At 40.5% G+C, this 72,089-nt stretch overlaps 1 protein-coding gene and 1 non-coding gene across 2 annotated transcripts; one reads left to right on the plus strand and one right to left on the minus strand.

The window, feature by feature from the left end:
• Positions 1 to 894: 894 nt before the first annotated feature.
• Positions 895 to 34,121, minus strand: LOC119731530 (ephrin type-A receptor 8-like). The gene is made up of 12 exons (XM_038204704.1): positions 33,999 to 34,121; positions 26,168 to 26,488; positions 17,563 to 17,801; positions 16,803 to 16,866; positions 15,832 to 15,946; positions 9,942 to 10,003; positions 8,286 to 8,423; positions 6,656 to 6,903; positions 5,656 to 5,856; positions 5,069 to 5,218; positions 4,571 to 4,758; positions 895 to 3,210 (listed from the first exon to the last, which is right to left on the minus strand). Exons 2-12 carry the CDS (start codon positions 26,454 to 26,456, stop codon positions 2,952 to 2,954), a joined length of 1,953 nt encoding a protein of 650 aa, XP_038060632.1. The 5' UTR covers positions 26,457 to 26,488; positions 33,999 to 34,121; the 3' UTR covers positions 895 to 2,951.
• A 14,345-nt stretch (positions 34,122 to 48,466) lies between these two features.
• On the plus strand, positions 48,467 to 48,539 carry Trnaa-agc. The gene has a single exon. It is a non-coding gene; the product is annotated as a tRNA-Ala (tRNA).
• Positions 48,540 to 72,089: the final 23,550 nt, after the last annotated feature.

Genomic DNA, 72,089 nt, shown 5'->3' on the forward strand with positions numbered 1-72,089 from the left:
GGTCATCATGTTATATGTACAAATATCATCCAGTTTTCAGAGTGAATGATTTGTGGGCCTCCGAACTAAAAAATAATATTAAGTGCAAATAAAAAATTGATTAGGTAATCCAGCGATTTACACAAAAAGGGTAAAAAAAATTATCATGATCTAAAAATCTAGCTGTAAAAAAAAAATTATTTCAACTTTTTTTTATTTCAAAATTTAAAGAAGACATGGCATACTTCAAAATTCTCAACACAAATATTAAAAAAATGCCAAAAAAAAGTTGTGATCACATTACCTGGAAAATAAAGTACTGCTCAGAGCAATGCAAGGAAATTGATGCATAAAAAAGGTGGCCTCTTTCTTTTCTGGAGCTAAAATATAAACGTGTATCTACAACTTGATTTTCCTAGACACAAACTTGAATGGATAAAACTTAAAAAGCTACGTAGTATTCCTTATTTGAAATCATAAAAAAGAAAGACATAAACAATTGGTGAAGCTGGGCTTTTGTAGTTCGTTAGAAATTTTGGAAAGACAATATGTTATCCCTTTCCCTGTTTGGAACAATGTGAAAAAGTGAAATGAGGGATCAAAATAGAGATTTGCAGACATCAAGATGCTTTAAAAGATTCCATGATTTTAAGTACAAAACAGGATTGTCTCAATCACACACGTTCTGAAGACATAACTGTTATAAGACAGGAACATGTACGATATTACAGAACGTACCGATTATCAAAAATGGGACCAATCACTACAGAAAACAATCTTAAAAGTTTAACGATTTTCTACATAATGCAAAGTAGGCCTTTAACAATTTCCCCAAAACAAATAATATAATCTGATTGTCTATTTTACATAATGATTGATTGTCAGCTAGTAAGTTTTTTATTTAATTTTTTTAAATTTTTTTCACACTTTTTATTTTCTTTCCATTTTTTTTTTTTTTTTACAAAATAGCATTGGGCTGATAAAGTCCAGGAGAAAATATGGAGTGAGTAACTTTCCTAATACACAAACGCGCAAGTGTTTGTAAAAAAAAAAATGTGGTTTTTGACACATTTTATAGCTACAATCGCTAGATACAGGGGCAGTACTGAGCCATATTTTTGTACATCCAATTTATCACCTCAATTTGCTTCTTCTTTTTTTTTCTTCTCAAAAATGGCAGCAAATTTTTTTTCCACATCTGGCTATAATTTTACAAAGTACATATAAACTGTATATGTACCCTGAACATAATGCTTCAAATTTACATCATATGTACACAACTCTGTACTATTTAAAAAAAAAAAAAAAAAAAAAAGAAGGAAAAAACCTACTTGAACCAACTGGAAAACCAAATTATACACTTAATTGTTCAACTGAGTTTTCTGTTATAAGTTAAACAGTTCAAAAAAATATTCATCTCAATTACAAAGTAAAACAGTGAACCTTTTGCTTTCTTGAAAAATGACTCCAAAAACATGTGACACTTTTTGAAATGTTTTGTTTCAAAACAAAAACAAAAAAACTTATTTAAATTAGGCTTTTGTGATCAACTCTTTGACATGGAAGAAAACAACTTTTTTCCCCCATTTCAGCTTTTATTTTACAGATATACAGCCAAAAAATCATTCTGCTACTTGATAACTTTTTCGACGGCCGAGAAACAATCTCGACCAAATATCGGTGCGACTAACAAAACTGCCAAACCCTTTGACAATGTCCCGAGTGGATCAAATCCACCAATCACAGAACCAGGTTTGTCAAAGAAAGGCAGATATCTTGAACAGGGGTGCAATTTTGACTACACTACTCACGCATTATACATATGTATATCAGCTAACATTATACAAGTGCTGTTTTAGACAGGTAAGCACCAGTATTTTTTTTTCTCCATTTGCCGGCCAGCGTTGCGGCCATTAAACTGGCCACCTTCAGTTTATAACTTGGCGGCCAACTGGACCTAATCACTACAGTCAGTGTTCTGGAGTCTGGTGCAAACTTGTAAAGATTGGTTACTTCTCGGGTTTCGTGGGCGGTATGGCCGAGGCTGTTTGGGTATATGGATGGCCAGCAAAAGGGCTGGTAAACTGGCCGGTAAAGCGGCTGGTAAAATCGGCCACCACCTCCTTGGCCTTTGGCTTGGCTTGGCTTGGCTTTCTCTACGTCTCCAAGTTGCAAGTGCCGGGGTATGGGTTTAGGAAAGCTGCAGTTGCTTGTAGGGAATCTTTGATTCGTATCATTCCTAAACTTTTCCAGTAAGCAGGCAACACTATGTCATGTGAAGTCAGTGATAATTTACAGGCCATTTTCTACCTGCTAGTTGGCTGGTAAGATGGCCCGTTGCCTCATAGGTTTGATGTATTCCAATCAACTTGGCGGACAGTTGGACGAATTGCACAAGCCACACTGGCTTGCAAGTTTACCAGCCGGACAGCTGAAATTCATACGGTCCACAAACTATAAAATGGAACGACCACAAGTCCAAAAACTATCTTGGATTCGGCTTGTTGGTTGGGCAGTTGCACGGCAGTAGATCTGCTTCATATCCTGGTTACGGGTCACAGGCCACCGGCCACCAAAACTGGCTTGTAATCTGGCCTTGGCTGCCAACTATAACAACTCTCACAGAGTTTGTTACATCGCCCTAATATTTATGACATCCTGTGTTGTTGCAGGTGTACAGGCAGATGTAGCGACGTCTTGCAGAGAGTACATCACATTACATGTGAATGAGAACTCACATCCACACGTGTCTCTGTTTAAACACCCAGAGTCCGGTAAACTCAGAGTCCGGTAAACTCAATGCATTTATACACAACAGTCCTGTAACTTTTGTAGATTACAAAAAAAAAGCCTCAACTTCTTTTGACAGCCAAAAAAAAATTGTAAACGGCTGCAGATGATACTAGTCTCCACACCCGGCAGAAATTCCAATATAGCTATCTACAGGCAGCTAGTTGCTCCTCCAGCCGTTCTTATACTAGCGTCTCCTCGGACTGCTCCAGGTGGGAGCGGATGGACTGGATGCCCTTCATGATCTTCTTCTGGTGACCCACCAGATTGACGCCCAGTCTGGGCAGGTCGCCCTGGGACAGGCGAGCGATGTCTTCCAGGCGGACGTAGCCGGCTTGGGAGAAGGTGTCCTTGTACCGGCCCATCTTGATGCTCTCCAGCCAGTCCGGGACCGAGCGGATCTGGCTCAGGTCGGTGAAGCTGTTGTTCATCTGGTTGACCCTGCACATGCAAAGAAAAAAATTGAGGGCCATTTAAATAAAACTAGGTAATACTAATAGGAATCCTCAGAAGTCAGCTTGGGCCAAGTTCGGGCAAGGACTATTAGTCGACTAGTGGTTGATTTGTGATGTACCTTACGCCTGCGCACTAATATCAACGTGCGAACGTCTCTAGTCAAACGCTGGTCAAAATGTCATTGCAAAACTTCTGGATCCTGGCTCTCTGCTAGTGTTATGAATGCGCGCGGCTATTGGTTACCAGCGATTCAACCAGCCCCAGTTGGTTGGTTCCAAGTAGTCGACTAACATAGTCAACCACCGTCGACTAGACAGAGTTCGGGCAAACATTAGTCGGACTATGGTTAACTATAGTCCTTGCGCGAACTTGGCCTTTGTGTCCCACAGGACATCATTTTTTAGTCTTCGTACTGCCACTTATGATGATGTATCATGGCCTTTAAAGGTACAGTCCATCATTTGTCATTTGTGCATTTTGTTCGTTTGAAGCAACAAAAGTGCTCAAAATCTAAAGAAGGGTGCTGAACAACTAACCCGATGAAGTTTCAGCTCAGCTTCAGTTGTATATTTTGAGAAAAACAACATTCTAGGATCTCAATTTCAAATCAAATGTTGCTGAATCATGTTTTGAGTTAGGCCAGAATTCAGCGTCAGAGACACATTATCACCGAGCCGACTAAGCTACGCACTGATCCAACGAATTATAGCAACCACGTGTGTGTATGCGTCGTTTCAACCCTTGCGCGCGCTTCGCTGAAAAGAAAAAAAACTACTAACGGAAATTTCCAATGTCAGTTACTTTTTGGATAGGCCTTCTTTCGTTGATTTCTTCACAATGACATGAATGACAGCATGCCAGAAAGAATAATTTCACAGGGAGTTTAGTTCCCTTACTATCTTTCAACCAAGTATGTTTTGCAACAATAATTTCATCAGTTATTTTTGGATAGCTGCAAATGATGGACTGTAGCTTTAAACATTTTTCATGCAAACACAAATTTCATTTTTCATGTACAAACAATGATGCCACCTCAGACAAAAGCTTCTGCATTTCAGCTGCTTCAACATAAAATGTTGCGAGAAATGTTTTGTTCTTCGCTTTGGTCAATTTTAGAACAAGTTTGCCATCAAGGTCTTTCGCTGTTTACATTTTTGCCTTTGCTTAAAAAAAGTCCTGTATGTTTTCGTCGTCCGTTTTACACTCCCATTCCTTACATCCCCCTACATATTTGCCTGCTATTTCATGATGAAATATTCTACTTCCTATAACTTGCTGGTTTGACTCCCACAAACCCAATTCCATTTTTTGCCTGCCACTTTTTTTTTACGGGTCTTGCACTTACCCAGCCTTGGCTAGGGGCCGGAGGGCGTGTGGGTTCCTAGTCAGGCGCTCCAGCGTGGAGACAATGGTGGAGAAGGTCGGACGATGGTTGCGGTCCTTCTGCCAGCAATCCAGCATGAGCTGATGGAGGGCCTCGGGGCAGTCCATAGGGGGCGGCAGGCGGTAACCCTTGTCCACGGCACGGATCACCTTACCAATTTAAAAAAAAAAGAATAATTACTTGAAGAAAAAAAAGGAGTAACTACAGCAGGAACTTTTGAGCCAGTGTAATCTGGTCTCTTCCCTGGCACCAATTTATGCTCCAGGGTGGAGAGAGGCAATTGTAGTAAAGTGTCTTGCCCAAGAACACAAGCACCATGATCCCTGTCAAGATTCAAACCCACATACCATGGCACATGGTATGGTCCCTTCAAATAGTTTATCCACAAACCTCCCAAGTTGTACTTTCTACCATGCAAAGTACAAATCTCACTTTGCCGAGACAGACCCTGTAACTTACATCTTGGTTGGGCCAGTTCCAGTAGGGTCTCTCTCCGTAGGACATGATCTCCCACATGACAATGCCATAACTCCAGACGTCGCTAGCCGAGGTGAACTTCTTGAAAGCGATGGCCTCAGGGGCTGTCCATCGGATGGGGATCTTACCTCCCTGACAATGACGCAAGAAAAACACCTTTTAAACCAGATCAAGGATTGGTTTTAACTCAAATTATGGCTGTGCCATTTTTATATTATTCACCTGCTAAAATTATAGAGTGGAAAGCATTTTTCACTGCGTTCAATTGGCTTTCACAAAACTACACCAGAATCGATATTGGTATCTTGAAATCAGAGTCATAGCTTGGCCTACACAGGATAAAATTCAGCTTGGACATCCGATCATTTCCGACCATTAACAGTCCAAACAAAGCCTACATGTTACACTACGAGTGTACAGTGATGCCTCAAACTAGACCAATCTCGTCCATTGTGTTTGGGTGGTTTTCTGTGTCTTATTTCGCGTTCTGCCATCCAATGATTTTTTAAGACGATTTTTTCACTGTGATTTTGTTTTAGCTGTTTAATCACATTGCATGTGTGACGTACCTTGGTTTCGTAGGCTCCTTCGTGTTTTCGTCGCGACAGTCCGAAGTCGGCCACTTTGCAGACCAGAGTGCTGCTGACGAGGATGTTACGCGCGGCCAGGTCACGGTGCACAAAGTTCATCTCAGAGAGGTAACGCATGCCCGAGGCGATGCCACGCATCATGCAGATCAGCTGGGGAACTGAGAATTTGCCGTCATTCTCCTAAAATGGAAGAAGGGAAAAAAATGATTGGAAAATGCCAAATTCAGTTTATTTTAAGCAAGTTCAATTTTACAAGATTGTTTTGGCGAGGAAGCTAATGCAAGAACGAACCCATGACACGAAGAAGAGTAAACACCACAAAATGTTTCAAGTCTGGCAAATTTTGCTGCAAATATTTTAAGCCTTAAAGTTGTTTGGCATTCACTTTCTTATGAATATGTTCTTGTTTCTACGTTTCTTTAGTTTGCCAGCAAATACAGTCAATGTTCACTTTTGAGGAATTTCTGGTTTTATTATCAGAAAAAAATATAAAAAGACAAAAACATTAGGGGCAGCCTACGAAACCTTTGCATCTTTGAAGGAGATTCTCTTAGTCACTTAGCCCCAAAAAGAGAAACAACAAAAACCAACAAACACAGAAGTGGTGTGAAGCATTTCAAACTCTGCAGACTACTTTCCTTTTGGGGCATTCTATAAATTCAGGGTCCAAAGTGTGACAATTTTCCTGTCCCCGTTTAACTCTGAACTTTGTAATTTGCCATCCAAGTATCATTAAGAATGACTTCAAATGGTGTTTTATTTGTTGGGTAGGTAGTTTGCTATTCATAATCACTCTTGGAGGATGACTGCATTAAGGAGTGCATCAGAATAATACAATCATAGATGTCAGATGTAACAGGGACAGGGAAAAGACTGGACCTCAAATTTAAAGAATGACCCATGTACAAATATGCATTTCAAGTTGCTTCCTTCAGAATCCCAAAAGACGCCTTTAAAGGTGCACTCCGGTCTGACCAACCTTCAGGAAAGTGTCCAGAGATCGGTTCTCCATGTACTCAGTCACGATCATGGCCGGTCTGGTGCGGGTCACGACCCCCAGCAGCTCGATGACGTTGGGGTCGTCAAACTGACCCATGATGGAGGCCTCCGACAGGAAGTCGGCGCGGTCTTTGTCCGAGGCGCCGGTCTTGAGGGTCTTGACGGCCACTTTGCGGGTGGACTTGTCCGGCATGAGCATCAGGCCCGAGCAGACGTCGCCAAACTCGCCTGGGGGGGGGGGGGGAATACAACCAAGCTCGGGGTAACATTTTAACAAATTTTTGAGTGAAAAAGCCAGCCTTTTTTTAAAACCAGTTCATACTCCACTTGAACTTGACAACAATTTCATGACGTCAACAATCAAAGTGCCAATATGACGTTTGCCATCACCTTAACGAATTCGCTTCGCACTGAAATTCGTGTGAAGTATGAATGGGCCTCTAGGCTGGGTCTAAAAGGAGAATTTTGTTTTTTTGTCAATGATTATGGTAATATAATATAGCTTGTGTATTTGAACAGAGCTGATTCAGATATGACCTTATTGACACTCCTCGTGGATGTACTTCTAGAGTCAGTCACTCAAGAGGACGACCCATGATTGATAAAGTATTATTTTTAAGTATCAAGGGAAGATTTGTTTTTAGATCTCCAAGTGTTGACGGAAAGATGTAGCCAGACAAACTGACAAGCATACCTTACCGTCACGGCATATTTTAATGGGCCTGATAAGCAGAAACAAATATCGCTTGTCAGATTTTTGTGCTTGGCAACCGTCAGCGGAGAACCGGTCACGAGAGGGTATTCATACCATGATATTTTGGCTGGTAATAATTTGTTTTTTAAACAAATATTAATTCTGCTTGGATTTTTTTCCCACGTAGGCATCAACTTTTTCCAATAATGACCTCTTGGTAAAAACCCTATGCTTATGCAATGTACAATGTACAAGAACATTAGATAATGCTTTTGTGACAAAACCCCACTGTAGACACATATTGTGCTGACAGTCAAGTTTTACTATGCTCTCGAGGACAATGCTTTGTGTTTCCCTTTGTCCCTGTAATATAGCACTCTCCCACAGACTAAGCACACAAACTTACTACAGAGGAGCGTTTCCAACAAAAGACCCAACGCCCGAGGACTGAAAGGATCTGTTGTTCTCCCTTTGTGTGTCGGTCCTCGGGGGTTATGTAAAACACATTACGGGTGATAGCACGTTTGTTCATGGTGTAAATCAAGGATTTTCTTTAGTTCCTCTTCCCTTTTCTTTGTTTTTAACTTTTTCACAACAGCTCTCACTGGTTTTGTAAACGTTTTCTAATCGAGGTCATCCTCGATTTGGTTCGTGTCTTCGATTCACCGATGATGTTGCACGTATGTGTCCTCGATTTACACCATAAACAAACGCACAGCTAAGCACAGGTAACACGTGAAGTATGTGCGATTAATTCAATTCTGAGTGCACGCAAATCTGTATCCTGCTTTGTGAGAGCACCAGGCCTATGGTGGCAGTGTGTTTGAAGTCCCCACCCCCAACCCAACTCTTTGAATGTGACCGAGTGATGAGACACTTGGCGATGGAGTCCAGTAATGGTGACATTGTGTCTTACCTCCACCAATGACGTCCAGAATGCGGATACAGCTGGCGTCAATCTCCGTGGCAAACTCTCTGACGGCCTGGACTGGATCCTCGTAAGTGAAAGGGTCAATGTAGGTACGGGCTTTGCCGATGTGGGGCAGGATCACGGCTACAGATAAAGAAGACAAAGTAGAGGAATTTTGAGAATTAGACAAGTTGCTCTTTTTAGTACCTTTAAGAAAACTCAAGTTATTACATGAAGAGTCCTCGTCATGCTGATTGATGGAGACTGGAGTTCTCTGTCAAAAAAAATTAGGTAGGCCTGTGGGAAATTCTTGTGCTGAGATCATAATATTGAGAAAAATAAATAAAATGGAACTTTACGTAGCTTGAGAAAGGAAATGGTACAGTATAGAAGGTCTCTAATTGAACGGAACAACAATGAACATTCCATTATTATAACACACATATCCTCTTTGGCTCCGAAAGTTTTATGAACAAAACAGAACAAACGTTTGTGAACCTGAATGTGTTGGTCATCTTGGCATTCTACCGTGGTTAGCAGTTTATCTGCCGAGCACAAATTCAGCTTAGAACCAGCTGAGTACAGTGCCATGAAATTACAGACAACAATTTTGTGGGCTTTTTCGTGCTTACAAAGTTTTTGCTGTTAAGCAGCTCAGCAAGTTTGTCATTTGAAAAGAAAGTTATTTAAGATGTCTTCTCATCACTGCTGAAGACTCAACACTGATCTGGTCTTACTGTACCCATGCAGCTGCTTAACCACTTATTAAAAAATCTGAAAAGAAACATCTGCCTCTCTGAAATTGTCAAAAAGTGCACAAACATATCATAACAGTGCTTGTCACCAGAGAACAGAGTCAACGATATGTCAGGAAACATCGTATTTGTTTGTCAGAATTTGCCGAACCGCTGAATACAAAATACTGGATGGCACAATAGCACAAGAAGTCCCTGATGGGGTCCCTCGAAAGACTTCAAAGGCTTGTTTCGAAAGCGAAATACATTTCCTAGGGTTTGGCGCCCCCGGGTGACTGCGCGGCCTATAGATCGCTGCTTCCGCGGAAAACACTAAAGAGTGATAGAGGAAAGATCGCTCTTCTTCGCAAGTAAAAGGGAAAAGAAAAAACGCATATCCGACAGCAAAAATTGGGGGAATAATGCAGACGGGGGTTGAAATTCCGAGAGAGATGTCAAGCAACAATCAACTTTGATCGTATATCTTTTCCCTTCTCTCTTCTTATCCCCGGAGCGAACGACACGGATTCTATTGACGGGCATTTCCAATCGGACAATGGGGGAAACGGATTGCAGGTGGTGAGTCTTTTGTCCGACGGAATAACCTCCTTGACAGCTGAACACAAAGAAAAAGAAACCTTTTTCCTTTTTTTCTCTGTTTGTTTTCTAATGCCTGTGGCAACTGATCTTCCTCGCCAAATGCAGGAATAAATTTAGATGGATGCCACTGCCTGCTGTTGCACTGACTTCACCAATTTTCTCCGCTGTGCAAGTACCAAAAACGACACAAAATATTTGTCTTGTTCCTCAATTTGTGGTTCACTTGTTAATACTAACGGCCTAAGGGAGACGCACCATTTTCACAAACAAACAAATCAGACATAAAGTTCAATTCCATCAAGAAATTTTACATTATTAGAAAATTTACCTTCTCCGTTAGGGCCATTGGAATAAATCATTCCGTTTGCTATGGGCGGCACCTCCTTTTTCCTGTTTGAAGAAAACAAATTTTCCAAATTCAGTTTTTATTCCGTAACACATGCTTGCTATAAAGCGAATTGCTGTATCAACCCTTAGGAAGAAAGGAACATGGATATTTTTTCATTAGGGGTTCATTTCACAAAATAATTTTCACACAAAAACTGCTAAGCGTACTGTTGCCACACTAAGCACAAGCAAGGTGTGTATTACTTGCGTTATCTGCATTTGGCAAAGATTAAGTTATTTGGTTAAAACTGTTTCATATTTTTTGGCACTTGTTAGATGTTTGTACTTATAATACAGAGTTTTGTTCCAACGCAAGGAGAATTTTGGTTATTTTTTAAAAGATCATTAGACTTAGGAGTAATATTTGACAAAAAAGCAGTCAGATGGGTTATATTTTTCAAAGAAATGATTGGGTAAAATAGCAAGCTGATATTACGAACAATTAACAATAACTGTACAGCTTTTCAGAAATATCCACACAAATGCTGTCGACCGAACTGCACGACGCATTTTGTAATTCTGCCCCACTATTTAAGCTACATGTATGAGGCTTTTAGGAAAGCAAAGCATACAATTTGAAATACGCGAAAAGTCTTCACCACCAAGAATCAACAAACTCCACGCCGGGTGCAGGCAAACAATTTTGACCAATCAGAGGCTGCCATTCAGTACATTAAATCTTCAAACTTTGATACTTGGAATTTCGTAAATTCAATGAAAATTTCCTTTGCCAAATTTATCCTTTATCAATACACAATGCTCAGTGCTTTCAAATTGTGTATCAATATAAAAAAATACAGCTTTTGGATGTACATTCAAATTGATATATTTGTGCCTGAAAAAAAAAACCACTTTCAGAATTAAACAAAAAGCACTTGCACTGCTTGTTCTACTTCCATAACATCATCAGACATTCAAGTCACGGAAGATGTAAACAAAGGTCAAGTAAAGTGTTGAGTGCGTTATTCTTTGATACAACGCAGCAGGCCGACTCGCAACAGTGGGGAAAAAACACAGGCTGCAAAGACACTCTTGTTTTTTAAGAAAGCCCTCAAAACAACCCCCGAAACAGTTCCATTGCGGTTTGCCCTGCTTTCTTAATTGGGTGGAGAGGACGAAAGGACCAAAGATTTACAGTAAATTTTAAACTGCAAATGCTTTCTCTTTGGCTTTTGAACTTTCTTAAGGAGCCTGTAACATATACGCATTTAAACAGATATTACTGCAATTATTTGAAAGAAGGATTAATCCATTACATTAAGTACTTCAATGGAAGATCAAATTAGAAGAAATGGATGAACCAAATCCATGGTGATTACAAAAATGTATGAAATTAACAGTAATGCAAGATCAGTTTAATTTTCATGGAGAACACACATTGTGTAAAATGTACTTATTGCATTATTTTATTAACTTGCTGCTATGTGTATTTTTTTTAAAATGAAGCAAAATTTGCCATTATGGAGTAATCTGTGTGTTCCTCATGAAAAGCCCACTATAATTTTTTAAAACACAATACACAGGAAACAGCTGCAGAAACAAAAAAATTCAAATCAAGTGGCATAAAGCAAAAAATGGGTGGAGTTGAATGACATCACCAAATGAATATGCACATATGCAAATTGTATGCATAAATCTCCATGAGACGACAGGCTTTACAAATGCAACATAAAAGCAATGAGAAAGCCTCACCAAAAAAAAAAAATGCCCCCTGATGTCATAGTTGTCCCTGCACAATGACCAATGAAAAGCTGATGCTGGACATTGCCATGGCAATAATTTCCGTGACAATTGCCCACCAAAAAAAAAAACAAATGTGAAAAGGTGCAAGTGCATATCACCATTAGAATTGTGTTGGGTCCCTTTTACAAACCAAAATAAAATTGACGTATTTAACAAGAGAAATTCTATCAATTTTTTTCTCAAAGATTCGTCTTGCTTTTTTAAATCATTTTTTATCTTCTTTAGAGTTGCCAGTTTTGTTAGTTTGATACTCAACACCATTGGTCTACAATTGCACAGATCAAAGGATGGTAAAATAAAACAACTTCTAAAACAACCCAAAAAATGATGTATACTATAAAATGGCAAAATGGTATCACCCAAAAGACATTTTTTTTTCAAATGGAAAATGATGGGTACGGGAAGAAATCAGAAAACGCAAAAAAGACCTGGACAACTCGACCACAAAACAAACATGTTTTGTTAGTGAAAGAAATCAGTTTTACCCGTTGTTAGGACAGGACGCAATCTTTAGATAAAGCTGGTTAGCCTTGCGCCTGTTAACCATGACGATGGTGGAGAAGATGACAGCCAATGACGACGCCCATAATGTATCGTTAAACGAGTCGGTAGTGAGTCAGTATAAAGAAGAAAGGGGGGAGCAAACCAGAGTGAGTGAGAAGTGAGTGAGTAACGAGCAAATGAGTTAGGTGAAGGAAGGGAGGGTGGGGGAGTTGGGGTGAGATGAGTATGATGAAATGACGGGAAGCAAAAAAGGGAAGGATAAATAAGCGTGAGGTGTGTCGCATCTACATTCTCAAAAAAAATAGACCCCTGGTCGCTCAGCTTCTTGGAGAACTCTCGTTGAAAACATTTTCCAGTTGTCAACAAAAATGGTGTTTTGGAAAAATAAGGATAAGACGCGAACACACTTCAAGCAAAATCACCCGATCCTTGGGAGAGGTCAAAAGGTCAGAGTTCAAGGGTTACAAACTGGACATACAGGCAGGATAGGGGGCAGCAAACATGTTGAACACGGTCCCAGCCAGAAAAGTATATCACGACAAAAATGAACACCACCATGACAATATGAGCTAGTACCATTTGCAAGGCAAACTCAAACAAATAAATAGATAAGTAAATAAAGCAGATTTTATTTTATTTCAGTTTTGGCGGTCGATTACTGAGCACATGGAAAGGAAATAGTCAACCAAAATTTAGCAGAAAATGTGATTTACCCGGAGCTTTGAAAATGATAGAGCTGAGATTGTTCTAATGACCAAATGAAAAAGTTTGTTTGAAGTTTGTTGTCTGGTCACCAAATCTTAGTAATTCTTTGAGGCGCATTAATTTGAATCTGATTTTCGATCGGTTTGCTTTCCTTTTCTATATTTGTTCCTGAATATTTTTGTACTTTTTTCTTTAGTCGTTTCATTTTTGTGTCAACAAATGAGAAGAGAACAAATAAAACCCCATTATTTTATGAAAAACAATTTTTGTTACCTTTCTCCAATTACAAACTTTTTGCAAATGTTTTTTAACATGACTTGTTTTCTTCCTTTTTGAAATTTGGCCTCCCTTTTTCAAAGAAATTTCGGCATTGAATGACCCTCTTTGTCCCAAAGATTGAATTTCTTTCCTGTTACCCTACTTTCTTGTCTGCGTATATTGATGTTTCTCCCTAACTTTAATGTCAAGATTTTTTTGAAGTCGCAACCTCAGAGAATTACTCGATGCTGAATGATGATGCAAACCAACCCAAATGAAATGTGTAAGTCCTCCCGAATGCCCTCTGCAGCTGCAAGCAAACCCTAATACTCTTAATGGACTCTTCCAACAATGCTCAAAACACTGTGTCAAAATGGACTAGTCTATTCTACAAGAGGGTGTTAACAGGTTTTTTTAAAATCTAGTATCAGTCTACATGTAGAGTTTAATTTGTCAAATAGCAGAGATTTTGTTTCAGTTTTCATGATGTGGAAGAGGTCCATTTTTGTTACTCTGAAAAGTGGGATAACCTTTATAATGGCAAGCTTTATTTCATTAGCAACTTTTGTTATCTTTACGGTGTTTTTTTTATAAAGATTACCTAATGGAACTGTACTTAATGTCCGCCATATCTCGCCGGAGGTTGTATATGAAACGCCTGAGCAACGGAAAAAAGGAATACATACATGCAAGAAGGAAAACAAGAAATCAAGAATCACAATAGTTCAAACATAAAAGAGGCACGTTGGCGATAGGGGAAAATAATATCAGAACCACAAAATCTCCTGCGAGACTTTTTGAGTTACTCTAGGATTTTACAAATCTACACTGACAGAAGAACAACATGTTTTTTAGGGGGGGGGGGGACTAATTTAGATGGTTCAAAGAAATGGACGCAGCTTTTTTTTATAAATCAATTTGAAATCGAGGCAAAGGCTGATAGGGGAATCTCTATTAAATAATAACACCAAATATGGAGGGAACTAATATAAGGGACAACAAAACAGCTCCTTCATGATTCTATAGGAATGCTGGGGGAGGGGGATCTCAGGGTGGGGGAGGGGTTGTTTATTAGTAAGAGGAAAATGTGTCAGTCAATGTGATGTGGGGTAGGGTGGGATAGAAGAACTGGAATTTCTCAGGTTGGACCACAGAGGGCGCTGTTTCAATTTTGTTGGAATGCCTGAAGCAGGTCTGAAGTTCACAAAACTTCGCACTCAAAACTGTCTTTGAGTGCGAACGGAAGTCACGTTTTTTTTAAAACTGTATCACAAAACACTGAAATAACAGCGCCCTCTATAGTTGGCCACGCCCACTTCGTCTGACGTGGGCATGGCATACCGACAAGATAACAAGGATCATGCCCTGGTCGAAACAAAGGCAGGAAAGGGTGTGGATATGGGTGGGGTTATTTTGTTAGGAATCAAAACTCGACACAAAAAGGCCGCCATATTTTTTTTTTCAAAATTGATGTCACTCTTGAAACAAGAACTGTGTCCAAAATCAGATTGACTTTATCTGAAACAATGAAGCTTATTTACACTCCCAAGAAATGAAGAAAAATATTCCTTTTTGTCAAACCAGAAAACTTTAATGCTTCCCTTCCCCCAGCCTGTTTCTGATGCGTTCCGAATTTTTTTTGGACAAAAACTCTTTCTAAAGCCTGTCACAAGAAGTATATGGCCACCTTTTTATAATAAAATGTAGTAAAACTAACATTCTTAAAAGTACAAATGTCAATTCTTGAAACAACCACAAGAAATAACAGACTCTGTACACACAAAGTTGGTGACAAATTGTCAATCAGAACGAAGCTTTGTCACTTGTCACTTGGTGTCACTACAATGACACAGTGACAGAGAAAACAACATCAAGAAGAAACTGTGAACTGGTTCCATATCAATAAAAACTAATGTCACAAATTTCAACTGAGCAAATCTACTTATCACAAAAATGACAAGAATTCAAAAAAAAAATCTGAGTTTAATTTTGTCAATTATTTTTTTCTTGACATTAATGGTTGGTGTCCCATTTGTAAATAACATGTATCACACACAATTTGACTTTTCCGGTATAACAAAAAAAAAATTTTGAAACAAGGATAATGGTTTCTGATATACACAATTTGACTTTTCCGGTATAACAAAAAAAAAAATTTGAAACAAGGATAATGGTTTCTGAGTTTCCACAGATGTTGACACAAGACATTCAAGTGTGCAAAATCACCTGAACATGTGCTTTGTAACATTTCCCCCCAAAATTCTCTCAAATGAAAGTGAAAAACTTTCCCAAATATCAGGAGTTTTTCCTCCAACCTTTATTGCACGTTTGCAAGCCACTATCACCATGTAACTCCAGGCTTCAGGGAAAACCAAATTGATGACGGATGACTTCCCACAATATATCTTGGATCACAAGTAGAAATATCATAAACCAGTAGAGACACATTGTTGACTGCCGAAGTACGATCAAAGAAAAAGCACTCTTTAACTAATTGATGTCCAAAACAAAGTTATAGGCATACCATTCATTTTCGTACTCACACATTTCACAGAAACATTTATCACAGTCATGCAATAATGATTAGAACTAACAAGCCAAACCCAAACGCATTACTGTACCTTCTCCAGCAGATCAGCAGGAATATAACGATGGCCACTAGAACCATTATAATGAAGAACGCAGCTACTGCGCCGGCAATAATGGCAGTGTTGTAGATCTGACTCTTACGACCACCTACGAATATATATAAAAAAAAAAAACAGAGATATTAAAATTAAAAGCCCAGATGTGTGCGGAATTAAAGTTTTTCCAAAATGTCATCCAGAAACAAATCCAGGCAAATCGTTTGATTTTTATTCAAAACAATCCTCTTCAAAATATTCCTCTTACTTCGTGAAAAGAGCTTTTCCAGCATTGAAAATCAGAGGAAGTTTATTTTGTCGTGCACGTGCAACGAGGTCGTATTTTCTAAAATGGGCCGTACGTGAAACATGAGTTTCAGAATGTCAAAAGGTTGTATCTCACTTAAAATAACCCGGATGTACACACAAAGTCATTGGACGTCAAGATACGACGTTGTTGCACGGAGCGTATTCGTGCGAGATACGACAGGGGCCAAGTTCGGGCAAGGACCATTAGTCGACTAGTGGTTGATTTGTGACGTACATGTACCTTATAGCAACGTGCGAACGTCTCTAGTCAAACGCTGGTCAAAATGTCATCGCAAAACTTCTGGATCCTGGCTCTCTGCTAGCGTTATGAATGCGCGCGGCTATTGGTTACCAGCGAAGCAACCAACCCCAGTAGGCTGGTTCCAAATAGTCGACTAGCGTAGTCAACCACCGTCGACTAGACAGAGTTCGGCCAAGCGTTAGTCGAACTATGGTTAACTATAGTCCTTGTGCGAACTTGGCCCTGGTTGCAGAATGGAGTTACAACCTTGTTGCACTGACACAATGATTTGGAGAAATCGAGGACCATAGCACAGGGGAAAAAAGGAGGAAATAACTGCTGTATTTCTACGCAAGCAAAAAAAAAAACCACAGTCACCTGCAAGTTTTGCATTTTGACTTCTTATCAAGCAACTTACCGTCAGTGCTTGTCATCAGTGGTGTGCTATACTCTCCCACTCCATCTTTAGTAGTAGCTGCAATCTATTCGAAAAAGAAGTTCATGACAAAATATTCCATTTAATACCCAAATGTTCCTCTCCTGCCTAAAACTTGCAATTTCTGTTACTTTTCTTCTTCAAGGTATATCAGCTACTCTGAAGGACCACCAAAAACAAAAGAACACAAATTGAAAAGTTACTACAAACTATTCACGTCTGACAAGTTTCAGTGGGCCAACCAACTGACGGTTCGAGCTTGTCATGCTCAAGTTCAAAATTAACATGCAACTTAATGATTCATTCAATTGAATACATACATGTAGGTGCATCCATCCCTACAAAAGGTGATTTTGGTTTTTGTGATTGTTATCTTTAAACTATAGAGGAGTGAAGACAACTGTTTTTATATTGATATTGCAGTCTGAGTACTCATCCCCTTTTTCGCCACAGATTCATGAAATATTTATAAAAGACGAAGGGTGGGAGGGGGGGGGGGAGAGAGAAGGGTCCCAAGCATCACAGGATATCCACCCACCCTGCCACGGCCTTCTAGCTCCCACTCCACCCTCCTCCTGTGAATGGAGAAGCTGGTTAACCCTTTAATCAGTGTACTGCCCAAAACAGCCCTGCCTATTGCTCCCTGTAGCGCCCAAAACCTGCCCAAGCACTTTATAGTGTACACTCAGTGAATAAGCACAATGTAGTAAAAAAGATGATTGGTTAAAGGAGTCAGACTTACAGCGAAGACATAGTCCATGCCAGTTTCCAATCCCGTGATGGTGGTGCTCTGGGTTTCCCCGGGTACGGCCTTCTGGTAGTGATATTTACTCTCGTCAACCATCTCCACCGTGGTCCGGTAGCGGATCTGGTAGGTGATGATCTGTCCGTTGGGGAACATGGGGGGCTTCCAGATCAGGCTGATGGAGGTTTCTGTCGAGGTTTCATCATCCACGATGACTGCACGGACGGCCGAGGGAACTGGAGCGAACGAGAGAAAATTCAGGGAAGGAGAACGGAAGTTAGTTTTGAAGGGTTTATACTGTTGTCTTTAAGGCAGACTGAGGCTTGAGCAAAGTTGTAGTCAAAACAAATTTCAAGTTCACAAGTGAACCGGAAGTCAAATCACAAGTCCATCACACGTAAGGTCACAAGTACGAGGAAATGAACAATGACAAAGGAATGCCTTTGTCTCAGTGCACTTGAGTACATGTAACTCGACATTACTGAAGACTAAATAAGTTGTGATTGACTTGGCAACATCTCAGATCTTGAGGACAGAGAAAAACTTCAACTTCACCCAACTTTACTCTTTGACAACCAAATTCTCCAAACATTTCATAAGGCAATGATCAGGTCCTGATATTTCAACAGTTTAAACCGAGGTCTCATTTTTCTTCCAAAAATGTTTTTTCAAACTTAAGTTTCTCTGCATTTATTAGAGGATCTACAGGAGAAAATAACTGAAACTAATCTGCCTTAAAATCCATAACTTCATTTCAAAATGACTGATTTTTTTTCTGTAAAAAGGATCATACAACCTTTAAATTTGATATCAAATCAATTTTTGTATCACTTGCTTTTCAAAAATTAAAGTATAGCCATGTTTTCATTACTTCAGCTAAAGACATTTTCATTCATTCAATGTTAATTTTTTTTACAGACAACATTCTGTGATACAGCAGCTGTCCTCAGGAGCATACAGTTTTTATGATGAGAATGTTGATGGTGCTTTGCAGCGTTTTATGAATCGATCAAAAGCACATGTGAACCTAATCGACTTCGGTGGTGTGTGGCTGTGTGTGTGTTAAAGCCTCGAGGCCGAGTGTGACTTTCCCATCAAAAATTGAGGGCCAGTGAGTTTGCGGCAAGTCGGGGGATTTGAGAAGGGATTTTTATGTTTCCTGGATGAAATTACTTTGTTTTTATGGCAAAATGTTTAAGGAAATGTGCATGTGAAGGACAAGGCATGTAAAAGCATTTTAGAATTGGTTAGCCATTCCCCCCCCTCTTTTTTTGTTGTTTTCGGCAACTCATAAAATTCTGTCTGCTCACCAAGCAAAATTACACATAGTCTGTACTTTTTACTTGCCAAACACAATTCATTTAAAACTTGACAATAATGAGTATGAGTCTCCTGTGCAAGTGAGAATGATGATGATACTACTAAATACACAGATTGTGGGATGGAAATGATAAAGCCTGTCGCACAAACCTAATTCACAGTACCAACGTTTTACTGACACTATTTGAAATCCTACCACTGCCACACTGCAGCAAATTATGAGGTTTGCAAATGTGGGGTCTACATGTTGATAGTGAGTTGTTTTTTTAATGTGACTTTTTCAAGGCTCAATCTGTTTACATTCACCCAAGGAGAACCATTATGGCCGGCTATTGGGACCGGTTTAATGAGCGGGAACCAGCCTTTTGAGACGGGATGGATGGTCGACTTGGCATGGACAAATAAATAATTGTGGGTTATTATCAGTCGTGAAATCCACAATATGTGAAATGAAAATTTCTCCCTTTCTTTTATTTTTCATGTTTAAGGTGGGAGGCAGATTTTTTTCCTTCTCCATTACAATTTGATTGTTTTGGTGATACGTGGACCCTCGGGAATTTACGAGAGTTCTACTTGGCCTTTTTATGAAGTCATGTTGCCAAATGTTTAAATTCTGAAATTAAAGCTATGACAGTCCGTGCACTTGTTGTGCTACTGAGCCCAAACAAAAATGAAATGAAAACAATTCTCGAAAACAAACTTTTTTTCTTAAGAATATTCAAAATACTTGAACAAAGATCGTACAAATTCATTGCCTATTGTATTTTTGGGAAGAAATTTAGAGGACAATTGAATTGCCAACATTTAGTTATCCAAAAATTTTGGAATCTTGTGACAGCACATCTTGGCTGATATCTGGGTTTTTTTTTTATTTTTATATATTTGTCTTAAAGTTACAGAAAAAGAAATCATTAAACTTTGAATAAGGTAGAAATCTCACAGCATTTTGACCCTGTGGTTGAGATCTTCATATTTTATTGTGGTTCCGAAATTGAATCCCTAAATTTGGGAATTGCCTGCTTTTCGCTGAGGCACTACAATTATTCGACGGTTCTTTCTGTCCTGTTCCATTCCAAATTCTTACTGAAAAAAACAACAAATCCATCAACCGTCTACCCATTGCACAAATCCACCTTTAACATTTTGCCTGTATCCATCCCAAACGCCTTTATCTATTCATGTCAAGGCCCACGTTTGCCCCCGCTTGACTAAAACAAGTGGCATTAACATCTACGAACTGCGAGTGCCCGGCGATTTAATCAGATGTAGCCAGGACAGCGTTCCAACGCAAACAACTGTTCCCCCTCGCCTGGACAAGGGAAGAAGGGGGAAACCTTCGCCGCAAACACAGCAATTTATTTGATATTAAAAAGGACTCCAACACCTCCGAAAAACAGAATTAGACTTCAATTTCGGCTTGCGAGGCCGTCAGCATTCAGTGGGCTAACAAGATTACGACTTCTTTTTTCGCCTCGGCCTACTGTGGGTCAAATTGTGCTGCTGCGGCAAGCCAAGTGTTGCACGTGTCTCCGTGTTTCACGGAGTACATGGGGTGGGAGTTAAGAGGCAAAAATTGTCCTGCGTTTTCTGTCTCCGAGGCTGTGATAACATTTAGCGGATGCGTTGCAACCTTCGCGGAGGCGCTTGATCGTGTAGAACCAAGGAATCTGATTTTGGGGAAAAATTTATTTTTGCAGCTTTAGGGTTTTGTTGCTCTGCATAGACTTTTGCATCCCAGAGGGCAAATTTAAATTGTTCCAATATTAGCAGTTAGGACTGTATGTATAATATTTGCAAGTCGGAAGACTTTGTGACATGCAATTTTCTGAGTGGCTTTGTTTGGACGCAAACTGAAATATTCACACACTGCGGCAAATATTGTATGATTTAAGTGGGAAAGATTCCTGCATGTACCGTAGATAGTACTCAAAACTTTAGTCATGGTGGTACATCATTTGTAGAATATTCCTATAAAATGTGGGTTTTTTTTACTGTAATAATAATGATAATAACTAATTCTTGAACAGTGCCAAATCTGTCAAAATTTACGCTCAAGGCGCTGTTGGAAGAAAACTCAACCCCCCCCCCCAAAAAAAACGATCACATTTTAAGGAATGAGAGGTTTTTCAAATTACATGTGCAAAAAAGAAAAATTCATAAGCCAAAAATAAAACTAAATATCCTCACATCATGAAACTGTATAACTTTTCACTCCTTTCTGAAGTCCCAAAATTTGTGAAAACCTTACCACCTTGGCACCTTCCTGTTAAAAAAAATAAAAACGAAGCTATTCGGAGTCGATTTGGAGGCATAACCATCTAAGAATGCTCTCAAGCCAAGACAACGTCGCGACAGCGATTAGTGGAGGAGTAAAAAGAAAACATTACGCTCATCGTCAGTGTCTGAAAACCCTGCACCGTACCTGAACGCCGCAGTGAAAGCAATTCAGGTATGACAAAATACAAAAAAGGGTGAAAAGAAAGGAAAAGAAGGCGAATTTGGTGAGAAGGAAATTTGTCCAGTGGCCGGAATGTTTGTTTTGGGGAGATCTGGCGTCCTCGAAGATGCCAGGAATGGCGCCAAGACAGAAATCGGGGGACTAGTCTGCCGTATCCACGGCGATACTTGAGATTGCCGGCAGATTCATGCTTGGAATTTGACGAGTTGAACGAGTCGGAGAGAGGGAAGTCTTTACTCTGCGTGTCAGGTCACTTCTTCACTATTTCACAAAGTTTCTAAATAAAGAAAAAAAAGTGATTTCGGATGCTGGGTGCTTTGAATAATTCTCAGAAAGTATCATTCTGTGAGTGGCAGTGCAAGCACCATAGGCTATGATACTTCATGAAACAATTTATGCCAAAAAAGAATGCCTGAAAGAAAAGAGAAATCACGTTTTTTGTTTAGCCTTGTCATGAGAGGCTCACTTGATTGTCCCTCACTGAAATGAATACACTTATTCCTGGTTTACAAAAATAGAGATGAGCTCAAAGCTTGGATTGGAAATCATGATGATTATGCAAAAGATTTTGGAGTATCTCTGTGTTTCATACATTTATCCAAACTTTGGGACAGAAACAAATCTCTTTAGTATTGACTATTGTTTATGAACCATTATAGACTTTTTGGTTGTTTTTTTCTGGAACCCTTTCAAAAATCTGGTTCATACTCAGAGCAAAAGTGTAAGTAAATGCTGCGATGATAACACCCTCATAGCTTTTCACCAATCCACGTCGAATAACGTGTTAACACGATCTGGCTGTTTTTATACGCAGGCAAGGCTGTTGGATTAAAACGTCAGGCGTGCCTCGACTCGCCTCCGGATGACGTCTTAACAAACTAATCCCCTATTTGTTTTGTACACACGCACAAAGTCCGAGAAGTCTGTGGAGGCAGACCGTGTGTTGAACTTGAGCAAGGCCGCTATGCATGGCCTGTTGTGGTACAATTGATGCTCCGTGGGCAACCGCAAAAAAGTTGAGGTTGCGGTAAGAAATATCGTACAAATACTGTTGAAATAACTCTTGCGAATCAGTATTTGTGGCGTTTGACTGTTTATCAAAAGTTGGCAGCTATATTTTCCCATATACGAAAATTGAAATGTTCAGCCCCAAAAATCCTGGCGCGAACTAATCAAGTCAATTGAGGTAAGGGATTACAGTGTAAAAATTGGGGAAAGGAGACAATATGGATGCAAGATGCTGAAGAACATGGATGTGTTTGTTTGTTTGGGTTTTTTTTCTTACAAAAGCAGACCATAAAGGTAAAGCTTATATCAAGATAGTCTCTTTTTTCTATATTCCTGATGATTATTTTTGTTAAGGAATCTCTTGTTTGAAAGTGAACGTGTCATCCCCGTTTCACAACAAGTCAGCATAATCTCAACATTTGATCTTGCAGTTTCCTGCTTGGAACAAAACAAGGCTGAACTGTTTTGATATTGCATCAGACTCCCAGGGAAATTTCGAAGCCACAACACTTCTGGACACAAAGGCGGCACACTGCACCAACCCCAATATTACCCTTTCATTTCCTCTCTGACCAAATATTTGGACCAAAAATAAAAAAACAAAAACAAAAAAAGTTCACTTGGCAGACATCTTTCAGAAGATCAGACAGGGTCAAAATCCCTTAATCGGGTTTGTTTCAAAACAAATATCTGTGACCTAACCAGGCTCAGTTGTTTTTCCGGTTGGTACAGAAAGTTGCAAGAGTTATAAATTTCAAATTGCACATTAGTGTCGGGCCGAGAAATCTGTGGATTTGAGTCTCATAACAACATTGGACTGTTTTTACTGAAACCAGAAATGTATAACAAACGCATTTCCCTTGAGATTTTTCGCTTCTATTATTACTACCATCATGAAAGGATTGCTGCAGTAAATCTAAAATCCAGACACAGGTTTTGAGTTGCTTTTTCTTTTCCTTATGAAGAGAAAAAGTAGACAGAGAGACTAGAATTGTTGGCAAGGTGATTTGTGGCCGGTGTGTGCCGAGTTCAGGGTGAGTTAAGTTCCAAGGTTTTATAAATGTTTTTCTTTTTTATTTAATAAAACATGTATGCATTTGCTCTGGCTAGCAAAGGCTTTGACAGGCTTCTCTCAAAAACATGCGAGTCCAATCCCAGAAAAAAATGGTGAGACTTTGATAACAACCATTGAATAATGCAATGAAGAGCTATCTATAGTCGTAAAGAACTTTGTGGTTTATTTGTTGCAGATGTTGAAGATGTCAGAAACTTTGCACACAAACCAACGTTCCCCTTAAAGGGGTGGGGCTAAATGCTTTTGGTTGGGGGGGCACTGAACAGATTTCACGATTCTGAGGAGGGATGTTTGAGTGGGGCTTGCATGGGCTTGCCATTTCATGGGAGTCCTCACTTAAAAGGTCTTGGGTTCATATCCAAAATGATGTACATAACAATCAGACAGTCAGGTGTGCTTCAACCTTTCTAGTCCCTATACCGCCCCAAACTGACCCTGCCTGTTACTCCCTGTAGCGCCCGAACTGCCAAAGCACTCATGGTTTTATCAATACTTGTGCATGTAGTACAGATGCTGAGGGTTTACAGAAAGGTTGAACTGCGATTATTATTTGAGTTGGCAGCAGCAAGTTACAGACCAACAAACCCGTAGTGACAGCTATTATCCACATACTTATCACCAATCATATCCAATTTGTCTGTCCTCTCGATCCCGCCAAACCGTACAAACTTTTTCGTCTGGTCTTCCCAGCTTTTTTTTTTTTTCCGATGCCAGGGTTGGAATCTTCGGACTTCTGCTTTTGCGATTTTCTCAAGGGTCCTCTCCTAATTTTTTTTCTTTCGTAAGATCAAGCCGACAGATCATCATTCAATTAAACTTGAATACCCGAGGAGTCTAGGTTTTCAATCGGGTCGTGAGGTACATGCTGTGAATAGAGGAACCAGGTGTTCATGTAGTTATTCATTCGCTTGTTATTTGGGGCTCAGGAATCAGAGTTTACTGGCCCAGCTAGGCCACAAGACCCTAGGTTTTTTCTTGCAGGATTTATGACCATCACTTCAGAGCATATTTGTTTTCTACGAGTTGCTCTTGATTTGTAGTCGGTGTCGGCCACAAGCTTTACATATTTCGAGGGGCAACTTAGTTGGCTATTGGGCAGAGAAACATTTTCCAATAAAACATGAGCTCATAACTTCTACTTTTTAGGTAACACAGTTGGATTTTTAGACGATGCTTTGCTAATGAAAAAAGACTTTTTGCTTAACGCTTTAGTACTTGTATAATTTGCATTTCCACCTTTATCAGATAAAGTGCTGGGAAGATTTTGAGCAGTATACAGGGAGTAAAAGGCAGTGTTTGGGTGGTGCAGGGAGTAATGCTTTATTCTCAAGCCTTTTTGCGAAATGTTTAATTTGACACAGATGGCACTTCATACTCCTTGCAGCACCTTCACTAGTTGTGAGTTGGCGTTTTGAGAAGCTCTATTTCTCCGAGATGAATCTTAAACCTTACTGACAGCGGAGCTGCGAGTATCTCAAGAAATTTAATAATCTTATACCAATGTAGAATATTTGTGGTAACTACAAAACTTGGCAAAAGCCACTTATAGTGAGTTCAAGGACTTATGATAGATCCATGTGGTTCAGATTAGAGATCAATGACATAATTAAAAAAAGAAAGTTGATATGACTTTTTATCTGTTTATCTTTCACCCACATCTTAATACCCATTTTGACCTTTATTCCCTGTTATAAACAATACAATCCTGATATGCAGTCCTATGCTTTATTTTGTTTTTTCTATTTTTTGACAACGCAACATGAAATATTCCACGAGGTACCCCAGGCTACTTTGGCTTTTTAACTTGGCCCGAGATTTACAAGGTATTTGCGGCCGATGACTATCAGCATGCGACTCGATCTTTGGCGCGTCGTTTAGGGTAAACACCAGGGGAGCGTGCTGAACTTTTACCGAGACGGTTTTCTGCTGCCTGTCGGGCAGTGAAAAACCAGGTCACACAAATTTAAAAAGATGGAAAAAATCTGGGTTTTGAGGTCTGCAACTGGCAGTTTTGGACAAGATCTTAATCGTACGACTGATGGATTGCATTTTTTTTACCCAAAAGTTAACTTTTTTTGGAGAAATATTTGGTGGGTTGGGTGTTTTTACTTAGGCTACAAATATCAAGTAAAGAACTTGGATTCAATTTTTTTTTCCTAGAAGGAATCGATGGGAGAAAGGAAACACTCGAAAAAGCCAGTTTTAGGTGTACGATACTTTGCCTGAATAGTGAATTGGTGAAGATCTATTGCCGAACCAAATACTTTTTGACACTACATCTGAATTAAAGGTTTGCAAATGAAATTAAAAGATTTTTTATACTGTTTCTCTAAACACCCGTGACTAATTTTAACAAGCAGACTTGTGAGTGAGACAATGTTTGCCAGGGATGGAAGGTAGAGCAGCTGAACCACTTGTTCAAAGGACTTTGGTTCAAACCTTGTTTCAGCAACATTCCCAGCAGGAGTGGATTTAGTACTGAAAGGGAAGGGCAGGATTATTCCTAGCAATGTAAAGCTAAGGTTTCTCCAAAATGACACAAGTGTGTCCAGTTTCTGAGGTGGGGTTAAAGCTGTTGAATATTAGTTTATTCCAGACAAAATCTACAGAAGCACTGAGGGACTGAGAACTCACTGAATGGGATTCGAACCAGGTGCACAGAGGCGAAAGGTGAGATATACACAACTTCCCCAGCCTTACTCCCCTTTGGATCCAAGACCAAAAGTAAAATGACCAGTTACCTGATGAAAAGGTGGTGGCGTTGACCAAAACGCTCTCCTGTTTTGTGCCGGCTGCGATGCTCTGCTCGGACACGCCGTTCTCGGCGTAGATGAAAAACTCGTAGGTCGTGTGCGAGGCCAGGCGACTGACGTTGACCTCCAGGCCGGGCAGGTCGCGCTGGCGGGGCGAGTATTCCGTGTCCGGCGGACAGAGCGGGCAGTCCACCCAGTACTTCAGGTCATTCCGGCCGCCGTTTTTGGCCGGCGGCTTCCATGTCAGCGTGACCACCGAGGACTTGTTGTCCACCATGGCCTGGGCGTCTCTTGCGGCCGAAGGGGGACCTGGATTAAAGCGATTAAAAGAAGATCAGGATTAACATGGGATTCAGAAGATCGGGGGTAATGGACTTGGATTAAAACGGTTCAAACATGCAAGCATAAGAGAGGAAAACAGAAGAAAGTTGATATTAAGGAACGAATTTGTCCATTGTAGCCCGGGCATCTTTGGCAGCTGTTAGGTCTTGGATTAATGAGATTTAAGATGTCGGGATTAACAGAAGATTAGAGAGGGTTGTGTGTTGGGATTTGTAAGACTTGGGTACTTATATGGTGGAGGCCCAAGAAAGATGTAAGATTGGGACTAAGCTGATAAACTGGATTAACCCTAACTCCCTAAGGATCTTTGCTAGGATGCATCCTCAATCCTGCAAAATCCTCCAACTGCCTCCATGTCAAAATTGCATACAGCCTCAATCCTCGAAAATGTTCCGTTATTTCTTGAATGTGGTCCTTGGAAGGGCGACCACTGCCTCAATCCTGCAAAATCCTCCAGCAATCACTGTCAATATGTTGAGGCAGAGCCAGTGACATCATGGAGCAGTACGGAGGATTTCAAGTATAAACCAGGCCTAAATTCATGCATGGCTGAGCATAAACAACACAAGGTCTTGCCCAAATCCTTGACACAGTACATCCTCCAAAATCAGCCACACATTTTTGCCTTAATAGCCTCAATCCTACAAAATCCTCCATTTTGCAAAGATGGTTTTGGAGGATTTGGGAAGGTTGGGTAAACTCTCACTTATCAAAATGAACAGCATTCAGATGAACGAATAAACAATAAGTTGAGCAGACAACAATGTGATGAGATGTTGCATGGGTGGTTTGCTGAATAAGAAAAGACCAAGGTACAGATTAGCTAATCAGAAGATTAACTTGTTTGTTATTAATAAATTCTAGTTGAACTTGGGTATTTAGAAAACCAAACTTTCAGGAGAACACTAACAATTTTATATTACACTTGGCAACACAAAAAAACAAAACTTTCTCCAAAAAAAAGAAATTGAAGTTTCCAAAGCGAAATACTAACAAATCTTCCAGATGTGTGAGTCTTTTTTCTTGAAGTAGAAGAAAGTTCCCACGCCACAATCTTCACTGAACCGAGGTGTATACCCAATTTAGGTGTGTTTACCCTCGCTCTAATGTAGCCGGAATTTGTGCACTATCGGCTTCAGTTACAGAGAGTGGTGTTGGGGTAGAAACTTGAGGCGTATTTGGTGTTTGGAGGGGGGGGGGACTGGGACCTGAGAGTGATGAAAATAGTTTCTTGTTGGCCCATGACAGGGTTCAATTTGAGAGTGAGTTTCCTTGAAATAAATGTGTGGCCTCGGGGTGTTTTGCCATTCCTTAAAATGTGCCAAATGCAGTTCCATACTAAGATTTGTGATCAGGATAGTTTTGTAGTAAACTGGCCACTTAAGACAAGAAAATTCTACATCTTCAAAAAATTATCCCCTCATCCAGGGAATAGATTAAATGCTGGGGCTATCTTTTCAGAGCAGTTCTGTTTTTATCTTTGAAGTTATCATTTCATGAAATTATTTTCTCTTTATTAATTTGTATATCATGACACTGTTGTATTTCAACATTTCTGTGTTTAAAAAATGAGCGAAAATGTGTATTGTATTCTTAATATATAACCCTGACCCTTACTAACAAAGGTACAATAATTTTCTTTGACGACATAATTCAAGGTAGCAAATGAACAAAATACATACATTTAAACACTCTCAAACTGTCCACTTTAAAACAGCAACACTAAAACTATTGCACTCGTATCTGTGCCTTGTAGATATTGATCTTCCTAAAAGCATATATATCAAAGAGGCCCATCTTCAAGCAAATGGGTTATTTCAGATAATATTCTATTTTTTTTAACTGAATGAAGAAACAAATCCAGTTCCAACATTTGACTGGCAGCTGACCGCCATATATAGATCCATTATCGATATCCTTAGTCCATCTCTGTGTGTGCGGCATCCCCCCCCCCCAAAAAAAAATCGCCTCCTGTTTCCCCTGTAATGCAGTGAAGAATTCAGTGGAGGCAAACACAGTAAGAGCTTGAGTAGTGCAGTAGGTAAAGTAATGTGATTGCAACGAAGTTGAAGAGCTCCCAAAAATAGCAGCACTTTTTGGGGAGGAGGAGGGATTCACTGTTAGATTCACTAGAAAGGTAGGTTGCGTAGCAAGTGTTCCGGTGAACAAATATTCGTGTTTCCAGTTAGTGCAAATATGACAAGACTTTAAGGGTTTTTTTTTCCTGATTGGGGGAGGGGAAGAGATAGATTGGTAGATGTGCCAATCCTATCAAATTTATGTAAACCAATTTTTGAAAAAGAAAACTCATTAAAAAAAATTGTTGTAGGCTTTATTAACACAGGCGGACATTTGGCTAACGGTGCTAAAAAACAACAATTCTGTGTTCATAGCTTTAATATCTATCTACACTATGATCTAGACAAAACCAAATCTCTACTCATGAATTTCACATGGAACCATAATGTTAGTGGAGTTTAGTAGCCTTGTTTCTGATGTTCTGAAAGTCAAATGAACCTATCAGGCTAAGTATGAATCTACTCATAGATCACTCTAAATCCTATAACTCTCATCTCAAAGAAAACAGCATAACCACAAAAGGCAAGAGGAATAAGTTTTTATGAATATTACTCTGAAAGGCCAGACCAAAAATGCACAGCGCTGCAAACGTATGTAAATGGGAAAAGATAAAGGGAATAATGGACAGGAAAAAATCCATATTTGAGAACTTCAAAAAGCTCCCCAACTTGAAATAAACCAGCTCTCAGATCTTTCCCCTGTCAGCATTTTTGAATCCCTTTTGTCCATTTCATAAGCATCTGTTAGTTGTCATAATTCACTAATCATAACCACAAAAGCAATAAGTACTCATGCCCCTCCCCCCCCCCCAAAAAAACCCTGAAATTGAACAGTCAGATCTGGATAACTTCAACCCGGATGCCCACATGTAGTTTTTACCAACTTCCTCCCCCTTTATCCACCCACAATACTCCCAAACCAGAAATGACTGGCATAAAAACCCTAGCCCACCTCAAAAGGAGGACTGAGGATGAATGGTGTTTGAGAAACATGAGGATTTTGGAGGATTTTGGAGGATTGAGGATAATAATGGTGTTAAAGCACGAGGAGTTTAGAGGATTGAGGATGAATGGTGTTTGAAGAGAAGGATGATTTTGGAGGATTGAGGATGAATGCATTTTCTGAGGCAGGACTGTCTGACGATTTTGATGGATTGAGGCGCTGGGTATCCTTCATTTTTGAACAAAAGTGCACAATTTTGGAGGATTGAGGATGGTTCCTAGCAAAAATGGACTAGGGGTTAGGGTTGAAATAGAAAAACTGGGTGCTGCACTTCAGAAATTCTCAGTCAGCATTATCCAACATTCTCAGTAAGAATTGGGGGAAAAAGGCTTTCAGGAAAACAAAAAACCATGTCTCAAGTAGAGTATAACCTCACAAACTCTTCCAACAGGCATGCAACTGGGAAGTGACCAAAGAAAGAGGAAATTTCAAGCTTTAAAAGACTTTTTACAATGTTTGTCCTTTAATGGCATAAGTGTGACGTTAAAAACGAGGAAATCAGCTGATCACAGGAAAAGGTGCACGCCTGTTTTTAAACTGCCATTAGTCTCATTGCTTCTAGTTTAAATCTACTTCCAAAGAAAGTACAGATATTAAGGCTATGTTTTGTATTAAGTCTTCCTGGTTTGTAATTGTTTTGTAACGTTATTCCCAAAATATCTGTAGCTCCTTTTTCTTTTAATCCAGAGCAAACTTGGTCCAAACTGCAAGGAGAATTATAAACTGGATGAGAAAAGATTCGGACAAGACATTCAACTTTTTCAATCAGGAAACTGTGAGAACATAAAATCCAACTGAACTTGACATACTCAGAATGCACTAATGGCTAGGAATGTGCGAGTCTTTTTTACAACTAGCATGAAAGAATTTTAGGATTGTCGGCCGACTTTATTCGATTCGTTCTGTTCTTTGGGTTTTATTGATCCGACTCATTGTAAATTAAGCCATATTTTAGCATTTGAACAATGCGGCGAGTCAAGTTCATTATTTACGACCGTGCCACCTGATCGTGTCACGGTTTATCAAAATTGTCCAGTTTTTACGAGCTTCTCCAGATATATAAATTAAATCAAAATTAAATTAACGCCCCAAACAATAAAACAAAAAATGATTATGTAGCGTCAACACATTTCTCTCGCATCTCAATTTTCAATTGCTTGCCGCTCGCTAGTTTTGTTGTAATTCAATTTTGGACAGGTTTTTTTTTTGGGCAGACCTGTGGAGATATACTCCCAAAGGCTCCCAAGTCGGTGCCTTAAAAAAAAGTAGGGCCTGTACAACATCAAGAACAGCCTGACCAAATTTCTCCTGAATCAAGGACTGAAAACAAAACCATAAGACATTGAACTTGGGGCTCTTCTCATAAACAGGGCCGAAGATGAAGGGGTCTACCTCGCCGTTATTATTCCCTGGGGCGGAACAAAAACTCACACCTCGGTCCCGATGATTTAGAATCCACCGGTACCCTTTCCCAACTGAATGTAGGTAACTGTCTGGCAATTTCTTTTGATTACCAGTTATTTTTTGGTTGTTTTTATATTTTCTGCCTCTGACTAATACACACCAGCTGTGTGGCTGTAAATTTTCCGAGTCCAGGATTTTTATTAAATCGTTGTCCCGAGCTGAACTATTTGCGGACAGAGAAGTTGGCTAATAAGTCTGTCAAAAATTGCACTAAACAGATACCTCGGTGTTGTGAGGACAAGAAATATAGCTCCACCCCAAGCAAGTAAAAATCATACAATAAATGTTGATGATATTTAAACAAAGACTTCTCATAACAGATGGTATTCAATCTGCACCTAATAAAAGTCACGCGATTTTTGAAATCTCTTGTGATTTTTAAAGGTTCTTTTTTGGTGGTGTTTTTTTTTTTGGGGGGGGGGTGTTTTTGAGGGGGGATGGGGTTGTCGGACAATTTGAGTTGACATGTATTTGATTTGAGATGCTTCTATTTGGACACCCTTCTTTGTTAAAATTTCATCAACATTTTATTGTACAATTCTAAGTTGCTTGAAAACAGGAGGTTTTTTTTCCCAGAACATCAACAGTATGATGCCAATAACCCAGATACTTTTGTGTGAAAACAACACTAGAAATTGGTCAACTTTTTGGTTGTTCTAAAAAACTAAGCAATGATGTTCCTTCTGTGAATTTTAAGTTATGTACATGGGTCTAAAACATACACAGAAAGGTCTAGCTAAGCATAATAAAGAAGCCTGCTGAAAACAATGTCAATTGTTGACTGGCTGGTACCCACTATTTCTTAATATGGTACAGTTTTCTTACATCATCCCCTACAGTTTAACTATCGATCTCCAAGAATTAAAAGGTTTTCTCTGCCGAATATTTTTCTCTCACAAAACTGTGGCAAATGGACAATATCATCCTGTCCGTGCAACAAGGTCGTATCTCCTAAAATATGCCATATGTAAAACACAAGTTTCAGAATGGCAAAAGGTCGTATCTCACTTAAAATAACCCGGATGTACACACAACGACCTTGTTGCACGGAGCGTATTCGTGCGAGATCATACGACTTTGTTGCAGAATGGAGTTACGACCTTCTTGCACTGACACGACGATATTTTCAAAAGTGTATAAGGGATGATCTGCCCGTCCTATAATATTCCACCCACCTGAACTTTTCACCAACTTGAATTCTCCCCCCCCCCCTTCTCCCTTTAACGTAGTGTCAGTACGCGAGGCACGTCATCGCGCCATTAGGGGAGTCCACTCTAAGTCTGCTACCCAAGAGGAGAATAAATGTTTGCCAAGAGATCTGCGATAGCGATGGACCAAAGCAGGGTTATTTTTCTTTCCCTGCATCTGTTGTTGAAACAGGTGGACTCGGAGATGCCATTCTTTCAGTTTCCAGAAATTAATTCTGATCCTGTTTCCCTATAAAAAGGAAATGTCTTTTTTGGGGTTTAACATTTGGTGTTTTTGTGTTAATTTCTCAGTCTAATTTCCAAATGGGAAAAGTAAATTAATGTTTAATGTGACTTGGATTTGGTGTATTTTCAATCCATTCTGGTGGAAATAACATACAAAATGACATGAAACAGGTTTTGAAAACTCTGTTCCTGTGTTTTTGTTTCAGGCTTTGAAACCCGTTCAACTTTTCTTCTTTTTTTTGTGTTAAAACAAAAAGTTGAAAATATTTACTTTTTCTGATTGCTGTCAGAAGTTTCTGCAAAACTGAATTAATTTCTGTGTTAAGCAAGTGTCTGAATTTGTTAAATTGGCACAAACGATTGTCACAAAGGATTTTACAAAAACTTTGCAAAAAAACGTTCTGAACGTCTTTAAGAAAGCTCCACCCTCCAACCTTTGCTCTTGGGTTTTGAAATCCCAATAATTGCTTCCGACATGACTGCATTTCCGAGCCTTTGTGACACCACTCGGGGAGGGTGCTTTGTAGGGATTGACCCCTGACCCCGGGTCAACCCGGGTCACGAGAGGTCAATCTGGTTCGCCAGCACACCTGCTTGTCTTGTCTGTCAGCGGGGCTATTAAGGGGTATCCCAAGAGTGCATTTTTGGGGTGGAGAATTTTTTGGCATGATTCATTGTGTATGTGTGTGTACATGTAGACACAATGCACATTCAACTTGCAGACCATCTATATTTGAAATGTCGTCAAAACTTGGAAGAGACAACTAGTCTTTTAAATATCCTCACACCGTTTATCACTGTGGATCCTGTGGGATGATCCAGTGGTGTGTGTAAGCTCATGAAAATTCGGGGGGAAAACAGGAACATTTTTCAGTTGGCATGTTGGCATATTTGTTGGCTGGAAAGTAAGACACCACTCTGCACGCACTCCATCCACCCTCCTCAGTATTCTTAGATGATACAACTTTGCCCTAATTTACTGGCCCCAAGTTCAAAAGCTCTTAATTGTGACTTCTAGAACACATGCCATGAGAGAGAATGAGAGAAGTGAACAAGACAACAAATTACTCAAAATCTCTACTCTGCATCCGAGTGTAAGCTTATAGAGATCCGTTTTTAAGAATGCATAAAAACAGCCATACACAGAGGAAAAAAAGAAAATCTCTTACAATGAACACACTTTGCCTATACCACGTCCCTATCTATGTACATACCAAGTTTCAACCCAATCAGAGTTGTACACACAATACACTGTGCAAAACTTGCCTCAGCATAGTGACATTTTGCATAACAAAATTTTAAGGCAAAAATGTTTCCTAATGAAACTGAAACACACACAGTGTATTTATCTCGGTCGTTCACTACATTGTCTTGCCGCAATAAATCCATAACGAACATTTTTTCTGTAACAAAGTATTATACTTGATGCCTAAGATTCTGAATTGAACCCCCCACACTTCATCTCTAGCCCCGCCCCTCTTGTGAGTGGGGATACCTACCGGTGCAAGCGACTTCGGGTCCTTCCTCGGCCAAACGGAAAAAGTTTGGTATGCAGGTGCACTGCCGGGTGGAATTGTGGTCCGCATGGCTCTTGGCTGGGCACGGACTGCAACGATCGGGTCCGACGCCGGCTTTGTAAGTCCCCACAATGCATGCTGTAAGAAACAAAACAAAAAGAAAAAACACAAATTTAGAATTTTGTCGGAATACCTGAATTACATGAATGTTCAGGTGAAAAAAATCTCATCACATTTCTCAGCTTTCTGGAGCTTTATACTCCACATTAATTGTGAATAGCGCCCTCTGTTGTCACCTTTTGTCCAACCATTTATTTTTCCACACACTGAATGCACCAATGCATGCACAGATGTTGGTAAGAGAAAAGGAAACGTTACTGCTCACAATATTCAAAAATAACAGGGGGAATGGCTAAAAAGGTTCTTCATAAAGAACAATTAATTAACAGAAATTTCAGGTGTCTCTCATTCACTTAATTTTGCTGCAATCCCTATTTGTACACTTTGGTTGGTAGGTATTTTGACAAGTGCTTTTTAATCAAATCCTTGCAATGGTTATCTCCATGATATCATGTTCATCAAGGGTGGCACCCGTCCATCTTGTATCAATTCACATCCCTTAAAGGGAAAATACAACATTTGCAAACATCAAAAAATAAAACTACCAAATCATTTTGAAATACCTTGCTGGACTGTTACTGTTAGTGAATGACAGTGTAAAGCATCCTGTAAAATCATGGCACCTGGTATACTGTCATTTTCAAGAAAAGTGGTATTTTTGTATCAATTTCCAACGCTGACCGGCCGACCAGCGTTGGAAAAAACTGGCTTTTTTTTCAAATACTGGCCCCAGTTGACCATCGCACTTGTTTGCAATCGATTACACACCTACATGTATGAACGGGTACAAGCCAGCTAGACTGGTTCCCTGACCTTACAATTCCCCAATGTATGTAAACTGCTCTGTTTCTTCTTAAATGGAGTCAGGGAACCAGACTACAGGAAAATGATTGTTTTTCTTGGTTTTTATAGCATTTTCGAACCCAAAACCTCAAAAAAGTCAGTGTAACTATATTTGCTATATATTTCCAACCCCCCAATTCCATCCATTTCTCAAAATTACAGCAAAAGCAAATGATGTATATTCCCTTTAATTGTTCCACACAGGCTTCTACAAAAGAGACCCAACTAAAACTTCAACGAAATGACGGCCTACGTTTATCACTCTCTGCAGTACTGCATAAACTGCACGCAAACCTCTGCTCATAAGGAAAGCTCATGAAAAAAAAAAAAGAAGTTCCGCAACGCTAGTCACACAACGCCACATGGTCTAATGACAATTACAGAAAAACAAGGCAATTGTGATGACTAAACTACATGTCCTGCACTCTCCTTGAACTTCTGTGTCTGTAAAATATGGTAATCATAATGCCACAGAACCCATTAAAAATATAGTCTCCTGTATACATGTACCAGTAATGCTACAACTGTACTAATAATATAAATTAACCCAAATACACCTTAATGAGTCGAGCATATTTAAAATGTGCATTCGCAAGTTTAGACAGCCACGTTGATATATTATACCTTTCAAAACAGACATTTTCAATTTTGTCCCGTTATAAAAACTCACAGAATAGTCTTACATTGATCATTGATTCTTTTTGAATGTGAAAAAAGAAACCAAAGCTCTTGTGAATTTAATCTACATTCATATTTGTGTGGCGAAACACAAGAGCTATACCTTCCAAAACAAAGTTGCATTGCACACTGTTTAAATATGATCATTTCTCCCACTAAATTTTGTACATGTACAGCAATAACATTTTCACCCTTCCATTGTAAACGTAAAACCGCATTGGAATTCCCAAATACAGGTGACTTGTACTATTGTGTCCATTATGATCACAATGCCATGGCAACCAGTAATGCTGAAAAAATATCAAGGTCTTTCCCCCCCCCTTTTTTTCCTGACTGGCCAGCCTACCCTAAAAAAACACTAAGCTTTTACAGCAAAACGGATTATACTTCTCCTAAAAACATAATTCTACGTGTTATTTGATGGGCGGATATGTTTCCGTGTTCTTTATAAATTTCACCAACACAATGTCTGTTTAATTACTCTCTTGTAATTTCAACTTTCAACATACAATGCATGCTTGAGCTGCACGCTTGAGCTGCAGACAATGAAATATTTAAAAAATGACAAGGGCACGCTTTGGCTCTAATGACGCATCTTTATAATATTTCTCCTTCCAGATAAGGTTAATGCAAGGCGAGAATAAAATCAAACCTAATTCGATATAGAGGGGAAAAATTTCCATAGGAACATGATCAATTCGGAGTTGAAGGAATTTTAGAATATCGGATGTTCTTGGAAGATGATAGACAAGAAAAAGGCAAATTTTATATGCAGAGAAACAGCAAAGAGAGAAAATAGCACGCTTTATTTGTCCAGCATCGCTCGGTTGAATTTGGGTAATCGTTTGCATGTTTTCGGCAGGAGGGAAGTGCGGTAACCGTTGGCCGGACAACTTGAGTGTCGTTCGTCGCTCGTTCAGTCACCTCCCTTGATCTGATAAGATCGGGCAAGAACTCAAAGTGAAGGTGGGGGGGGGGGGGGATTAGAATGTGGTTCCCAAATGTTTGCCTTTCCATGAACAGTCAGTGATGCGCACATGACAGTTGACGGTGTGACATGTTATGAAAGCAGGCACTTTACGCTCATGCACGAAACTAATGGAATACCTGCATATTTTTAACCTACGCTACCCCGTAGACTGCACGTCGTTCCAACTGATCCTTTCGGTAATCCCAAGAATAGATGCCAATCCCAGGGAAAGGAATGCATGTTCGTCAAGCAACAAAATCTTAATGGAATTGGAATTGAACTCACAACCCGGTTTTTTTTTTCTTTTCTGAATTAATAAACGTAGTAATAAAACCATCACGAGTATTCCGGTCTGGTTGAAGTCTCAAAACCATCTGGCAGGGGATAGGCCAATAATTGCTTTTTTTGGAAGGGATAATAACTATCATCTGCGGGTATTTGAATTTGATAAGCGTGTCTGCATTCAGGTTGGTAAAAAAATTAACATAGATTCATCTCACATTTTTTTTTCTTTGTAATACTTTTGAAGCTGACATCATTTGTTTATGTGACTAACAGAACAAACAAACTTTGCCATAAATTGTTTTCTGCATTTTTTTTCAATTTTCGAAAAAAGTAAAAATGTTAATTGTCCAAAAAATCATTTTCCTCTCTTGTCAATTTCTTCACTTATTATCACATTTTCATTTTAGTATCCCCCATTTAAATCTTCTTCTTCAACACCCCCCAACCACCCCCCACCCAAAAAAAAAATTATAAGCAGTCTTCGTTATCTCTTCCTTCACAATTCTACGATTCCTTTTCTTTCTTCTTTTACTTTTCTGTGAAACTGTTTGAATAAATCAGTAGACTCATCATCGAAGAATGGCCGAGAACTCCAGAGTTGTCCGAGTTACAAAGATTTCCACTGAGATTGGGTCAGTATCCTGTATGAAATGCCTACTCTCTTCTGTTTTGTCTCTCTCTTTGAAAAAAAAAAATCCACAAAATCCACACAATCTGAAGAGCAAACTGTAGGGTAAGCTATGAATACAGATCTTGGGATTAGCCAGGAGCCCGTATCCACGCGAGGGCGTTTTGTTCTTTTTTGAGAAGGGAGTTCTACGCTCAGGGAGCATTCGTTTACGTCACCAAGAGAGTCACTGTTGACTTTTCAGATGAGGTTACCAAACCAGGTTTGTTCCTTCCAAATCAAAATGAGAAGAAAAGCTATTGTTGGTTTTGTCTTGGTTTTCGGGGTTTTTTTTGTCCGGGTTATTTTCGTAAATCCCGTCATTCAAGAAACCTCACTCTGACAGTTACAAACCACCGAAGTCTTTACAAAAAAAAAGAAAAAGGATAGCTACCCTTATTGCTTTCTTGATGAGCTCATCTTAGGGTTTAATTTGCCGTGCTGGAAATGAATTCCCAAGCTCCCCTGCATTTTTGTTGACACAACTCGGTACCCTAACCAAAACTTGCTGGATGGTTTGGTTTCATTTCCTGTTAAGTTTCGTTTTCCCCAAGGTAGCGAGCTTTTCTTTGAGCCAAAGATGGCAAATTCAAAAAAGCCCACTCCCTTGCACTTGTAGGTTCTCAGTGCGGAGTTAGTCACTGGGCAACATCAAAAGGAATCATTTCTTGATGACTGACTCATGTGAGAGAAATTCCACCGGACTTCACGACAATTCCATTACGTCTTGTCGCTCATTAGCGTTCAACCTTAAAAGAAACGTCATTTGTAAGTCATTTCGGCTACAATTTCGGTTTAAAGATGTCATCAATCGCGTCGGATTTCTGAAGGGAGAGAGCTCTTTCTTCTTTTCTGATGAGATGGTAAAACGATCCGCAATTTTCTCTGCCGTCATCATATTGAAAATCACCTGTGATGGTTAACTCTGGAATGTTGGGTTCTTGTTTCAATTTTCTCCACATGTGCTCAGAAGAGTGCTTTGGGGTATAGAAAATCTGAAATATACAAGTCGTTTAGAAGTCGTTGCGGCTTCGGCTGTAGTTCAAAGAGGGCATCGCTTGTTAGAATCCCCTCTCTGATGAGGAACAAATTGATAAAACAAATTGTTGGGCTCTCGTGCCCAGCCTTCTGATAGCTCTAGAATGGCTCTGATCACTCATGTGTCTGTCTTGAACAAATTCTCGTTTGTTTGTCATTCCGCCCACAATGTCCATTTAAAGACGCCATCGCTTATCTCCTTTTCCATTGATGGCAACCACTCGCCTTTTGAGGAAACTTTTAAGTTTTAATCAGGACATGAAATCAAAACTCTCCATATGTTTCTATTGCAGCCTGCCATCTGATAAGAAACTGAAGTTTGACAAACTTTCCAGTTCCGTTCAACTCTTTTCTTGCAGAGCTGCTCTGAACAAACGATTTATACTTGGAAAAAACCCAAACTTAGTGTAACAAGTTTAACTCCATCTTGCAAAAGTTAAAATAAATTCAGGTCATAAAAATCTGAAGGTTTTGGTTTGGATTATTTTCATGATTTCTCAGTCTATGAACTGAGTAAATGGACACTAGGTACACATAGTAATTCTTTAAAATGACACCACTTTTTTGTTTCCAGCAGGAAAAAACCTACACAGAGAATACACGAAACCAAGTTTTCAAAAACAGAGAAAGGCTTCAATATTGACCAGGACTTTTCAGAAAAACCAATATGTGTGTGTATCTACATGTGTAGCCCCTAAACTAAAAATCAACAACGCCAAACATCCCAGCACGGTTTCGTGGTCTTATAAAAAGGAGTTGGTATGCATATTTCATGAGAACGGGAGAAAAAAAAACATGAAAGGGGGTGATAATCTGTGCTCCAGGCAGACAAGATACAAAAATCCCTGGTCTGACAATAGGCAGGGGGACAAAGGGACCATCTGGGGTACAAAAGGGGTGCGCGTTGGGCTTGTAATCTTCTGCCTGGTGATTTTGAGGGGGGATTGGGGTGAGGTGTCTGGTCTAGCTGGAATGGAAGAAAGCTGGCTACATTTTTTAGGGGATTTGAGAACTGAAGGACAGGGTTAGGGAGGAAAAATTGCTTGGGGGTGACGCACGGACATATATAGCAAATACATAATCCAGGTTTTGGTTTTGTTTTTATTTTGTTTGTTTGTTTGTTTGTCACTACTGATGTAAGTATTCAGCAAATTACATGTTGACATTATCGGCAGATTTGGACAAGATAACACAACCGACAAAAAACCCCCAAATGATGTCAAAAGCCTTTACAAGCCAAATCGAATAACTACAGTAATCCTAGCCTTAAACAGGATTTTTTTAAAAAGTTTTTAGCAAAACAAAATTGAGTCTATTACTTCCGAGACTTAGTTTTCGGTAATTAATACTAAGTAACATACTTTTACAGTTTAAATACAAAAGAATGAGCTACTGGGTTCCATCATGGTGGATTTCCAGAAGATTTTCAGCAAAAAAATCTGTTCCGGACTTGGTAGCGAAAGTGAGCATACAGGTTTTTAAGGTTGGCATACTACTACTACTCACAATACTTTAGGATATGCAACATAAGCGCGCAGCAGGAGACAAGCGATTCTCGGATTTGGAAATGAAGAGTAAGTTGTCAAGCAAGTTATCAACTTGGAAATATGCCAAATGTAATCGACATGCCAGAACAACTGGACATAGCTTTGACTCGGCGACAACCAATCAACTGACCATCTTTCCCATCGATCCACGGGATGACCCATTATCTGTCCTCCAGCCAAACTGCGCCCATTGTCCAGCCAAACAACTTGTTCTCATTCAGCCGATGACTGCTGAACAATGGAAAGAACATGCTTAAGCCATGTCGGACAAATCTGCCTGGACAATGGACGACATGCGGAACCTTTTTTAAGCCCTGAAGATTTACCGGGCGGCCTTCCAGGATACTGGGACAAAAAAGTAGTGAGGGGAATAAAAGGCGGACGGGCCGGCAGCACAGGGGGTACAAATAACATTAATTTGGAGTCAAGCCGCTATAGATACCAGGATACCCAGACAAGCAAATGTCTATGCCGTTGTTGTTGAGGGGGGTTGTAGAAATCAAAAGATGGCATTTCTTCGGCCGGTCGGACAATGGCGTAAATCCTGAAGTCGCAAACCCAAAAAAATCAGAGTGATTACAAGAGTCTCGCCTGACAAAAGAGAGTTGGTTTTAGAAAAACAAATTCTCTTGGGTTGAGCTTACACTAGAGGGCACCTTTTCAGTCCTTTGTAAACCACCCAATAAACAGGCTGCCTAAATGGATGTTTTTGAAATCAGGGTTTGGTAGGCAGCTTGGGCTCTATCTCTGGTTCCAAAATAGTTCAGAAGCTTTTGAAGTCAACTCGAAATGGAAATATTCTAAACTTGGGATTAAGATTACAGGATTTGACCTATATTGAGCCAAAGTGCCGTCATTATGGGGCATATAAATCTGAAATCAAAGCCAATTTCAGCACAGTCATGTCGATGTTATAATGCTCCAAGTTGCACAAGAGAGAGTCCCTCCTTAGAACAAGCTATGAATCACTGTGCATCATAAGCCACTTCGTATTGTCAACATCTTAGAGTGCAATGAAAGATCCCCCCAAGATTTCAGCATACAGCATTTACCGAAATGCAAACACTGTTAGACACAATGATGAGACATACATGTATCAAGTACCAGAGCTTAAAACTACAAACACAAATTAGAATGCTTTTCCAGGCAACAGCGTGGATGCTATCGCATGACCGCAAGAAACACTCTTGTGCAAATACGGCTAAGTCAATTTCGCAGGCTGAAAAATCCTCCTAAAGGGTTCAAACCTAGATACCGAAAAGGAAAAAAAAATGGAAAAAATTATTCCCCCTCGTTTCAAAGTAATAGATGTTTATTTTGACTTAAAAGCCACTTGAAAGCGATGTTGGGAGATGGGTAATACGACACCACCTAGGACATGAATTCAATACAGCGATGTATCCACTGCATGCAAATTGTCAAGGGGATTTCTGTGAGATTTCTGAAGGGACTCGATCGCTTCTTCGGGTGAATGACCGAATAATGACAGATTCCTTGTCCAAAGAAAACACCCCAAAAAATGACAAGATATCTCTTCGGGGACGGCGTCACATGGTTGTTAAAGCTGTCTGCGGAAGGTGGGTGATTGTTCGTATTTCTAGAGTTGCCAGAAACATGAGTGAAAACGCGATCTATTCCACTGAATGAGTTTTACTCTAAAACGTCTGGGCCCTAGTTTTAGTCGGTGGGAGTACATTGTCACTCGAATGGGTTGAATTTTCACTTTTTGTCGCTCGAATGGTGTGAATTTTCACTTTTTAGAAATAAAAGAGTGAAATCGTTAATATGGGTGCAATCTGGACAATGTTGGGGAAATTGGAACGGCTTGATTCGAACCTCCATCGTGGATGATCCAAACCTTGCTTGATTTGTCAAAGACAAAAGACTAAGCGGGATTCGAACTGCGGCCATGCGTAGATTCTCATCTCTAGTCTTCACCATAGACGTATAACATGACTAATTGCAAGGACTCTACCTTTGCCATGCAGCGCTATCAACGAATAAACGGAACTTGTTGTGAATCGAACCTAGGAACCTGAAAGTGGGACTTCACATTGATCAGGCAAAACAGTCTGTATGACAAAATCCTACTTAGGAACACTTAAGACGGCATCTGAATTCCTTCCTTGATAGGACATCTGCACGAGTAAGCGGGCGGTTGTGGGTTCGAGTCCCATCAGAGTCGGTGGTTGTTTGCTTGTTATTTATGTATATTTTTCCGGACTCGCAGAAAGCACTCAGTATGCAGTGCTATGAAACAGATGTTAAGCACAGGATCAAATTCTTTACAAGGAAATCTTGTGCATTTATAAATAAAAATTGAAATGTCAGAGAAAACTGAAAGGATGGAGGGATAAAAACTAAATCTTTGCTTGCGTAGTGACTTCACGGAGAGGAATCGAATCTCAAAATTGCAGTTGGTACTCCTCACCACAATGAATGTTTAAAACGTATGATTCAAACACCTACAGCGGGGATAGCCAAAAATGGAGAGAAAAAAAGAGGTCGGTGACCAACTCTGGTGGTTTAGCACACCAGGAGGGGAACTTGACACCACAAAAGAAACAGGACACTAGGTGGATGAGGCAAAGAAGAGGGAAGGGGGGGGGGTTGGAGACAGGGGGAGATGGAGAGATGAGATGGGATGAATCGTGCTATAGACTGGGTAACTGCCGCCACGGCGACACGCCGCACGGGAACGACACCTAGCTACAGCCATTGTCATGCTAATTCAACCAAATTCTGGACGACTATCGACTGCATGAGTCAGATACAAAGAGCAGTGAGCGCGCCAAAGCCAAAATGTATTAATATTTTTTATTATTTATTATTACTTTATTTTTCTTTAAGATCGGGTGAAGGCGCATGCATGAGCTGCCCCGAAAAAAATGATGTTTTGGGAGGGTGCGTTGTTATTCTAATTCAGGCCCTCGAGACATATCGCAACGCGCGTCAAGTCCGAGAAGGGGATGTTTTTGAAGAATGGCGTTTTCAAAACCGATTTCACTCATACTCAATCAAGTCATGGTCGAGTTGCAGCTGAAGACGGTAGCACGGCAAACAGATTATACTTTTTTTTTATCCAAGGGTGTAAAAGAATCATTGGACTGCTCATGAATATGCAAATTAGTATGCATGACTCAGCCACTAAATTTGCATATCACGGTTTTTCGTCCCCGTCCAAGTATATAAGTTCACGGTTGAGTTGAGTTCTGATGGGGTGGCACACGGCGCCAGCCCTAACCCAGTATGAAATTTCGGCCAAAAAGTCATGAATATTTAGGACAGTGATTAACTTTTGCGTAAGGTTCTTTGCTACGGGATCAGATTTTCTCATGGGCCGCGAATTTGAAACTGGTCTTTGCGAGAATCACAAGAAAAGAGTTATTTTTCTATCCCTTTTGAAGGGCTGTTGAAACACAAATTTTTGAAATTGGATATTCCATTTGAGGGATGGTCTAATTCGGCGGCGAGTTTTGATTTACAAAAATAACAACAACATGGAAATTTGGTGTGGGTGAAAAGTGTTGCAAACAATGGAGATTTTTTTTTTTTTTTTTTAAAGATTAATTTCAACAAATCAGCCATAATCTAGGTCACTGGGAAAAAAATGCAAGAACATAATGCAATATACGTTAGAATGTAACCAAAGTGTAGGTGCTAAATAGGTGGAAATACAAAAAAATGTATTATTAACATTGCGCTGATATCGGCTTGCTATTTCCAGTGGGTGCAATTTGTAATGGCTATATCAGCCTAGCTTGCATACACTGAGCTTAACGTTGCAACACGGCATTTCGTGATATTCTTGCCATTCTGATAAATGAATGTCTTCTGGCTATATCTCACATTACTAATAGTTCCTGAACAATTTGCTCAAAAAGACACTTTTTTTGTACACCGAGCCAGAAATCCTCGCTGTATTTAATCCGGCGGGCCTACCAGTCCTGAGCAGATGTAGCATGAACATAAGCTTTCCATTTGATGCTGGGACGAATATTGGTTTCGCATTGTCCTCTGCGGTAATTCCGATTGCAGACACTTGTTCTTTTTTTCCCTTTCCTTTTCTTTTCCTAAACCAGTGGGTTCGGGTTACCCAATCAGCACTCTCGAACGTGATTGGATGACTGGATTGGCCGAATGTTCGGAGCGATGATGCCCGCCGACCGCGAGCCTTAGTCATGAAGTGACGTTCGTCATCGCACCAGGGGAACGTTTGGGTGACCTTTCCGTGCGACCCAACCGTGCCGTAGTGACTTCTCTCCACAACCTCTCCATCACAACGGGAACCATTGCGAGTCAGGAAGAAGCATCTTACCCCCCCCCCCCCCTCCACACCAAATCATTCAGCGGTTCTCTTCCCAGACTGGTAACCGGACACCACTCCATCCCTTTGCAAAAAAATCCGCGCTGGACCTCTTCTCCCAAGTTTACCAAAAACCCCTAGTGGCTCGGCGACCACCACTACACCGCTAGCACATCGGCGGGGCTTGCAACACAATGCCTGACAGGAACTATTTTCATACGGGTCCATTGTTCGACGGGAGCTGGAAGCAAACAGGGGCCGGCTCAGCTTACCGGCCCGGCGTGAAATCCGAGCCCAGCCTGGCAACCCTCCAGCCTCTACGCTTTGTTGCCTAGTGTCCATTAGTAGTTGGGCTCCATTGTTCCCGTCCTCCAACCACAAGATAAGAAAAAAAGGAAGGAGAACCAAAAGATAATAATAAAAAACCCAACGAAGAGTAGAACGTGATCGGGGCTCTCAGCCGGGCTCAATCCGTGGTGGTAGGGGATACAATTTCCTCGGCCCAGCCTGGCAATTTCATAAAAGCGACAATATTTGGTTGAGGGCTCCCATTACCGGTCATGAACCGAGGGCTATTGAGACCTGGTGGGACTTTCTTAATTCCCTGGAGGAGTTTGCTGGCTGGCACGGGGAAGGATTTGGCAGTGCTTCAGGGGGGAAACGTACTTTCCCTCTGTCCTGTATGGCCCCCGAGAAAAATGAATGATAATAAAGAACTAGCCAACTTCCTCTAGTGCCTTAAAGAATATGCACGAGCCTTACATAAGCAGTCGCCGGTCTAAATCCTCATGAAACGCTCTTTACAACCAATGTACAGCATTCCTGTGAACGTCAAATTTGTAATCTTTGCAGTTTCGTGAAACTTAAAAAGTTTCAAGTTTTTAAAATTACATGTTCGACCAGCGTGAAGCAAAATGGAGGCAGGTAACTGTGCAATGCAATCCCAATTGATCTTAATGCTGATTGAGTCAAAAGGAAAGTTACTGAGCAGGGTTAGAACCAGCAACCTTCCAAATGCAGTACCGGCATTCCGTCAGCTAAGCTGGTATGTGTAAGAAGCCTGTCAGCAATAATTGCTGTAAATATTCCGTTTCCCACATGATGACAGTGGCCAGCATTTACTGCTGAAGTCGAACGGTTTGAATCTCACCATGGTACTTCGCCAATATCTTCCACAGGCACTTGAGCATCAAAGAACACACACAAAATTTACAACATCGGGCTTGGGTTAACTCTGTTTGGACACGAAATACAAACTTTCACATGTCAAACTGATGACAAATCTTTGCCCATCTTTACGACGACAGCTGTGCTAAAAAGGGGGCCATGTCTTTCACCGGTCCCCAGTCGGCGATACCAGCCATTCCCCAGTATCTAGAAGCGGCAACGTGACATAGATAAATCCCTGCGCTCTCCTCGGATCCAAAACAAAAAAGAAGAGCGAAAGAGCATTCCGACACATCCAACCGACAGGTCTTGATAAATAAGTAAAAAGCACAGCCCCCTGAAATGAAAAGAAAAAGAAAGGGGCTGTAACATAATCGGCCCGAGATGGCTGTACAGGCCTCAGGAGGCACATTGCAGGCTGTAGCTTGATGACGACTCGTGTCCACACCTGGCTCCGAAACTGACATGAGCTAGACAGGAGAACCAATGAGGTTGCTTCCCTTGAGGTCCTCACAAGAAAGGAAAAAAAAAAAGAGCGAGAGATTGAGGACAAAAAATCCAAGCAAGAGCAGCAGAGAGACTGAGGCAAATGAATTCCGGGTTCCCTTTGGACCAGGGTGTCTGGGAGTGTTGGAATCTTGACCAAGAAAACCAGCCCCTGATTTGATCATGAAATCAAAGGCTGATAAGTTATCAAATAAGCCATGTCAATAAGCCATGAAAAACTGACTGGAATCACTATTTCAGGTTGATTGCTAAATTGTTTGGAATGGGATTTGAACCAGGGACCACTGGAACGTCATATTGGAGCATACTGAACCGTCCATCCTTTGTTTTTTGCAGTCTCCCAAAATTGTCAATGAGCCACTATCAAATGTGCACGTGTGGCATTTTCCAGGTTTCACGATTCGCTCATGTTGCTAGCATTGTGTCTTATTAAAGACATCATGGCTGGCCAAATGGCCCATACAAGTTTATGGTCTGAAGCCAAATAAACAAAGACAATAGGGTCCATTGAAAATGTTGCGTGTAAACTAGCTGGTTACAAGTACAAGTATATCACCATTTTGCATTTTTGGTGGTTATTTCACCAAACCCACGTAGACCATGTAGACATCTTAACATTTTGATGTGAACTGCACATTGTTGTTAGAGTTTGCCAGCTGAAATAATCACACATATTGGTGACATAACCACGGACCATTTACACGTGTAACAAGCAACTTTTTTTTCAAAACAAGATTCGCATTCCATACTCGTACTTGTAGTCCCTATTGACAAAATTAGGAGACACCAACACAGGGCTAGGCAGATTCGGAAGAGCGCCAGCACGGTGTTCCGGAGGTCTGAAGCTCATATCCCGCGCTCATCAATTTCTTCGCTCAACGCCTATACTGGTGAGATACCTCTTCAGAACTCGTGGCCAAGTTTGCTGGAAGTCAGCACCGAAGAGATCAAGGCCAGAATTAAGCCTTGTAGACAGAGAAATGCAGGGGAAAACTCTCTTTAGTTGCAGGGAGACAAATTCCGATGGGATGCCGTGGTTTGAATCTGTCAATGGTCGGGCAAGTGGCCCTGGAATTATGATACGGGAACTGAGAGACGAGTTCTTAAGTAGATTCACAGAGAAACTAAATACAATTATTTGCACCTTGAGGGTTAAACAAAGGCTGCGCTAATTTTAGATATTATCATGAACTAAAGGCCACGGCCAAATTCCTGTCATCAGAAAATGTAAAGAAGTTTTAGGCCTGTTTTATGTTTTTATTTGCTTCCCCCCATACTCTGATTTCCAGAGAGTGACATTTCACCACAGTGAAAATAACTCCATTTGACTGAAACCAGTGATTAACAGTGACATTTATTCCATCCAAAAAAGTGTTAACACCCATTCCCACTTTTGTTCTTTTTTTTTCTTCTTCTTTTTTGGGGTGAAATATTTTAATTTACAATTAGAGAGACTGTCTCTTTTCTCTAGTTTCACGACTAAATTATATACATAATTATTTGTCTTTGACAAAGATTCTGCCAGGATTGCAATGTTAGGCAATCAAGTTTTTTTGATTTAAAATATATTTTACCTCTTTATCTCTTAAGGGTATTCCGCAGACGATACTGATACTGCCCCTTTAAGGCCATGTACTGATACTGCCCCTTTAATGACTTCGCTTTTGAGAGCAACAGTTGCCAGCCCGAGCGAAACGAAATGCTGCATTGCACCGCTGGGTACAGTATAAGCTAATAGGTCAACCCTGCGTCACTATATCCAACATTGGCCCAATTCCCCGCCCGAAGAAAAGAAAAAGAGATAAAAAAAAAAGGAGATGGGCTTTTTTTAGCCGCTCCGTGCACTTTGTCACGGCGGCCGAACTTTTCCCAGTAGAATGCTAAAAAGAAGTCATCTGTATAAAACATGGCCTGATTTGTTCTTTTTTTAGACAGGCCTTGTTTCTCGAGGTGAAGCTTTAAAAAATTCCTCAGAGATTTCTCTCTCTGTTTTGTTTTTAGAAGGGGAGTCTAGAAAGGACAGTGCGGTTATGAGACATCTGAGCGAATTATCAGCAAAATGTCGATGCAACGGATTAGTCATATCTTTGGTGTAAGAGGACACAGTTGGAAGCTGTCGGTGTCCGTATGTCTTTCATTCCGTGACCCAGTTTCAGACGGGAGTTAATTTATTGATGTGGGCCTTATTTTGCGACGTAAAAAAAATGTCAAATTTCTGGACGCAGCAATATCATCAAAATAACAACAGAATTAATTCAACATTTTAATTTTTAAAACTTGAACGAAGGCTTTATTGACATAATGGAGACCCACCAATATTATGGCTAGATAGCTCAGTTGGTAGAGCACCGGAACAGCAATCCAGAGGTCGCAGGTTCAAACCCCGCTCCAGTCAATTTCTTCTATTCAACTTTTAAACTTTGTCAAAATGCACCTAGTGTGAATTTTTTTCATTCAACATTTAAGAAATTCTTTTCACAAAACGTAGGTTCTTATTAGACATTTTGAAACCGGCGGCCAATTTTATATGAGGAGTTATATAAGCCTGGAAAAAAATGCCAAGTTCAGGAACAACCTGCTTTGCAAAAACTGGTAACCAGCCAAAAGTCATGCATTGTATCTTGCTAGTGACTGGTACCCAGCTGGCTGCGCTTAAGCTCATATATTTTTTCCTCAGCAAATTGTATTTCCTGCTTGAGCCCAAACTAACAAGCCGTGTCGCTATAGCACTTGGACTATATTTTGCAGGGGGAAGGTTCCAACCCTGCTTCAATCAGGTTTCTACATCCAATCACAACACTTGAACTTCCATTCATTCAAAATCATCTCTATGACCTTTAACTGCCAATTTTTAGAAGCAGGCATGTTACATAGGAGGGTACCTCAATCATTTTCACAACCCTGCTGTGGAATTTTACCCCCACGGCCAAATTTAGGCCAATCTTTCCTTGGTGTACAGGTGGCTGGTAATCTGCCATCACTTAACACTCCCTAGACACAACATCAGTGGTTCAAACACATTAACTCGGCTGACTTCACCTCCAGAACTTTCCCAGTTCAACATTGTATATGCCTGCATTTACAGTGCAGGAAAACTCTTGAGCACAAGACTTGCATGTGCTGCTGTAGGTGCCTATAGACAAATCAGGCGGCAGCCATTTTCTGTGGTGGCACCAGGCTCGCGTGGTTGCACTCAGGAAGTACACATGTACTCTGTGCTCCTTCGACCAACAGGAATACCAAAATGAGTGTGCGCCTTGTCTTTAAGAACGCGTGCAGCATGCACATGAGCACGACACCCCCGCAGTAATAGCCATTTTCTGCGGTGGCACCACGCTCGCGTGGTCGCACTCAGGTAGTACACATGCACTTCGGGCTCCTTCGACCAAAAGGAATACCAAAATTAGCGTGTGCCTCGACTTTAAGAACGCGTGCAGCATGCGCATGAGCGCAACACCCCCGCAGTAAAATCTTCTAATTCTGGTCGTCACATTCCACTATAAATAAGAATGATATATTCGACAGGTATTATGTATGTACTACTAGTAGGTGAGCATTAGCCCAAGACCCCCCAAAATATTGTTGTGGTGCCCTCCACATGAACAATATCAGGAGGTTTGGTCCGTCCCGGATTTTTTTGGGGGGGAGGGGGGGATACATACGTGGTAATTTGGACCAATATTTTGTCAAGGGCGTAAACCTAACAACCGAAAAATAACCCAGTAAAGCTGGAATTAATGTCAACATCTGTTCTCCTTTGCTATGGTAACCATCACTTCACTGAGAATACTCAGACAAAACCCTCCTCCCAAGTTGACCTCTAATTGAGGTCAAATGAGGGACTAGACTTGTCAAGTCCTCGGGCCATGGTATCAACCCTCATCAACACTGAATTGCCGACTGAGGTTTTTGGGGAAAACAGCCGCCCGAGGGATGTGTTCCTAAGACTCAAATTCACCGACTACAAACAACACACATGTGAAGGCAGAGTCTAACATGGAGTCTAAATCAATGCCCCTACAAGTTGAAGGGAGCCCTCAAGAGTCCACAATGGATTTTTTTTCATAAAAAAAGCTAGACATGGAAAAGTCTCAAAAGTTGCATGGATCTATGGGTCCAACTACAAGTTTGTCTCCCAGAATTATGGATTTATGCCTTTGCTTAAATTATCTAAACAAACTGTCGATCAATTTTCCATACAAAAATATTGATTTCTCATTTTGCTTTGCTAACATTTACCTCACTTGCATGTTATTGTACCAGTAAAAGTGGTCTTATTGGAAGCAACACAAAGTTGCTATTTTAAGAGGCGCCATCAACAATATTCAAAACGACTGGGGGAAAAAAATTAAAAGAAACACTCTTCCCACACGTTACAAGGAGTGTAAGCCGATGCAAGCACAACATTTTAGACCCTTAATTCCCAAAGGTTTTTTTAAGTCTGTAAAATTTCATAAATAAACCTGCAAGTTTTTTTCCTCCCCAGACTAAGGGGCTCTGAAACTAATGGCGCTGGGCTAATGTAAATAACCCTAACGGGAGAGTTCAGATTCTAGAAGTAAGAGTTATAGCTTTGGAGTGTTTTTGTACATACAGACCCCGTTAAGTGTCAGATTAAATTACCTCCCTGTCTTGAAGTCTTACTTGTGATAAATCCAAGGTCCGCTGAGCGTCTCTGTACATATTTTGACAGGCAACTTCAAGTTTATGGCGGGCATGGCGGCCATGAATTGCGGTGCGCCATGCATAAAAGGAAGTGTTTTGATCGGTGAAAGTAGGAAAACAGGCAAAATGGCGTGAACCCTTTTTTTTTTAAATCAATAATAATTTCTTGAAAATTATGAACATTGACAGACTGATTTTGAAAGTGGGAACTGGTGGGTTATTTTGTTTGTGTCCCACCACAGAGTAGTGATATTGAAGATAATTTCATTGACGTCACGTACGTACACCCACACTAACAATATTTTGACACTGGGTGTATTTTGAAAAGTTTCTCCCTCTGTTGCATGGGTTTTAGACATCTGCAAAACTAAAAAATGTAAATTAGGAAATGCCAAGCAGGCATTACAAATATACACAGAGACTGGGAGACCCTCCCACTTGGTCACTACCTCCCCCTGTGCCATGGATTCTACAGATCACACATATCACAAAAAGAGATTATTAAGCTATTACAATCCAGACAGAAGTTCACAGGTGGACAAATCCCCAATCGTGACCTTTTAGAATCAGGAAATAAATAACATCCCATCCAGTAAAAAGCATATGTTATTCCACTCTATCTGAAGGTTCAGTTCATTTTTTTTTTACCAGTTCCTGATCCTAAAGGAAATAGAGCTGTCAAATGGGGATTACCATTGACCCTCATGGGGGTCATTGAGTGACCCACTGGGGTCATCACAGGGGCACAGCTGGCTTTTTTGTTTGGGTGCCAGGATTATGGATGGGGTGCGTGAACGGCACCTCTGGTCCCCCTGCCACTTCCTGGAAGTGGCAATGCAAGCAAAAGTTCCTCAGCACAGAAACGGTTTGCTTTAATAGCTAAGGTTAGCTGCCTAAATTGTATTTTACCTTCAAAGGAATATACAACATTTGCTTTTGCTGTGATTTTCAGAAATGGGTGGATTTGGGGGTTAGTATTTTATAGCTAATATTGTTACTCTGACCTGTTTAAAGTTTTGTGTTCATAGATGCTGGAAAAACCAAGAAAACAAATGCTGTTCTTGTAGTCTGGTTTCGTGATCCTACTTCAGATGAAACGGAGCAATTTATTTACGTCGGGGAATTGTAAGGTCAGGGAACCAGTCTAGCTGGAATGCACCCGTTCACGGATGTGTAACCGATTGCAAACAAAACGTGTACTAACTAAATCTGGTAAATTGGGGCAGTACTTCAAAAAAGCCAGGATTCCAACGATAGTCAGCCGACCATCGTTGGAAATTGATACAAAAATTCCACTTTTCTTGAGAATGACAGCACAACAGGTGCCATGATTTTACAGGATGCTTGAGACTAACATCCACTAACAGTCAAGTAAGTATTTCATAATAATTTGGTAGTTTTGTCTTTTGATGCTTGCAAGTGTTGTATATTGCCTTTAAGCACTTCCTACATCCAAATTGCATATCTCTCTTTTATCCACAATTTCCTCATCCAAAACAAGCCCTGTCACCTTTAAAACTGCGATTGTTTCAGTCCCGTCCAACCTATCTACTTTAAGCAATTAAATTATGCTTGTCTAGTAAACCCATCAAACGTTGTTGTTTTCCAATCCCGATGTCATTTCTCATTCAGACGGCAAATAAACGACATCGATTGACAATTGGGGAATGCACTCGATCCCATCTCCTGTCTGCTCATTAATGTGCTCCCTGCCCCTATTGTGTATCCCCAAAGTACTTTCAATCACAAACTCACAAAGCCCATTGCATAACCTCTGTGACAAATCGCCTTAATAAATTCATCAGTAATATCTTGTTTCACACACACACACAAAATCAATCCAGTTTTGCATTGGTGGACTGCACATTCCAGCATCACTCAATCATTATCCTCAATGCCGCGGCAATCTATTTGGGACAGTCGGAGTGGACTTGTGAAATGTTTTATTGCCTCTGTGGGCTTAGACAGGCAAACAGGTAATTAATATTATTGATGTTTCTGTAAAGTGATTACAAAGAGCAGGGTCTGTTTGTATTGCTTGTACTTTAGTCAAATATTTCAGTAAACATGTAAAGGTTATGCAAGAAGGCTACCTGTATGTACGTGATAAAAATCCAACAGAACCTCAGGTTTGGGTGACTTTGAAATCTATTGGATTTAAGAGTGATTCAGCCATTTCAACTCGTGGAATAAGCTAATCACTGAAACAAAATCACAAAGATGTGTAAATTGAAAAGTTTATTTTCAAAATGCAATAAATGCCATTTTGTAATATCGTTTAGAATCCCGCCCTCTCCTGGCTGAGTAATTTCGACAGCTGTATTATACAGTTAAAAACAACTCAAGCATTCAATAAAGCAAAAAATGAAGTTTAGAAAACATTGTTTTCATTCTTTAAATTGTCGTAACAGTGCAAATGTATCACTTTTTTCCAAATGGATATATTACATTTTGGAAATAAACTATTCAACTGCTCGCAACACAGCCTGATATTTGTTCCAAAATTGTAATTTTTATAAACGAAGCAGATTAACTTGCTCTGAAGAAAAAAAATCTATAAAATCTGTTTCGACCCAAAAAAGTCCAATCTTGGAAATCGTTTTTGGAGTTGGCCCACCCTCACAATTGTCAAGCTTTGCAAGGCAAGTATTCTCCGGAAAAAGAAGAGTCACAATTCAGATTAGAATGGGCTCTATTCTGGCGTAGAGTGGCCCAAGCCTACTTAAAACCATGGATCCTACAAACTTGAGCTCGCCCATTTTCTTACACAGTGATGGTTGACTCTACAGAGTGTGAGTTGACTGTTAGCACTACTGACATGCCAGGGTCCCACACCAAATGTTTCTGGTTAGCCAAGGTTGTGGCTCTGCCAGAATTGGCCCAAAGTGGCTGGACCAACCCCCCCCCCCCCTTCCCCCTCAGGCACACAAAGGCAGGCCAAATCAGAACCAGATTTTAATGGATATCAAGCAGAGAGGGCAGTTATTGGTACAGATTAGGCTAATCCCCACTAATCCCAGTCCTGGGGATTCAACCATTTGTGGGGCAATTTGTCAACATGCAGCGGACTTTAATACAACTGTCCCAATTAATTCCCATTCCTCAAATGGCCAAAGGAAAGGGGGATTTTACAGGATTCATAATTTGGAATGCTAAATATGATTTTTTTTTTTCCCCTTTCTTCTTTTTCTTCTGTCAGGTTGAATTCAGGATGACTTGGGCTGGATTACAGTCGCTGAAACGTTTTTTAGTCATGCGATTGCGCTGCCAATGAGCAGTGAGTAATGCGATGATGACATGTGCTGTAGTGAATGAGTAATGACTAATAACACGAAAGGAGGACAGATACAAACTATATCGCACTACATTTGTGTAAGAGAGGAACTAGAAATATCCAGTCATTTAGCACCGGGGACTTAAACCTACAACTCAACCAGTTTGAACTGCAAAGGTCAGAGATAAGACTTTTATATTTTCAGTAAACCAGGCAAGGGATCTTACTTGTTGTTTACCTGTGACTTCTTACAACTGCCAACAGCTGAAGGCAAGGCAGGATAATTACAAACAGCGCCCCAAAATGAAAGAACTCTCGGACAAAGAGAACGCCGGCTTTAGAAAGCCTAACATCAATGTGTGGTGCCAATACCGTACAATAAGCAAGATAGTTTGCTCTGAGCCAAACGCACACTCATGTGTTAGGACAAACTGTTACGATCACCCCCCCATTACGGGAAAGCCACGCCCCTCACAACTGCGCATCCACTCTGCATTATCATTTCAAATTGACTGCGGTCACCGGCTGAAGAAGTACCAGGCAGACACAACCCAATGACACTCAGTACTTCACTTGATTGTGAGTAATACACATTGTGTACCTCTTTTAACAAATTGGTACTCATTACTATATAATCCCTTTTGTTACGTTTTTTAAGAAGGGGAGGTTATTTTCTGGAGTGGCTTTTGCAGAGGAAATGGGCAAATGGCCCCGGAGTATGGATACTTCAACCTGATTATTCCTGGAAGCTAATGCAGTTGCAAAAGATGGGTGTAATTGCAGGCAATTTGTTAAGTGGACAATTAGGAGACATGACTGTGGCCCAGGAACATTTTTTTTTTTCTTACTTTCTTTTTTTTTTCTTCCATGGGTTTTCGGTCTGACAAGAAGGCTTTGAGGAAATTGCCAAAAAATGGATCTCTGATTAATTGCAAACGACCACTTCACAGACAAGTGCCATTAACATTGTTCTTCTTGGCTTGGATTAAGTTGCTCGCCTCTAATTAGTTTGTATAATGAAGGGATGGAGAAGTCTGTGATGTTACAACATGTGGTGTTGCTTCATACTCCACAACCAACATCTGGCAAACATGGCATCATATTGCAAATTCATCCTGACTTTCATATTCAGATCTGAAGATATTATCTTGTCATATCTATGCTCAAACATTCCAATAAACCACGACGGGTAACTGACTAGGGTGACTGTTAATCCATCATAGGGGAGCAACGAAATTTGCCGGAGGGGGATTCGAACCCGCAACCTCCGGGGTTTCCACTTCAGACCCAGCTCTGTGCAGTGTGTTTCTTCAAACCTCACATAATATAGTGAAACCTTTTTTCAAATCTTGTGAAAGTGAATCATTCCATCCCTTCTTCTCCACAATGGTTTTCAAATGGACAAATCAGATGGGGAACCCTGGATGACTTTTTTCAAACTTTAAGAAAAGTGTTCCTCCCCAAAAGAAACCTATACAAACTCTGAACAAGATTTGAACAAGGATCTTGTCCACTCACTCCTGCCTGCCCAACCAACAACATCCAAGGCTGTTATATTCCCAGGAAAAGGAGTGAAGCGATTTGCTGGAATAAAGAGCTGTTCTGCCCCTATAATCATGTTACTGTCTATCTTTCTTCCTAACAAAAAGAAACTGCACTGCACAACAGAAGCATTTATCTCTGGTGGTCGTATAGTGAACAAAACCTGTCGCCCAAGTGGCTACAGAGGAAAAAACGACAGAGTGGGGCAGACAAACGTTTTGACTTCATTGTCTGACCATGCCAGAAGGGAATCCTCAATTGATGGCTGATATAATGAGGGATGAAGCCTAATATCGTATGTGGGTTGCTGTAGGGGTCCTGAACGAAGTAACATCATTAGCTCTGTATTAATGACAAAGCTGCGATGGGTCAGAATACAGCGGGGTTTTAGGTATTGGACCTTCAGGACTGAAGCTTTGCAAATGACAGATAATTATGCCCAGTTAACAGAAATTTGTCGTTGTCTTTTTTTTGTCGGACTCCTCCTTTATAGGTTGGTGTAAGGTTAACAGTACTAATTGGGCTATTAACATGCTTGCGTTTTTTTGTCTTGTTAGGAGGTACCCTTGGGGTTGGGATATGGACAAAGATGGTGAGCGTAGTCAGTGTTTAGAGATGACATAAACAACAGTCCAGATTTTGTCAGGATATTATTGACAAGGAAAGGAAAAAAATTCCACTGCGTCTGGAAAACTCAGAAATGATGTGCCAGAAAAAATGTGGCAGTTGTCAGGACTTTATTCAGTAATAATGTTTGTACATAATAGCGTGCCAAATCCTAAAGGCATGGAACAAAATGCCAAACGACATATGGCAGTTTGACCTTATCTGTCAGACATGGACTCACAACTTCGCTATCGATCAGTTGATACAAAATCTGTACCAAAAAAATCCTAACAAAACGATTCCTTCAAATCTTGCTGTAGACCACAGAGTTCTATCCAACAATATCGGCCATTGCAAAAAAAACATAAAAAAATAAAATAAAAATAGGCTGGTGTCAAATCCACATCCAAGAAAATGGCCTTGCCTTCCGGGAACAAGACCAAGATGCCTGACACAACCATAAGATACACACACAGTGATGAAGACAGGAAACAAGTTCATACTGACACCCAGTGATCATCACTCCACAAAGGCAAAGAAGCCAGAACAGCCCCTCAAGACGTTTGCACCGAATTTCCAAAATTGCTTTCAAAATATAACAAAAAATGACACACATGTATCCTATCCGATCCCTTCAGGCAACCTTGTTGGATGTGTTACCGCTTTGGGGGCGATTTCCTTCAACTACATGGGGATTTCTGTTCCTGATTTGTCGGGGAGTGGTAATTAGGCTGTCGCTGTCCGTTGCTGCGCGGCAGATCTGGCGATCAGCCAACCGTGAACGGCCCGTATTGGAATGCACGCCATTAGGGATGTATAGGAATGTACACATTGCTTAACAAGGTGGACCATATATACAAATTACACTCAGGAAGGACAACTAAACGAAAACATGTTCATTACAAGTAAACAACACCGTACGTGATCAGAAACACTTCTCAGTCTTAATGGTGTAATATGCCATATTTGCTATGGCCATGTCCTGTTGCGAGATAAATTTGCAATAGTCTGTACAGACCCGTTCAACTCCATTCCTTGATTAAATTTGGATTGGACATATTTTGTTTTGCTGGAATCGTGGTAAATAGAGTTCAACTCATTTGAAGATTCTTGGCTGATTGCCCGATTACAACTAAAAAAAGTCACAAAATCACCTGACATGCATAGGGTTAGTTACCGACACTTTTGGTCGAGTGTTTAATTTTTTTTTTTTTCTGACGTTGGATTTCTAGCACCGTATGAGATTTCCCCATAACTGCAGGCGAGTAACACAGAACAAAAACAAGCGGTATTTAGATATCATTTGGACGCCGTGCCACACTGGCTTAATACCCTTTAATATCGGGGACGGTATCGGGCCAGGAGGCTATACGAAACGGAACAGGGAGGGTCCAGGAAATATAACGACCTATACCGTATCGCTGCCCCAAAGTGCAATACACGGCGTGTGTGTATATCTGTGTCGGGCACCCGATGCTCATTAAGTTATCGCAACCGGGTCAAGCGACGGGAATTGCGGTAACGCGACGCCGGTTTTCGGGGGGTCCTGGAATTGCCCCGAAAAAGAAGGAGAGATTGGCTACGGCCGGGGGAACACGATCCAGTCCGGCTGTAGCTTGATGGAGATATCTGCGGACATGTTCCGGTATCGGTAACCCATCTTGGTCCTGTGTAATACGTGGGAGCGCAGAGCGATAGGGAAAAAAAGAAAAGATAGAACGGAGAAAATCCTCAGAAGGATTACCACGCGCAGAAAAAGAAAGAACACATTCCGGTGTTGCTATGGAAATGGGTCTGAGCAGGGATGTACTTTTCACTGCTGTTTACATAGGCTGGACATTAAAAAATAACCCTTTAGCACATTTGTATTTCTTTGGTCACATTCATGTAACAAATAGCAGAAAAATAAGATAATTTATTATTCGCCAATACTTTCCAGAGACCAAACAAAATTTAAATTTTATTCAAATTTTTTTGTCGACATTTAATTGAAAACAGGTCAATATTGGAGTTTTCTTAGAAATTAGAACAACTCAATTTCAGGTTAGTACTCCACAATTTCGAATTGGAAAGTTAAGACTTCAGACTTCAAACATGCAAACCCATACAGCAGAAGGAGGTATATTCAGGTTATCAAGCAAACTTTCAAAAGACCTTCATTAACAAATTCCTTTTCTCTCTTGAAGGCCCTCAAACACTTGTGATTTGTTTACACCGAAACAGCTGATTATTCTCTACTGCGCAACACTTGAAGCAGACAGCTTCAAGAATTTCTGTGCCCTGAAAACACCAATCAATGTCCAGATATTCCGGTTACAAAATTCCGGTTACTGACGTTTTTTCTCCATGTACATCTGGCAAGAGAACAGCCATCTACACACCGCGACAAAAATTATGCAAGAATTGGGTGAGGAAAAAAAAAATTGGCGAGGTATAGGGTCAGAGAAGTCTGTGAGATGGAAAGTGGCAATTCGTGCATGATGTAAGGAAGGGAGAGAAATAACGACTCGTGTCCGAAGGGAACGACGGGATGTCAATCAGAAATGCATTCGCACAATCGGCATGCCCCGGAGATCCTATCTGTTTTTCAGTTCCTGGGTTTATTTTTGTCCGTCGTTTTCTTGGATCTTTTTTTTTTCTGCAGGTCAGTCATCTAGGGCTCTAGGAGAGAAGGGATGATACCAAGTCGAGCAAACGAAGACAGAGAAAAGAGAGTAGATAGACTGAGACATCGAGAGAGAGAGAGAGGAACAGGGCACAGGAAGATCAGTGTTGCTTATAGCTAGGAGGCAGTAAATAGAATCACCAAGTATCGATTTACCGAGTATACATGCACTGGCCGATCGCGGCTTTCGGGGCTTGTGTGTTTTGTCGCAGAGAAGGGGAAGTTGGGGAAACAGGTTATATTTTTGTCATTCTTGTACGGAAGAGTAGGGGAGGGTTTTTGTTTTACATAAAGGTACTTTTTTAACGAGGGTTATTTGGAAATGGGGTTAACGAGGGTCAATGTTTGTTATGCAACAAGGAGGAGTGGGCTTTTTTTTTTAATTTTGGGCTGACGTGGAAGGAATGTCCGAAAGGGTGTTTGTTTGACTTGGTTTGAAGGGACTGGGGGTGAAAATTGAGGTGTCTGAGGTTGCTGCTTGAGTAACGAGTCCAGACGATACTAACGTATTGTCTACTAGGGCTTGATGTTGGGTTGGGGCTCTAGACAGTCGCAGGCATAGGTTGGTGAATGGAAGATTTTTTTTGTGTCTTAAATGGATATTGTCTGAGGAATGACATAAAAAAGAGGATAGTTTTAGGTTTTCAAGTCATTGCCACAGTAGGTAGGACAAGTCAGAAAAAAAGTGCAACTATGTGTGAGTGAACTCTTTCAAGAATGGACAAAAAATAGAGAGGGAAAAAAAAAAAAGTAGGCCTTACAAATCTCATTTCTGTAAAAGCGAACACGAGAGAGTTCCCGGCAAAGCCGCGCTGAATATGTACTTATGATTCATAGCAGTATCGAGTCTTATGAGGTCTGTGCCCAAGCATCGAATATTTCATTTTGCGGCCCCCACTAGGGAAATGTTGCCGGTAACAAAAACACTCCGCAAAACAGGGGAAGGAAATCACAAAAAGGTTGCTAGAAGTTCCCGGAGGAATACTGCTTAAGAGTTCCACAGTATTTTTTTTTTCTACAAAACCAATGAAAATAAACTAGATTTTTTTTTTAAATTCTGTTCCGGCAACCTATGAAGAGTGGTGTGCACCATGTACCAGCGGGGCCCAAGACAAAAGAACTGAATGTCAACAATTTCCAAAATGGCCGCCATTCTCGGGTGGAGACCCCGGGTGACCTCAGGTACTCATCACCCCGACCCGTTTTCTGTAGTTGCAGCTGGCTGTTGTGCCACTACGGTTTCATACTTCTGTGGGTCTCTAGAGCAATCTACCGGGTAGGTAACCAGATCCGGCATCAACTCCGAGAGGGAAAAAAAAGAGGCACGCAACGATCATTTGGGACAAAAATTCCATCGATGGGGATGCAAAGACCTAGAGAAATCAGTCAGATTTGTTGATTTGTCCCCGATTGACCAGGGCCCTGCATGTAACACTTCAATTTCCATGCAAATATCGGAAAGAAAGTTTCACAGAACACACAAGAGGGGAAAAAAGGAAACTTTTGAGCTGCTGGAGAAGTTTTTGTCCAGAAAAAGTCGAATAAGTCGAAATAGGAATTTTGAAGTGGGCAAGGAAGGCGAGATAAAAAAAATTGACCGAAAAACTTAATAAAGATGGTCACAGAGTTCACAAAATCCTATTCAATTGATTGGGAATGGTTGGTTCACTGGAAGTCTTTTCATACGTCTGCATACACAATGTAGGCCAATCATTGACGTTACAAGGTAATCCTATACAATAGCACTGCCCGACTCACAAGTAAAGGTAGACCTGTGCAAATTAATTCTTCCAGCATCTACCTTTTTTTATTTGCTTGAACTGGACAAATGTTTAGTGACAACTCTGATATTTTTACGCCAAAGGAAAACAAGACAAGAATTGACTTACCTGAATGGCCAAGATTGACAGATGAGAAGAAATGTGCATGAAAAGAAACAGAAAAGAAAACACAAAAATTACTTTTAGAAATATGAATATTCATCTAAAACCTCCATTACCATTCCAGAGGGTAATATTAAGATGATACATACGTATGTATATTATTTTATTTCTCTCATCAAATCAACATGCACAATCAATATTGAGCCGTTACATATCCAGGGTGTCAAATCCATCCACTTAAAATGCACTTCTTCAGTTGATTAAAAGCATGTCTATTTTTGGTGTGAAAAAGGTAAACGATTGCAAAATGTTAAGATTACAACCTGTGTCATTCTACGAAACCGAAACGCTACATCACTTTAGAATGGAGTTGAATAGCTCAATATATATTATCCCTGGCCAACTTAACACCAAGTCATCGTGCCCCAACTGCTGGACGGATACACACATATAGCCTGGGCTTTGCTTCCCCTATACCCATCGGCACATGACAATAAGAGGCAAGTGTCGCAGGACAGGCTATCTTATCTCCACGACATCATCAGCGGTCTATCTGGGCCGCAGTAAGAGGAAACCAATTGGACTAAAGCCTGCTCCTGCTATTCAATTCAGATGATGATGACAACTCCGTTTTTTCCCCCTTGCATTTTGTGGATGTAATCCCGCGACCGGGGCCGCGCACACTGAGTGAACGGTCTTGACGATAACAAATCTCTTTTGAAGAGCCTTCCAAACCATGACACCTTATAGAGAGCTGGTGTTCAAAATGGGGAGAAGCCAAACAAGTAATATTTCCATATTTTCCCATGGAAATATTGTCACTCTGTGCAGCAATGTATTTATGTGAAGAGTTCGTCCTGTCCATGCAACAAGGTCGTATCTCCTAAAATGGACCACGTGAAATGCAAGTTTTACAATGTCAAATGTTCGTATCTCACTTAAAATAACCTGGATACACACAAAGTCAATAAACGTCGAGTACAACCTTGTTGCAAGGAACGTATTCGCGCGAGATACGACTTTGTTGCAAAATGGAGTTACGACACTGTTGCACTGACAAGACAAATTATTTCCAAAATGAGATATATCCATTTTTTAAAAAAGTGGAAAATGTGTACGTTTATCAAAGTTTAGAGAATAAAAACAATACGACAGCTTTTTCTAAACTTTGTTTTTTCGTTTTATTGTCTTCTTAAATTGTGTTTAACTATATAAAACCTGTTGAAACTGGCTTTGGCTAGCCAGGAGAGGGCGGGATTCTAAAAGGGAAGAAAATGGCATTTATCGCATTTCGGAATTAAACTCTTCATGTAATTATTACGAATCTTGGTAGGACCGTACCAAGCAGGATTCACGCCCATTTGAAATCCAGCATACAGGAATGCATACTTCCCACTTCTGTGGTATGCAACTTGGAAGAAACTAAAAATGAGGAAACTCTACGACTTTATACAGTGTTTTTCAGTTATGAATGGCATAATGTGAAGTGAAAAACGAGGAAATCAGCTGATCCGAGGAAAAGTTGCATGCCTGCTGCTGCACCCCTAAGTCACAAAACCCTTTGGGCGGGGCAGTCAACTGTATTTCAACCTCAATAGAGCTCTTTTCCCCCCTGAAAAGTACACCTAGCAGAAATTTTCTAAACTACCGTTATTTCACTGACCATCACAGTCATGTAAACTCCGAAGGGGGGGGGGGGGGGGGGGGGGGGGTGTTTCAAAATAGTAATTATGCCCTGAAAAATTAATCACCGTCATCAAAAGTCTCGGCTAACGACCCTCCAATGAAACGTGGTCATCTGAAACCATGACGACCGTGTCATTCTGTTACCATCAAGTGCAGTCGGTAAAAACTTGGCATTGCCGCAACCTTGAAGTAAAGGACAGTCGGCCATCAGCTCGCCACAAATGAGGACATTAGGCAAATGTCGCTTTGGTGCATTTGTAGCTTACCGCCTGCGCCCAAGTTCAATTATGCATCGTTGTGAATAATGGATCAGTCCGTAAGCAACAAACTAAAACTAAAAGGCCAATTTTTTTCGCATTTCACAAAAAGTGACTCATACAAAATGCATATTTTGTTGCGCTTCATGTAGCGAGATGGATATTTTTTTCTCCCAATCTAGAAATTAATGACAGGAAAGTTTCCCGGCAACTGTCGAGAGAAGTAGAACGCTTCTTCGAGGATGGTAACGACTTTGAGAAAAAGGAGGGTAATAATTCAATTTGGAGGAGTGGGGAAGAAGCAAAATAGTGGCAAATGATACACTCACTTCCGAACACCAATTGGTGATCGCGAGTAAAGAGAATCTCAAGCCATGGATTTGAGGGGTGGGGCCAAGAGGGGCAGGCCTCCCTCCCCCTCATGTTTCTCTCCATTGCCAACTTTCAACTCCAACTTTTAATACCCGAATACAAAGATGTATTCTGCGCCTCATCACTTTCAGGAATGTTCCGCCGCCAACGAAGAGAAAGTGGCATCATCCAAAATTTAGGATTTGTTTTTTAAAAAAAAAAAGAGAGAGAAAATGTGAGAAGGGAAATATATTCTCACAAACTTGAAGGCAGGACAGGCCGAATGGAAGAAGATGAGAAACGATTGTCAGTCAGCCCGGCCGACGATTAATTCACTATCAGAGAGGAACTCGCGAGCGCGCGGACGGGAAGAAAAATAGCAAGCGCCACTTCGCCCCGGACTAGTGGCATTCGTGTCGGGACATTTTACTCTGCCGAGCACCTGTGTCTCGCATGCATAATTGATTGGGTAACCATCGGTAACCATCTTTGTGGGCCAGATCGGGTGAGAGTCTTGTTCTAGGTGCTTACAGAAGCCGAGTTCTGTCTTCGTCAATATTTCTGAAGCGCTGATGATTTTATTGGGTGGGGGGGGGGGGGAGGGGGGTTGAAAGGGGGATCAGGTCACAAAAGTACTGCTATCATCATCTCAAAATCTGTGACCCAGGTTCAAATCCGATTCCAAGCCAAAAATGTAAATAAATTTTCAGTCTGAGGTTCGTTTTAAGAAGTACTTCATCATTCCTTTGAAACCAAGAATTCTTTAACATGTTCTTCTCTCCAAATTACCTGAGGGTTATAATACACAGATGCGAACATTTGCTGGAAGATTATCAAAATAGTACTAGAAATGTAAACTCCGAATGATGCATGTAGCAATAGTTAAGACAAATACTAACAAATGCAAGAATGGTTGAATACGAATTGACACAAAAAAACCAGGCTTCAGAATGTTACAAATTGTATGGTTTTGAAAGTCATGCAACAACAAAATGATCAATTTATTAAAAATGTTTCACTATTTTTTATTCTTGAACTGTCTGTAGGACTGTACTTTGCCGCATAGCAGACTTTTTCCCTCCCAAGCCCAACGAGTATTCTGGCAAAGTGTCGCAGCGATTATGCACTCGCAAGTCCATTTAGGGCTCCTGGGTTGTTTTTAGACATTAATTCAGCGGTGTTTTCAGACGGAAGTTCTGCTCGAGTCTTGGCACCAGATTCTGGGTTAAAAGCGCAGCATTCGGAGCTCGAAAAAACAATGTGGTTTGCCCACACAAAAAAGAGCGAAAATCGTTGGATCTGAGTTCCTCAAAGCATTGTGCGTGAATGTGGTTTTGAAAGACCATACTTACTGGGTGATCTTCGGGAAGACGGGGAATTCGCTCTGATGCTGATCCAGAATTTGAAAATGGCCTTCCGTGGAAGTACAAAACACCTGGTTGTGAACCTTTAAAACTATTCATTATTTGAAGGATTGCAGTTATTATCTTGTATTTAAGTTATGAACTTTCAAATTTAAGGAATATGAACCCTCTATACTCTGCAAATTGTTTGACAAAAATAAACACTAACATTGTAAATGAAGTGGAAGCAATTTTGAAAATTTTTGAATTCTGATATTTCCTTTCAACATGACTGTCCCACATTTACCTTAGAAGTGCATTAATAAAACAAAGTGAATCCTTACGATGAATCTGATCATGTAGTAATAGTCAATTTCATTAAATGTTTTTTGTGGTCATAGTGTACTGTTGCCCATTCACAAAATGAACTGATGGAATAGTTTTGGCATTTTTCGGCTCAGAATAACTCACAAAATGTCAAAGTTAAAGGTTTTTTAACAAAATTTGCTTTTGCTGTAATTTTCAGAAATGGATGGATTTGGAGGTACACAATGTAAGTATTTTATAGCAAATATCATTCCACTGACCAGTTTGAAGTCAAGCAGGAATGCTATTCTTGTAGTCTGATTCCCTGACCCCATTCAGAGGTATATTACTGATTACTGATGCAAACAAAATGTGGACTAACTAAATTTGGTCACTTGGAGGTAATATTTGAAAAAAAGCTGTTTTTCCCAAAGTGGTTGGCGGAACCATCGTTGGAAAATGATACAACATTCCACTTTTCTTGTAATGACAGCATACCAGGGTGATTTCAAACAATTTAGACTATTATTTTCTTACAGGCAAGTACAGCATTTCATAATCATGTGGTAGTTTCATTTTTTAATGTTTGCAAATGTTGTGCATTGCCTTTAACCACCCTGTTCACACAATGTACAAATCCAACGGTCAATTTTCATGACAGCTCTACTTTACGCAGCTGAAATTCTTCAACATGAAGAATGTTGCAGACAGTAAATGCTTTACACACTTTCATTTCTGAGAAAAATATTCCAAGTGAGCATAAAGATTGGATGATTTTTGTTCCTTCTTGTGACCTTTAGGACTAGGAGGTGGCAGAATAGTTCCAAACTACCTCATCTGTCCATACTAGAGATGGAAAGCCTTGATAATGGCACTGGACGACCTGTCGCAGATAAGACAAGCGGAGAGAAGAAAAAAAAGACGTCGGAAATAAATCCTTTTCCCTGCGAGCCATACTGACCAGCCAGTAATTTACAGGGAAGTGGACACGACTGTGGCACCGTCTGTTTTTTAACCAAAGTGACGCGGGAGTTACATGTACGTGACGCAAACGCCTGCCTTGTGGCCAGTTTGTCTTGGCGATAAGCAAATCAAATTTTGTTGACGACTTTTTTTAATTCTCGGCCGTGGCCTGACGGACATGATTTGGCTAAAACATGTATGTGTCCAGGGGGCAGTGTAGTGCGTACAAATCTATGCGTGGATATTTGATATTAAAGGCACATATAGGATTTTGTAATAGGTTTGTTTCTGATAATAACACCAGTCAAAAGCCGAAGAAGAATGCTAAAAACCTAACCTGTTTAAGTTTCAGCTCAGTCGATATTACAAACCATGAAAAACCCTGCACAACCGTTTGATCACAAAACACGATTCATCTATAACTCTTCCATTTCCAAAACTGAGTCAATTGACAGATCATTGGAAATCACCTACATTTCTTGATTTCTTACAAATTACAGCAAGCCAGATGAAATATTTTCACAGGGTGTTTAGTACCAGTACGATCTTTGATCCAAGTAAGCTTTTTGATAATAACACGGTAGGTTACCCATCTGCTTTAACCATCGCTTACGAAGTCTTAAATTGACAAAATAAGAGCGAAAAAACGTGTCTCCACTCCAAAATCAATTCTCCTTTGCATTCAATTCATCAATTATTCAATGGAATGGGATTAGGATAAACAATTAATGGGGAAAGAACATGTTTAATTGATCTAAGACAGCTAATGACCATAATGCATAATATGCATAGCTTTTTTAAATATTTATACTTTTTGCAATCTGATTCAAGTACATTTCAGTCGGGGGGGGGGGGGGGGGAAGAATGATAAAACCTAGCCGCGGGTCATTAGTGTTTGATGTGCATGTACGAACCAACACTCTATGCAATAACACACTCCATGAATGAATAAATGCAACCATTTAAAAGCCAGCTGTCTGACAGCATTCATCATTGTTGGCGACAATTATAAATTCCCTTGCAACAATTACGGCCCAACGAGTGGTTTTTTTCCCTTCGTTTTTTTTTTTTTTTTTTTTTGGCTTCCGTCCTTTTCATTAAAAGAAAATCTCTCTTTCGTTATACATACACGTTTTTATTAACATTATTACGGTGCCAATAAAGATCAGGCACAGACGGAGCTAGCCAGACATACTGGCTCTTGTCTGAACCGTCTAATATCTGTAAATTGTATCCAACTCTTAACATAAGAGGAAAACAGAATGGTTTTTCTAAGTGATTCTAGCAGGGGAAAAACTCTATTTGAGAAACAATTAAGAGTCGTGGATCGTTTTTTTCCTCTTCTGGCTCGTAACTACGTTGATCGTTTTACATCGTGTTCATTTGCGACGCCGGGCCAGTCATTATGTTGGGGGGGGGGAGGAGACAATCCTGAACTGCCTGGGGCTAAGTTCAGAAATAGCAAGTAATATTTCCTCTATGTAAGGGGGGGGGGGGGGCAGTTTTCAATGGTAGTGGTGCAGCGAGCGATCTCTAGTAATTTCATTGGTGAAGTTTACATGGTGGACTTAGGCAGGATATGCAAGAGTTATTGTGTGTGGCAGACAGATAAGTTGATAATGAAAAAAAAAAATTGGCCGAAAAAAAATGTTGGGAAAACAAACCAAGCACAAATGAACCAATATACTATAAACCAACAAACAAACCTGGACCGGCATATACCTAGACCAACTGACAGGGCATATACCTAGACCATCTGACAGCCTCGCAAAGAACCAACCAAGCAAACAAACACAAAGAAAGTTATCCAACGTGGAAAAGTCCAGCAAAATCACAACAGTATGAATGAAAAAATCACTACAACGTCAAAAGGAACTAAATTCCACACTAACTTTTATCACCTACACCCCACAAAGTTCCATGTAGCTCCGCCCACCCGTCCCACTGACTCATCCCATCTACTGATACATTATTAAAAACCCGTGCTGATAAAACCAGTGCACGTCCCAATCGACAACTGGGCAAATTGCCGGCCGTTCCGCTCCGGTCGGCACGGGAAACTATTCCGTCCTGACGAAGGAACACTGCACGACCGCTTCTCCCAACATACTGAATATTTCAATATTTCACGATGTCACTTATAGCATCCCAAGCAGTCAACGCTCAATTGTTTGCTCCCTGGACAAAATCAACTCCTCTGGTCTTGATTATACGAGAGGATGTACTAAAACACAACACAATGATGAAAGCATACTTGGCACTCGAGATAAGTTCTCTTAGATTTATTTCCTGCAAGATCTGTGGACAGTGGGATATCGAATCAACTTGAAATTGAAAAGCTGAAAGCTGATACGGAGTGAAAAGGATTTTTTTTCCCGGGGAAATCTTATAGCCGGAACGCACAGGTCATCTAAATGTTTCTCATAAAAAGCACAGATTTCTAGCTGAAGTATGTCAATGCGGGTTTAGCACATCACTAAGATACCCATCCAATATTCAAAATAGATTTCGCAGGTATGTAATGTACACCGGTCTATTAGCAAGACCCAAGCACAACATGTACCACTCAAGTCTCAGTACAAATAATCAGTATTCAAGCATATTGCTAAAATATCTAATAACATCCATCTCCTATCATAACATTGTGATAACTATCACTTGAACCCTTCCATATATATCACACAAATATCTCAATTATATTCTGTATAACTTGAGATATGCATAATCTTGACATGTTTCATAAATGCAAGTGGCTACTGAACCAGTACCGGTCCCCGATTTTGCGAGGCTACGCAGCAAGCAAGAATGTGCATGCCTCAAATCTTGATGTCATTTGGAGAAACGTTATAGGGTTTAAATTTTCTGTAGCTATCGCAGCACCTCTGTGGTCTAGTGGATAGCGGTGGTATCTTTGCATCATCAGTTCATGGGTTCGATTCCTTGACGGATCAAAATGTTCAATTTTGTTTCCTCCCCAAAAAATGCGAGTCACACTTCTCAATGAAATAAACTTTCAATTTTTTTTTTGCGATTCATGGCTTTGGAGTATTTTTTTGTAAGGGCTAGATGTATTTCTGTGTCCACCTGCGTGCCACTGCACTCAGCGTGGGGTAGACTGATTGCGCGAGATCTCACGTGACGTCAAGGGCTGCCGGTAGCCTCGCGAAATCGAGAACTGGTAACGGCTCCGAAGCCACTGCTTTCATGGCCTTTCAAATTACTAGATTTTAAAGTCAAAAATACGAGCACCTTAAAGTTTGGTTCATACTTGGCGCGAACGCGAATTCATCATGTCATGGTTAGTCTTCGTGTTGCAAATTCGCAAAATTTGAACTTATTTCAACTCTGGTGAATTTTGCAGCAAATATTTCCAGACGCCATACTCGCTTCACATTCGCATATGACGTATGAACCAAAATCTTCCAAAACCTTGTTTTCCTAGACATGTCTGTGGACAGATTTCCACCATCAAGTCTACCAGGCGCGCCAAGTGAAAAACAAGAAAAACTCCCTCATCTGTATTCTGGACAGAGTCACAACAAAAGACACCTTCACTTTGGATCCTCGCCGCACTCCATGAAAGCAATTTAGAGGTATCAAATTACGCCCGCTCGGATAAGGGCCCGCCCCTCCAAAACACAAGAAACTTCCATTTGCCCCAAAACCTGGGCTGCATACACAAATATTCTTAAGTAGCTTTTCTCGTTATATCTTCACAGTTTTTTCTCTTGATATTCGCGGTCATTTTTTTTTTATCAGCGTGATGGATAAGGTGGTCATGGTTTTGGCCTGGATCTTTCCGAAGCCCAATTAAACCCCTCAAAGTTTGAGCTTTTTTTTAACTGCTCTCGGAAGCCCGTGACAATGAGTGAGTGAGTCATATGCTTAATGATCTGAGACCAATACCTATAACACAACTACCGGAGAAAATGATGGGGAGGGGGGGGGGGAGGGAGGGAGAGGTCAGCTTTTAGAGGGGGAAGATGAGAAAACGCTGAATTTAAACATGAAATCAAAAAGCTCCTTTTTGATGGAGGAGGGGTGACAGCATCTGACGAGAGCATGACTCAGGAATGAACTTCGTGGAACAGTCAAGGACGGAAATGTAACTTGTCCACATCAATTACACACAAAACAAAATTAAAGCAATTTCAATTAAATTGAGCTAAATTTCATCTAGTGAAATTTATTTCAGATTATCTGACACTCAAATGTGGAAAGCAAGTGGGACATTTTCTTGATCTGATGAAAATGAAAGTCAACTAACAGGAAAAGAAGTTCAGACTTCGAGTAGGTTTTTGTGGACAAAATGGGATTAGCGTTTAATGGACACCGTTACATATATTTTAGATTTCAACTTGAGAAGGGACAAGCTTACATAAAGAAGCATGAACCAGGTTAATAGTCCATACATTTTCAACGGCAATTAATAAAATGACAAATTAATTTTCTTTTCAAGAGGTATAAGAACAAGGTTCTCTACATTTAAAAATAAAATTCTCACTCAAGTTGCCTCCACGATCATGATTTTCATCTGGGCCGAATAAAAAGTGACACCTGAACTAAACACGCTATGGGGTGAAAAAAAATGTAAAGGCAAATGGAAGGGGGGGGGGGGGTAGGTAACAGAGAAATAACGAGATTGTATCGCAAGTTGGTAATATGCATGTAACCCCCGCACGCACCCTCCGGGCGCCCTCAGACATTGACAGGCCCCGCTCATATCGTGGACGACCCCAGCAATCATAATTGCCCGAGCTATTTTTTTCTCTCTCTGAAAGATTTCACCGAATGCCTCGTTGGGCTAGAAGTCATAAGAAAGGTGATGGTTGTGAGATTGAGTGCTGCAACAATAACTATAAATAAGGGGTACGCTCATTTTTCTCACTTCGAAACACACAAAATATGGGCAAACAATATTGCTTAGCCCTTCTATGTGGTAAGCAAAATCAGCCGATTACCAGTTATGAGGAATACACATATCATGACAACTTAGCTGGTGACCAGTTCTTTGGACCAAGTTCTGGGGCCAGTTTCATGGAGCTGCTAAGCACAAAAATGTGCTTAGCACAACAAAGTCTGGCTTATACAAGCAGGTTACCAGGCAAAACTCCATGTGATTTTCATGCTAAGCAAACAACAGCTGAATACCGATCACAAGCAATATACATCACATGGACATTTGGTTGGTAATCCTGGGTTTTTTTTGCCAAGGAAGTCTTTTCATGCTAAGCAAATTGTTGTGCTTAGCAGCTCCATGGCCCCTGCTTGCCTGATAACAAAGAAACTTGACTTTGGGTCTTACAAGCAGCAATAGAAGATGATGCGCAATCCAAATTAGTTACGACGGCAGACACTTTGGGGACTCGGCTCCACATTGAGATGGGGGAGGAAGCAGAAGAAAAGAAGAACAAAACAAACGGGCAGCAAATCGAGTTAGGCATCACACTATACCCGGGCTCTGTTACCCGGGCAATCGTTGACTCTTCGTGTTTCATTATCAAACTTAATTAGTTCCCGTCCCCGTTTTTTATTTCTCACTCAGATCACTTGGCCCGATCAGATGCTCCCCAATTCTCTCCCGAACAACGCGGTTCGGTTAACGTACAGTTTGTCTGGTCGGTGATGTATCTTCTTCGGCCTTTCCTAGATTTCGTTCCATCCTTACTGTCCCCCTGCTCCCCCCCCCCCCCCACCCAACCACCAGAAGCTAAAAGCCTTGTGCAGCAATTACGGACGGCATAATTGTTGTGGCTTCGATGCTAATGCAATCACTGGCTGCTCAAAGAACAGTCCACAATGCCCCCCCCCCCCCCCTCCTTACGCCCAAATACAACAGCCTTGGTTCGCGAGGGGAATCAATTTATCAGTGTGTAACCAAAGAGAACGCAAACACCTTTTTTCTTTTACTTCGTGTTTTTTTTCTTCCCTGGATGCATGCTATCCGCATGCTCCATTCCCGTATGCCACACAAAACACACACACACATACATGCACTTTTGATTGCAGAAGGGCCACAAATTTGATTACAGGTATGTGCCTTCGCTTCATTTTCTTTTTAGTGGGGGAGGGAGTTGCAATTAGCTGTTCACGGTGCTATTTTATTTTCAGAGCTTTTTAAAAGACAATTGAAGGAATTAAAAGATTAGAACTCTTATTTTAAATGAATGATGATTGGAAGATTTGAACCGGACAAAAGTATTAGTGGGGTGCCGTGGCCTCGTGGTCTGGAGCATTGGATTCCTGGTCTGCTGGTAATTCTGCAGGTTGTAGGTTCGAGTCCAGCCTGGGGTTATGGGGCATGTGCCCTTGGGCAAGGCACTTTGTCACTCATTGCTTCTCCCCACCCAGGAGTAAATGGGTACCTGTGAGGGCAGAGATGGTTATTGTAGTTGATTGTAGCT

The sequence above is a fragment of the Patiria miniata genome, unplaced genomic scaffold, assembly GCF_015706575.1.
Source record: "Patiria miniata isolate m_02_andy unplaced genomic scaffold, ASM1570657v1 HiC_scaffold_24, whole genome shotgun sequence".
Classification (NCBI taxonomy): domain Eukaryota; kingdom Metazoa; phylum Echinodermata; class Asteroidea; order Valvatida; family Asterinidae; genus Patiria; species Patiria miniata.

Excerpts from the sequence above, each read along its gene's own strand:
- LOC119731530 (XM_038204704.1), bottom strand. The coding sequence starts at position 26,456 with ATGGTGGACAACAAGTCCTCGGTGGTCACGCTGACATGGAAGCCGCCG. Across the intron at positions 10,004-15,831 it reads CTGCTGATCTGCTGGAGAAG|GAAAAAGGAGGTGCCGCCCA; the intron begins GTACAGTAATGC and ends TTCTTCAAACAG. Across the intron at positions 6,904-8,285 it reads TCTGGACGTCATTGGTGGAG|GCGAGTTTGGCGACGTCTGC; the intron begins GTAAGACACAAT and ends CCCCCCCCCCAG.